Source organism: Lactuca virosa, chromosome 3 (genome assembly GCF_052849685.1).
Source record: "Lactuca virosa cultivar CGN04683 chromosome 3, Lactuca_virosa_CGN04683_v6, whole genome shotgun sequence".
Classification (NCBI taxonomy): Eukaryota; Viridiplantae; Streptophyta; class Magnoliopsida; order Asterales; family Asteraceae; genus Lactuca; species Lactuca virosa.
The window spans coordinates 80,087,748-80,141,191 of record NC_136428.1 but is presented as its reverse complement, the minus strand read 5'-3'; the positions used below and the strand labels follow the sequence as shown (position 1 = coordinate 80,141,191).

The 53,444-nt window shown below is 35.4% G+C and overlaps 2 protein-coding genes and 1 long non-coding RNA gene across 4 annotated transcripts; 1 reads left to right on the top strand and 2 right to left on the bottom strand.

The window, feature by feature from the left end:
- Positions 1 to 4,525: 4,525 nt before the first annotated feature.
- LOC145166079 (uncharacterized) lies at positions 4,526 to 6,830 on the bottom strand. The gene is made up of 4 exons (XM_079085006.1): positions 6,641 to 6,830; positions 5,256 to 6,165; positions 5,060 to 5,176; positions 4,526 to 4,972 (listed from the first exon to the last, which is right to left on the bottom strand). Exons 1-4 carry the CDS (start codon positions 6,752 to 6,754, stop codon positions 4,707 to 4,709), a joined length of 1,407 nt encoding a protein of 468 aa, XP_078941132.1. The 5' UTR covers positions 6,755 to 6,830; the 3' UTR covers positions 4,526 to 4,706.
- Positions 6,831 to 17,895: 11,065 nt separating this feature from the next.
- On the bottom strand, positions 17,896 to 20,921 carry LOC145166077 (uncharacterized). The gene is made up of 3 exons (XR_013740345.1): positions 20,472 to 20,921; positions 18,698 to 20,266; positions 17,896 to 18,570 (listed from the first exon to the last, which is right to left on the bottom strand). It is a non-coding gene; the product is annotated as an uncharacterized LOC145166077 (long non-coding RNA).
- A 3,814-nt stretch (positions 20,922 to 24,735) lies between these two features.
- LOC145166076 (serine/threonine-protein phosphatase 4 regulatory subunit-like protein) lies at positions 24,736 to 27,540 on the top strand. Of its 2 annotated transcripts, none has more exons than XM_079085004.1 (8): positions 24,736 to 24,902; positions 25,592 to 26,067; positions 26,141 to 26,239; positions 26,358 to 26,406; positions 26,509 to 26,605; positions 26,708 to 26,760; positions 26,841 to 26,903; positions 26,978 to 27,540. In XM_079085004.1, exons 2-8 carry the CDS (start codon positions 25,604 to 25,606, stop codon positions 27,284 to 27,286), a joined length of 1,134 nt encoding a protein of 377 aa, XP_078941130.1. In that variant the 5' UTR covers positions 24,736 to 24,902; positions 25,592 to 25,603; the 3' UTR covers positions 27,287 to 27,540. The 2 variants fall into 2 exon arrangements, with proteins under 2 accessions (XP_078941130.1, XP_078941131.1); XM_079085005.1 differs by having other exon boundaries at positions 24,737 to 24,902; positions 26,153 to 26,239.
- The last annotated feature ends 25,904 nt before the right edge of the window (positions 27,541 to 53,444 follow it).

The window sequence follows — 53,444 nt, the reverse complement described above, 5'->3', positions numbered from 1 at the left end:
AATAATTTTTTGTAAATAAGAAAAGAGTGGGTTTTCAAAAGGTGTGATTTTTTGTAACTTTTGGACTTTTAAAGCTAAATCACACTCAAAAGTCAAAAAATACTACTCAAACACTTTTTAAAACCCACTTTTGACTTTTGTTTCCTCAAAAGAACTTTTACAAAAAGAACTTTTACAAAAAGAACTTTTAAGCTTAAAAAGTAATCTCAAACACCCCATTGGTATACGTTTGAAAGTATATAATAATAATATACTTTAGTCAAATTATTTTTAAGAAAAATAATAACAAATAGTATTTATCGTTTATTATGTTATTTGTGCTAAGATAGGCACGCATTAAATCATTTTTTATCTATATTACAAACAAATATAAATATAAGCATAAGGTAAAATAAAAATGCTAAGAAAATATGATATCACTAAGCAAAATTATTTAATTGGACACATGTAACATACAAGACGAATACATCATTCATTTTAATTACCAAGAAGATGAAAACATATTATGATCACTAGATGTAAAACCCGTGTAATATACGTGTTTATTAAAAATAAAAGTTTAATATAAAATTGTAAACATTACGTATTTTTTAAAGTAATATTTTTACATAAATAAAAAGGATATGGTAATGAATAAAATAACTAATTCAATATATACTAATAAAAATTATTGACATATTTTAAAAAATGATGTCGAAAATTAAAATGTAAACATTAAACATTTTTTTAAAATAAACTTTCGAAATAAAGCAAACAAAATGATAATAAGTAGGTAGTTGAATGTATACTAAAAACTATTGACATATTGACATGGTGGCAATGTTTTAAAAACTTGTTTGAATCGGTCGATCGAATCGGTTGGACCGAGAAGCGGGGAAGGGAGCGGTTCAATTATCACTGGTTTTACGCTTATTTCTGAACCGGAACGAACCGGCCAGTTTTTACAAAAATCCGGTTGAACCGGTTAAATTAAACAGGTTGAACCAAGTAAAAACACATGAAAAATAACCATTTTGCATAAACTTTGATGGTCCTTTTCAAATTTAGTTGAATTTCTCTAAATAAAAACATATAGTAATATAAAGTTTTTTTATGCGTTTGTATTCATCTATAACTATATTTTGCTTTGGTATTATACTTTATTTTCTTTTTGATGTATGTGAATTGATGTAAATTTTATGTGGATTGATGTAAATTTTATGGTTATTTATTATATTAATGTATTTTGATTGATCTACAACTTGTTTTTATGTGTTATTTTAATGTTTGAACTTATAGACGTCAAATTCTTGATTTATGTATGTATGTAAATGTAGGAAAATAGGACAAATATGAAATTTATAGAAATCGGTTGAACTGGTTAAACTGACTGACCAAAACCGATCACTATACCGGTTCAACTAAAAACCGAGTTTTATAACATTGGATTTTATCTAAATATAATTTTATATGTTTGCGTTTGTCTTTAGGGTCGTTTGAATCCATATTATGTTTGTATCCTTAAAACAATAATACTTCCTAAAATAAATTATGATGAAAAAATGTTATCAAATTTTAAAAGTTCAATTATTAAAATGGAGACATTATAAATTTAAATGTGTGGCTTTATAAAAATATTGTTAATCACAACACATTTTACATGACTTAAGTTTAGTAAAATGTAAATTCACATTTTATTTATATATATATATATATATATATAGAGAGAGAGAGAGAGAGAGAAAAAGAGAGAGAGCTAGTTTCATTTGTTTAAACTAATTATTTTGTTATTGCATGCATAAATGTGGGTCAATCAAAATTAAATAAAAAGTTAAATAAATAAATAAATGAATAAGGGTAATTTAGTAATTTGTTTAGTAACTTCTAATAATAATCTCTATAATCATGGTATTTACTTTTAACCTAAATAAATAAGCTAGTCGTCGTTACTTCCGAATTCATCTCACTCAATAAATTGGGAAGCCCTAGATTCTATGGTCATCGAATTCGCCAAATCGGAGAACTTAATCGAAGATTCATCTCCTCCTGCTTCTCCATCTTCATGTTCCTCTTCTTCTTATCAGTATCGTGTACTGATTCTCCCAAATCAGACGTTTATTGCAATTCAGTGATATCGATTCCGCCATTGATCTCTTGCATCTCCATGCTCCTTCCGTTCTCGATGATCACCGCCTTCTTTTCCGTCTACAGAAGCAGGTAAAGGATGTGCTTTTTCGATTTGAATGTTGTTCAAAAAGATTGAATAATAATTTGGGGGTGAAATGCTAAGAATTTGGTTGTATTTTGATTGTGAAGAAATTTATTGAGCTTTTGAGGAAAGGAACTGAAGAGGATCGTAATTCTGCAATCAATTGCTTGGGGTCTGCACTCGCTCCTAGCGCTCTCGACGCCTATCCTGTATGTCCTGATATTCTTGTTGTTTTCTGTAAACATCAATTGATCCTGAATATTTTTTCCATTCATTTTGCATTGTCTGATTGTTTAAAGTCAAACCTTCGTTTGGAAAGTTAGTTTGTGCTATTCTGGTTGAGCGACTTGAGGTAGTTAGAACTAGTACATGATCTATTACTTATAAGCCACAAACTGTATAAACCACAAATCCAAAAACGAACACTGGATTCCAATTCTATTTCTGGTTAAAGAAAGTCAAATATTCTTCAACTTTATGAGTGTAAAGATTGAGGTCTTTGTGTTTCTTATTTCCTGTTAAATTGTGATTGTCTTCTGCATTAGCATTTGTCTTTTTGCTATCATTGTAACTAATAACTCTCCTGATTTTAATATCCGAACTAATCCCTTAACCGTGTCTTTTTCTTTATCTGTATATATTCTCCTTGTTTTAGTTGTGACATGACTCTGTTCTTGATTCTAAGGAAGCATATGAAGAATTCAAGCATGTTCTGCTTGCATTTATATACAATAAAGATGATCAAACTTCCCCTGTGGTGAATGAGGTAGGAGTTCTCTACTTCTCTACAAACAACACTGTATTCCATCATATTCATATTTATGTTTTTTTTTCTTATTTAACACTTCATTTATGTGGACAGTGCAGGATATTGACAAGGTTGAATTCTGAAAATGTATCAAGTATGTTTATGTACATGATTCAATGGATGATATTGGTGAGATTCCAATTCTATTGAAATGGAATCACGAATTTCAATTCTGTTGGAATCACAGAAGTTGATGCTTGAAGAACGGACCACAAAATTGAAACGGACCACATTATTCTTTTAGAATGCATTAGTCGTTGTTAGATTTTGATGTTTTCTTTCCCGTTTTGAAAGTTTTTTTAGTTTTATTCTTTAACAATAAATGTAATTATTAACAATTGTTACCCATATTCTATAAGAAATAATGTATTTTTTGTTTTTATTCTTCAATTGATTGTTCAAGAATTTGTTATTCTACAAGAAGTTTTTAAATTCATGATCAAGAAATAGGTTCAAAAATATTTTTATTATTTATGGTTCAAGAATATTTTTATTTTTGAATATACCCATAAACATATTCTGTTAGAATGTCCGAATTTAAAGAATTATAATTCGTAAAATCGGATTTTTAAAATTAAATCTATATTAATTGACTAAATTACCCTTGTAATTAATTAAGATGATATTTTTCAATTATATTTAATTCAATAATATATATTAATCACTTTCTTAAAATAAGTAATTTGATTGACCCACATTTATGCATACAATAACACAATAATTACTTTGAATAGAATAACCTAAGCCTATATATATATATATATATATATATATATATATATATATATATTACTTAATTGTCATATAACATATAAAAAAGATATTATATATATATATATATATAACATATAAAAAAAGATATTATAGATAGGTAAATATAAATTTATATTGAAATAAAAAAACATTACCTAAATACATGACTTAAAAATTGCTTAATGCTAATCCCTTGAACTGTATAGTTAGTACCTACCATATATAAACATTTACTAAGGAAAAAAATGGATAGAGCATTTATTCTAAAGATGACATGTAGCAAAATAATTTTCATTTATTAGGGTGGATTTGTTTAATACAACATTACCATAAAGTTAGGGTTTTTGTTTGCAAGTATATCATACATATTAGGGTAGATTTGTTTAATACCATTACCATATAATGGTATTAAATTTATAATAAAATACATTTTCGTAAACATGCAATTGATTTTAATTTTTTACAAAAATTTTGATGTATCTTTGCGGTAACAAAACTAGATATGATAGTTAAACATGTCAATACTTTACATTTAACATTTTTTTACATAAATTGAACAAATTATAAAACTTGAGTGGTAAATTTTCTATAAAAAAAAATGTTTAAGATCTCTAGATAGAGCAAGCCTAAAATTTGGTTGCTGTTTGATAAAATTGACCGTAATTTGAGCCATTCAAAAAACGTTTTGGACAATATAAAACTTTTATGTGTTAAAAGCTGGCTGAACTCGCCTATTTTGTAATCAATCCAAGCTAGGAATTTTGACTTCAATCCGATTATGTATAAGCCCAAAAAAAAATGAGCTCAAATATGATATTATTCCATTCTATTACTTTTCAAGCCACGTATTTTGCATAACATGTCATAATTTCAATATAAAAACAAAAATGTTGTAGTAGAAACATGATGATAACGATGATGATGATGATGGGGTCAAAATTTTGCATACATTCTTCTTCAATTCTCCATTTCTGTGGTTGCCACACAACTTGCATCCTTGCTTTTTATCGTTAAAGCTTTTAGTTGCTTCTTCAGCTGCCTCAAACTTGTATCATTTAAATTCTTCTTAACATTCTCATCTCCATCACCTTCTTTTTCATTTATGTTTTCTTCATTCTCCTTGTTGTCTGAAGACTGCTCTTTTTCTTTGATGAAAGACTCATGTGTTACTTCATCAACATCAACTTCCTCCATTAAAGACTCTTGTGTTTCTCCCAAATCAACTGTAATCAGAACATAATATTATTACAATCAATCTTTTTTCCTTAACAAATTATCATTTTTAGATTGACAAGAATTTGAAAACTTACCCTTATTTTTGGAGATATTCTCATCTATACCCTCTGCAGTCATTACCTCATCGATAATATGATTATCTAACTTCAAGGGCTCCTTTGGAATTTCAGAGTTGAAGTGAATCAAATTGCCTGAAGAAACAAAAAGATTATATGACTCGATTCATGTAAGCATATGTGGAGTTATATCATTAAGAGATATGGAACTTACCATTGTACTCTGATTCTTCATTCTTCATTTCTGAAACAACACAGGGGATGCTTTCAGGTTTCAATATTGAAGGATCACTTGGGTTTTTGGTGTTAAAGGAAAGGGCATTATCGTCAATATCATCAGCTTTGACTGTGTGTTCCTCTGGAACCATAAAAGCATCCTGTTCCTTAACTGAAACATTCAGTGCTTCACTGAGATCAATTTTCTCATCTATGATCACCAATTTCTCTTCTGAATCATCATCTTCACATGGTTCTGAATCTGGTTTTGGATCTTCTAAATCCACATTCTCATGTTGCTCAATGATTTCATCTGATTTCACCTTTAAATCATCTACCTCACCACAACAATCTACTTTCTTCTCTCCACTTTCAAGTGTAGTAATGTCTACATGCACAACCTCCTTCTCATTCTTTGAATTTTCATCACTTTGATTACCCAAATCCTTCACTTCATCCAAAAACGAATCAAGCTTTATGGGTTCACTTCTTTCCCTCTCTATCACTTCTAGCCCTTCAGATTTCTTTGCAGTCAACCTTGTTGATCTTCTTGTGCTGTAAGCTTTCTGTACAGTATTGGTAGTAGTAGTAGTAGTAGTCTCCTTTTTCAAAGTTTCTTGATGAGTTGATGTTGTAGTCCCCTTCTTTCTGGTGCTGGAAACCATTGGAGTTTTCAGGAATTCGTTGACCTCTCCATCCAATTGCCTCCTTACTCCACGAGAAGTTGCCCTGCTCACAGTCGCATGCAGAGACTCGGTTTCAGAATTATTAGCCTTTTGCCTAGTGGAAGTCCTACAGGTCGTGCGAGGAACCCTGACTGATGTAGCTTGAATTCTTTCAGGCGATTCAATTGACAATCCAATAGTTTCAGACCTTGAAGGATTCAAAAACTCTTCAATCCCTTCCACCTGATTGAATATAGGAAGTAACAACAGTTTCTAAATCAATATACCGAATTTTTATATGTATATGGTTGCAGAAAGAAATCATGGTAAAAGCATTCTGAATTACACAGATAACGATCTTCTTCACAGTTGGGTGATAGAAACAAGGCGCAATCAAACAGATTTTAAATCGAATGCATCTTTCTCAATGCGAACACAATTAGAAGATGCATAAACAAATTGGATTAAATTGAACTCTTTCTCACAAAAGATAAGATCGCTCATAAAAATGCAGAAAAACATCAATCAACCATAAGAGCAATATGGCGAGATCAGTGACAGTTGACAAATCACAAAGCTTTATAGTTTTAATTTAACATATGTACACTAAAAACAACGCTTCGTCAATAGCGGGAATCTGAGATTGGGTTTTTCAATACAAAATACTAATACAATAAGAAGATACATAATCAAATTGGATTGGAATGAATTAACTTACAGTCTCAAGAGATTTGAGAGCGTCGACCATGGCAATGTTGGTGACATTAGCAGGGATTTTGTTGAGCTTGCAGAGAGCTTGAAGTTCTCTTCTGTTAAGGGTTTGGAAATCCATGAGTATTGAATTAGTGATCTGAATTAGAAAATTAGGGTTTGAATTGGAAGGAGCTGGATCGAGTATGAGTGAGGAACTCAAAATGCGATGAGGAGGCGGTAAGCATAGAGGGATATTTATACGAGCAACCCTTGTCCGTAGGGCGTCCTGTCGTATGATACCGTTACAGCGGGGAGATTTGAAAATTAAATCATTACTTAATCAGTAAATTACATGAATGGTCCTTGCGTTTTTTGTTCGTAGCTTTTTTAAACTCAGACTCTTGTTATTTTGTTTTGTTACTATTTTGGTCCCTAATCAATTTAAAATGACAATTTTGTTTTTGTTTTTGTTTTTTTGTTTTATTTTTTTTATATTTGTTTATTTATTCAAAAATAATTAATAAGACGTGGCCATTTAGTAAAAAATAGTTAAAAAGGATAATAATAATAATAATAAAATAAACACATTTTACATGGGTTGGGATCTACTCTTTAAAATTTTGAAACGCAAAAACCATCTTCATCAAGAAAAACTTATGGACGATTTGGGCAAATTTAGATGTAATTTGTTTGTTTTTTATGTTCATAACTATCTATTCTCTTCGTACCACACTACTATACATGTTTCTCACATCAATTTATATATATAAATACTACTACGTTGATAGCTAGAAAACTTTATGTTTGAATGCCTAGTAGAAATTTTATGAGATTTTTATGTTGTATAAAAAACTGAATTTATCTTTTAAATGATGGAAATGTTATTTGCAAAGAGGGTGTGACATCCCTATTTTCACAACCAATTTATATTTTTTTCTTTATGCTTATTTTATTCAGAGTATTCTTTTATTACAGACTTTGTCTCCAAAACATTATTTCAAGTTAAGTTAATAAAGTATTTCCGATGAAATGGTTTTCATTAATATATAAAATCTTGGGATGTCGTCATCGGTACATACAACATAAACATAAACTATCCATTACAGGCCTTATAACATTTAGTCATACTAATACCCTACAGACTCCTTAAATCTCTCATCATCTGTGTGTTTTCGTATCGCTACCTATTATACAAAAAAACTGAGTGGATTAAGCTTAGGAGCCCGGTGAGCACATAAGGTTTTCAACCCACAATAATTAAGATCTTTAATTATATATTTCATATCAAAATAATTCATCCAATTACCCATTCCCGTTAATCTCACTTTCTGATCCTAAAATATTGATCTCAAGGGACCTATCCTAAGGATCAATGTAAGCAACGAGTAAACAATACTACTTGTGGGATTCCTTTAGCAATATATGTCAATAAGTCAACCATGGGGGGATAGAGTACATCGAATGAATGTATAGTTCATTAACACCTACAGGTTGCGGGTTTGCAAGCCTTCCATTAGACTGTCTATAATAGCTCATGGTCGTCATCTATACTCTGTTAGATGACTAATTCATCAGTACAATAATACTATAAAATCACAACCTCTCATCATCATTTTCATCTTTTTATAACCCTTTACTACCCAGTATATTATAAGTAAGAAAATACATATACGATAAAATCGATTAAAATCATTTAATTCATCTAACACAGATATCATGAATTCAGATAATAAGCACATAAAACATTTAATCATCTAGATACTTTATATTTATATGTAAGATGAAAGTAACTATGCACTCACTTGCTAAAAGTGAATGACTCAAACTTTGGGCAAAGCTTCGCCTATCACTTTAGTTTTTCATTTGATGTGGCCTAGGTATACATCACTAAGTCTTAGTCTTATATTCCTGATGACTAATAATAGTCTAGATTCCTCAATAATCCTAATCTCTATATCAAGATCCATCAAATAAAGAATAACTAGGTAAGATCATATTGGAGGTAGGGTCCATTTTGTATACATGGTATACTTTTTGGAAATCTTACTTTAAAGTTAAACAACTCACTAAATCTAGCCTAGACATTACCACGTTAAGTAGATCATTCAGTATTATGACTTAGAATCACTAATAAATTTTATTTATATATTCATAATAACGACTATGAATATAAATATAATTTACACTTGAATTAAAATAAATACAGCTTAACTTATAGAGTTTCTTAACAAAAAGTCCAAAAATTTTACTAGCAGAACTTCAACCAGATAGCTTCTATTTGTCGGGCTCTACGATACCCCAGGGCTTCACTAAAACTTCCTAATAACTAAAGAAATTGAGATTTATTGAAGAAATCCATAGAAATTTCGGATTTGGAGTGAGAAATGAATGAAAGGAAGTGAAGGCCATTTATATGGCAAATTTTCATTTTGTGCGTCGTGCCATGGCGTGGTCGGCACCCCTTCCTCCCAGAACGTGAAGCGTGTCGGCTGTCTAATGGTGATGCGTCGCAAAGAGGGTAGGTACGCTTCAAAAATTGCAACTCACTCATATGAGCTCCGTTTCGAGGTTCTTTATATCCATGTGTAAGTATTTCCAATACTACAACTTTCATTTAGACTCGACGACTAGTTCTCACTCCATTTTGAGTTTAACAGTCTACGAAGTTTACACTGCAAAGAACCATGTAAAATTCATAACTTCTTCCTCCTTTCTCGACAGTCTTTATATCAGCAAACTCCTAATCATGAGATCTTCAACTCTCATTTAGATTGTTTTGCCTAACAATCAATCGATTTTAAATTTCGATTTCTATGTTAATACAGTTGCGTTGAAACTTCAAAAAATAATAACTTCCTCATATGAAGTCAGATTTGGACGTTCTCTATATTGATGCTCTTGCTTTTACGATTACTACGACTTTCGTTTCGACTACTTAGACTAATAATCAATTCATCTCCGATTCACTATATTACGACACACTTTGTTGTATAGGAGTGAACGCAAAACTTCAAATGATCATAATTTCTTCATACTAAGTCAGATTTAAGCGTTCCTTATATCTCCAAGATCACCATCACGACTACTTCAACTTTCATCAAGACTATTTATCTTAAATAATTTTTTATTTTTAATGTTTATCTTAGCCTGATTTATTAAATTTTCACCTAATATTATATATACATAAGATATACACAAATTCACATATATTCATATAAGTTTCTTTCATTGATTCATAAAAAGTTTACAATTGTTGACCAACGTCGGTTGCATATTCTACTAATGTTTACAGAGAAACGCGAACGTTTATACAAACTTTTTGTGACATCCCCAATTTCACGGCCAGAAAAGACCGATTTTGTTTATGCTTTTTAAAATAAAATCAGAGAAATCTTTTTAAAAGATGTTGCGGAATTGGTTCCCAAAACAAAACATGATAAAAGTTTATCAAAACCTTTCTTTAAGAAATATATATTTTTATTTCATAACAAAACCTCGGGATGTCATGTTCCGATACAGATCAAAAACATAAACAAGACATTATAAGCCTTACACAGTTATTTACAACTACTGGCCTATAATCCAAAAATCACTCATTGTCATCATCCGACTATGCTCGGGGTCCACTACCTGTAATATAAAAAGCTAAGTTGGTCAGGCTTGGAAGCTTGGTGAGCATATAGGGTTTTCAACCCACAATAAATAATAAACTCTTTAAGTTTATCAATCAACAAATAATTTATTAATTTCATCAACCAAAAACAACCCTAATTACCCATTCCCGTTATCCTCACCTTACGTCCCTAAAACAACTATCACAAGGGACCTAGCCTAAGGATTTTCATTAGGGGTGACAGCATTGTTTTCCTCAACAATTTATGTCAAACAAGACATCCTAACATAAAACAACCAACAAGGTGACAACATTGCTTTCCTCAGCAATTTATGTCAAATAAGACAACCAATAGGGTGACAACATTGCTTTCCTCAACAATTTATGTCTAACAAGAAAACCTAACATAAAACAACCAATAAGGTGACAACATTGCTTTCCTCAGCAATTTATGTCAAATAAGACAACCAATAGGGTGACAACATTGCTTTCTTCAGCAATTTATGTCAAATAAGACAAACATCGGGGTGACAACATTGCTTTCCCTCAGCAATTTATGTCAAATAAAACAAACATCGGGGTGACAACATTGCTTTCCCTCAGCAATTTATGTCAAATAGGCACGAAGTCACATCGTCGCCAAGGTTTATACAACAGGCACTACGTCACATAGTCGCCAGGGTTTATACAATAGGCACTACGTCTCATAGTCGCCAGGGTTTATACAATAGGCACTACGTCTCATAGTCGCCAGGGTTTATCTAATAGGCACGAAGTCACATCGTCACCAGGGTTTATCTAATATGCACTACGTCTCATAGTCACCAGGGTTTATCTAATAGGCACGAAGTCACATCGTCACCAGGGTTTATCTAATAGGCAGAAAGTCACATCGTCACCAGGGTTTATCTAATAGGCACGAAGTCACATCGTCGCCAGGGTTTATCTAATAGGCACTACGTCTCATAGTCGCCAGGGTTTATACAACAGGCACTAAGTCCATAGCTGCCAACGTACTAAATACATAGCTACCAACGTACATCTATATTGTACTAAATTCATAGCTACCAACGTACATCTATACTGTACTTTTATCCCTCATACTTTATGTACCCATGTTTTACCCAACATATTTGAAGATAAAATATATATAAATTTTAAATCATTTTAAACATGTATAAAACATTCATTCAACATCCATCTCAAAAAAAAACAAACAACTTATATACACATATCACGTATTTATAAAATACTTCATATTTATGTGTAAGATGAAAGTGACTACACACTCACCTGATTTAATGAAAATCGGGCAGCAATTCGTTTCCTAAAACGATCGTTTCTAATAAAACGGGGAGTTTTATTGAGAAACCGGGCTCTGCGAAGGGTCGGGCTTCGAAACCGAAAAGATAAATTTTTCGGGCTTCTCGGGAATCTCGGGGCCGTGTTTCGGGCTTTGGAATAAGTACCGGGGCTTCGGGGGATGTCGAGATAGTAAAAATATGGAAAAAGGGGTCAAAAATGGCAAAATCCCATTTTTACCGGGGAGGGTTCACAAGTCTCCTATTTATAGGAGGGGAAATCCGAAGGTCGGCCGAGAAGGGACACGCGGCAGCGAGGGGTTCGGACACGGGGCAGAAGCAGCAAAGGCCAGCGAGGCTCGGATGCAGCAGCTGGCGCGCTTCCATGCGAGGAGTCATCGGCTTCGGACGCGAGGAGTCATCGGCTTCGGACGCGTCATCGGCTGGGTCTCCGGCTCGGACAGATGCAAGCTCCTAAGTGGACCGAGCTTCGGTCCAATGGGGAAAGCGGGTGACGACTTCGGACCAATCAGCGGGTGCCATGCGAGGCTGCGGTCCAATCAGAAGATGCCACGTGGAGGCTGCATGCGAAGGGTGACGTGGCCGAAGCCACCTATGCGGAATTTCTCGGTTTTCACGCCAAAACTTCTAAAATCCATAACTTTTGCATACGAGCTCCGTTTTTGACGTTCTTTATATGCACGCGTAGGTAAAATTATGCTCTACAACTTTCGTTTAGACTTCGTCGGCTAATTTTGACTTTAATTTTTATATTATTATTTTTAACAGACCGAGACAAGAAATCCGTTAAAAATTCATAACTTCTTCATCCGACGTCCGTTTTCGTCAGACTGTTTACCGTTGTACTACAAATGACGAGACCTTCGATTCTCGTTTAGGTCGTGTTGGCTAAAATTCACTCGATCTAAAATTCGAGTTTTTAGTTGTCTACTGCTAAGCTGAAACTTCGAAAAATCATAACTTCCTCATACGAAGTCAGATTTGGGCGTTCTTTTTATACCTACTCTCGGTTTAACGAACACTACAAGTTTCGTTTAGATCACTAAGGCTAAAAAGTAGTTTATCGAAAACTCACTTTTTACGACATTCGACACCGTGTCGGTTTGTCGAGAAACTACGACAAGTCATAACTTCTTCGTTATAACTCGGATTTCGGCATTCTTTATATATCTGGAAACCTTGAGACATATACTACAACTTGGTCAAGATTAATCCTTCTAAATAATCTTCCATAAAAAAGTCATTTTTGATTCTTATCGTCTCTAAATTGACTAGCCCGGATCTACGGGCGTTACATTTATCTCCCCCTTAGGAAGATTACGTCCCAGAATCATCAACGAAAATATGACTTGTATAATGATTCCATATGTTATCTTTCCATCCTAAGTAATAATCATAATGCTCAATCTTACACCTGCTCTTCGTACTAGGTTGGACTTTCAATCGTAACCTACAAGTTACAAAATAAATCCTTACTGAGGACTCCTTCTTCTTCTTAGGATAAGTACTTCCCCTTATCTATTGTAACAGATCGACGAGTCATGTTCTAATGACCTTCATCGAATGATGCAACGTCTAGACTCAAGTCTCTTTGAGTCAAATTCCAGAATGGAATATACCTTCGTTCGTATCTTAATGTGATATAATCACATTTTAGCATATAACATTTTCAGCTACAAGCTTCATTAACAACGAGCGCGATGTTATCGATCGCATTAATTTCAACCTTCTGACTTTAGTCAGATGCTACATCGAACTTGGTTCTCCGAACCATGTAACAAACTCATCGTAGTCGGACTCAATTTGATATGACCACTAGGGTCGGAATAACAACCAACTTAGTAGTCATTACCGAAACAAGGGTAATGACATATCCGAATAAAACGGAATCAATCACTAGTTTCTTGGTAACCTTGTGACTTTCCCTGATCCAAGCATGAGTCATGTGCTTCCAGTAGTATAGATATCTACTACTATTCACACCTACTCATACTCGTCCCAAGTACTGTCTCGCAGTCCCCAAGTCCTAAAATCACAAAACAATTTAACACATACGAATGTGTCCAATTAATCATAAAATTTTCCTAGACTCTACTAGGACTTCTTCCACGAGTATCTTCAATCATCAATTCTACTTCAACTTGGTTGGTGATGGAAATTCCAGACAATGGGACAATTTCAAGAATTACACCAACCATTCATCATCCTGCCAATCGGAGGTGTACTTCAGACGTACCGTACCCCTCTAAACGTTCCGTTATTTTATTAGACATATTCTAAAGGCAAGATACCACTCTTATGATACCTTCTGATAGGTATCATTCACTATCATAAGCTTTTCATTTCCTCCATCTACTCAATTCTCTACGAGTCTTCACCATAATGTTTTGTACACCCAAGCAGACGTTCGGTGTACTGGGCGAGAACTTAAGATAAGAAAGCTTTATTTACGATAGACGTATAAATCTCCTTATCACTCTGAAATGTTTACATGTTAGTTCTAATCTCGTAATCATACGCTTATAATCCTACACACATAAGGTTTCCAGATCCGGTCGGCAACAGACCATAGATCCGAACAAATAATAGCATCATTATAGCTATAACACAAAACATTTAGCACATAAAAAGCATTTTAGGCATCCTTCCTAAAATAAACTAGTGCTCGTGTCTAAAATATGGTAGACACTCATCTCACAATCATCACTTAGCATTCTAAGTTTAAGTCTAGAAATCCTATAATTTCTTAGTTCGCTTAAACTAATGCTCTGATACCAACTGTGACATCCCCAATTTCACGGCCAGAAAAGACCGATTTCGTTTATGCTTTTTAAAATAAAATCAGAGAAATCTTTTTAAAAGATGTTGCGGAATTGGTCCCCAAAACAAAACATGATAAAAGTTTATCAAAACCTTTCTTTAAGAAATATATATTTCATAACAAAACATCGGGATGTCATGTTCTGATACATATCAAAAGCATAAACAAGACATTATAAGCCTTACACAGTTATTTACAACTACTGGCCTATAATCCAAAAATCACTCATTGTCATCATCCGACTATGCTCGGGGTCCACTACCTGTAATATAAAAAGCTAAGTTGGTCAGGCTTGGAAGCCTGGTGAGCATATAGGGTTTTCAACCCACAATAAATAATAAACTCTTTAAGTTTATCAATCAACAAATAATTTATTAATTTCATCAACCAAAAACAACCCTAATTACCCATTCCTGTTATCCTCACCTTACGTCCCTAAAACAACTATCACAAGGGACCTAGCCTAAGGATTTTCATTAGGGGTGACAGCATTGCTTTCCTCAACAATTTATGTCAAACAAGACATCCTAACATAAAACAACCAACAAGGTGACAACATTGCTTTCCTCAACAATTTATGTCAAATAAGACAACCAATAGGGTGACAACATTGCTTTCCTCAACAATTTATGTCTAACAAGACAACCTAACATAAAACAACCAATAAGGTGACAACATTGCTTTCCTCAGCAATTTATGTCAAATAAGACAACCAATAGGGTGACAACATTGCTTTCTTCAGCAATTTATGTCAAATAAGACAAACATCGGGGTGACAACATTGCTTTCCCTCAGCAATTTATGTCAAATAAAACAAACATCGGGGTGACAACATTGCTTTCCCTCAGCAATTTATGTCAAATAGGCACGAAGTCACATCGTCGCCAAGGTTTATACAACAGGCACTACGTCACATAGTCGCCAGGGTTTATACAATAGGCACTACGTCTCATAGTCGCCAGGGTTTATACAATAGGCACTACGTCTCATAGTCGCCAGGGTTTATCTAATAGGCACGAAGTCACATCGTCACCAGGGTTTATCTAATAGGCACTACGTCTCATAGTCACCAGGGTTTATCTAATAGGCACGAAGTCACATCGTCACCAGGGTTTATCTAATAGGCAGAAAGTCACATCGTCACCAGGGTTTATCTAATAGGCACGAAGTCACATCGTCGCCAGGGTTTATCTAATAGGCACTACGTCTCATAGTCGCCAGGGTTTATACAACAGGCACTAAGTCCATAGCTGCCAACGTACTAAATACATAGCTACCAACGTACATCTATATTGTACTAAATTCATAGCTACCAACGTACATCTATACTGTACTTTTATCCCTCATACTTTATGTACCCATGTTTTACCCAACATATTTGAAGATAAAATATATATAAATTTTAAATCATTTTAAACATGTATAAAACATTCATTCAACATCCATCTCAAAAAAAAACAAACAACATATATACACATATCACGTATTTTATATAAAATACTTCATATTTATGTGTAAGATGAAAGTGACTACACACTCACCTGATTTAATGAAAATCGGGCAGCAATTCGTTTCCTAAAACGATCGTTTCTAATAAAACGGGGAGTTTTATTGAGAAACCGGGCTCTGCGAAGGGTCGGGCTTCGAAACCGAAAAGATAAATTTTTCGGGCTTCTCGGGAATCTCGGGGCCGTGTTTCGGGCTTTGGAATAAGTACCGGGGCTTCGGGGGATGTCGAGATAGTAAAAATATGGAAAAAGGGGTCAAAAATGGCAAAATCCCATTTTTACCGGGGAGGGTTCGCAAGTCTCCTATTTATAGGAGGGGAAATCCGAAGGTCGGCCAAGAAGGGACACGCGGCAGCGAGGGGTTCGGACACGGGGCAGAAGCAGCAAAGGCCAGCGAGGCTCGGATGCAGCAGCTGGCGCGCTTCCATGCGAGGAGTCATCGGCTTCGGACGCAAGGAGTCATCGGCTTCGGACTCGTCATCGGCTGGGTCTCCGGCTCGGACAGATGCAAGCTCATAAGTGGACCGAGCTTCGGTCCAATGGGGAAAGCGGGTGACGACTTCGGACCAATCAGCGGGTGCCATGCGAGGCTGCGGTCCAATCAGAAGATGCCACGTGGAGGCTGCATGCGAAGGGTGACGTGGCCGAAGCCACCTATGTGAAATTTCTCGGTTTTCGCGCCAAAACTTCTAAAATCCATAACTTTTGCATACGAGCTCCGTTTTTGACGTTCTTTATATGCACGCGTAGGTAAAATTATGCTCTACAACTTTCGTTTAGACTTCGTCGGGTAATTTTGACTTTAATTTTTATATTATTATTTTTAACAGACCGGGACAGGAAATCCGTTAAAAATTCATAACTTCTTCATCCGACGTCCGTTTTCGTCAGACTTTTTACCGTTGTACTACAAATGACGAGACCTTCGATTCTCGTTTAGGTTGTGTTGGCTAAAATTCACTCGATCTAAAATTCGAGTTTTTAGTTGTCTACTGCTAAGCTGAAACTTCGAAAAATCATAACTTCCTCATACGAAGTCAGATTTGGGCGTTCTTTTTATACCTACTCTCGGTTTAACGAACACTACAAGTTTCGTTTAGATCACTAAGGCTAAAAAGTAGTTTATCGAAAACTCACTTTTTACGACATTCGACACCGTGTCGGTTTGTCGCGAAACTTCGACAAGTCATAACTTCTTCGTTATAACTCGGATTTCGGCATTCTTTATATATTTTGAAACCTTGAGACATATACTACAACTTGGTTAAGATTAATCCTTCTAAATAATCTTCCATCAAAAAGTCATTTTTGATGCTTATCGTCTCTAAATTGACTAGCCCGGATCTACGGGCGTTACACTTTTGATTGTATCATATGATACTAATGAAATGTGAACCATACTTACGGTATCATACGATACTAATGGAAGGTGAAGACACACGAAAACATTTTCAAGAGTAACCTTAGAAAGAGATGTAACTTTACAAAGATTGTGGATTATTTCGAAGTATGGAACTATAGTTTTTGTAACATCTATATATAATCTACTTATACAATAACAATATCAATATGATGGTAAGTGTAAGTGTTTCCGTTGCGCTCATGCATGTTAAACATCGTCAAGTTTTTGGGAAATTGTTATGACTTAGATAAGTCAGATTATATGTATTTATTATTTTTTTTTTTTGAAAATTTAAATCTACATATCTATTGGTCAAAATGAAAACCACGAAAGTTATTTTCCATTGTTAATCAAGTTAACTTTCTATAAGGTTGTGTGGAGTGGTCACACCCAATCTACCGAAAATGTGATGCCACTTCTACGCCATGTCAGCTTCACCGCCAACCCACTAGATATTGGAAATAGTTACAACTACATAAATGCATTTTTGTATTTTTTATTATTTTTTAACATTATATTAAATAAAAAAACAAAATACAAACCATAATTTAAATAAAAAACATAATTTAAATAAAAAACACACATTACATTAAAACTAAAAACACATTACATTGACACAAATTAAAACCCTAAAATTCTTAAAAAAACATAAAAAAAAATTAAAATCCTAAATTATTTAAAGTTAAAACCATAAATATTAGAACCTAAATTCCATATTTGTCCCGGACTTGTCGTTTGAATTTTAAGAAACGTCGCAAGATTTTTCGGGACGATATCCGGTTGGGGCTTTGTGTTTATGATTTGAAGATCAATAAGAGCTATTTTTTGGCGACGAGCTACCTCCGTTGTTTCGTATTTTTTTTCTAGAAAAACTAGAGCTTTATCTATGGATGCCGCAAGCCCATCTCGCTAGTTGCGGGTGCTTTTCCGCTTGAAGACGCTCCCTTTCTCGCTTTGTCCCTTCCCGGTGGTCGACGAAGTTGGACGTCCGGTGGACCCTCCCCCTCGGTGGCGTCGAAGTCATCGTTGAGGTCGAGTCTAAAACCCACGTCCGACTCGGACGTTCTTGCCCTTTTGTTGGAACCGCCAGTAGATCCTGAATACCTTTAACATCCTAAAAAGACTTGCATGAACTTTAGGTGTTCTGAATCATTGGCCATCTGAACCAAGAGAGGGGTGTGTCCATTAGCCTTGTCTTTCAAGTATAGATGTCTCCTTGTTCTTCTAACCACCACTGAACTGTGGTACCCTATTTTCTCAAGGCTTTTAACTCCAAAGAACATTGGGACCTGAAACCACTAACAATTACTATAACTTATCAAATCCAAAAGGGGGGTGATTTATGATTATACAGTAATATTATTTATGTCCAATCCAATCTAATCTGAAAACAACACTTTACAATGTTTAGATTACCTGTCCATGTCCTCTTGAACCAAGGTATGGAGTCGCAACTGTAATAAAATTAATAGCCTCAAATAATGCAATTTTTCCATTACATGTCACAGATATGTAGTTTCCAGTTTCTTGGTATGATTGATTCTGTGTGTAGAGCTTGACAATAGCATATCTTGATGGTAACGAAGATCATCTCCACGCAACCTCAAACGACCAAAACCAAGTGAGGGAAGAATGCTCTGGAAAATTAACAATTTCCCTCTAGCATGGCAATAGCATATCTTGATAATAAAATTAGTTTTTATTGTTTGCTTATGGATTTATTTGACAAGTAATTTCTTTTGATTTAAAATTTTATGTTTTTTTTCATCTGTTCCACATAAATTTTATTTTTTTAATTATTATGTGTTCCCCGCGTTTAACGCGGGTTATAATCTAGTTTCAAAATTATAGTATAAACTAATAAATGGACTCATCCTTCACTTCGTATGGGTCGGAAGGCCTTTTCTTCCGGATCTAAAATAAGTTGATAATAAATCAACCAGGTTGATGTCTTTTTACCTACTAATCAAGTTTACATAAATACTAAACTTTAAAGTTATGTTTTTCATATACATTTATTATAGAACAAACGTACAAAAAATGAAAAAAAACATCACTACTTTCAACTTTTTTATGAGAAAGTCCGTTGCTATTTGTTTCAATTTAACCCTAAACAGAATACGTTGTACCTCGGAAGAACCCTAAAAAAAAGACAATTTGGATGCCATTTCAATGCACAAAGTGGGTATCTGGAAATTTATTAAAAAAACATATCACAAAAGCACACGTTATAATCACTTCACAAAAGGGTAAATTAGTCAACAACACCACCAAGCAGCAAAAATGGTAACATAAATTAGTTAAATGGAATTTATGTTTTTAGGAACATGTAAAACTAAGCTGGTGTAATTGTGAAAAAAAGTAATGATTTCTAAAAGTCTTGCAAGATAATTGTTGTTGGTGAAGCTTTATTTAACACCAAATCCAAGCAAGATAGTTGAGATTCCAGTTCCTTATTTTTAGAACTTTGTTGTTAAACACACAATTACGCATTAATAAACAAAACAACAAACACATAGAGTTAAACAAACACACAGACACATACATATAGAGTTAAAGGTCTTTGATGGCTGGATTTTCCAACTCACTATCAAAGAAAAACAATAATTGATTATTATATCTTTTACCTCTTGAAAACAGAATGGTCAACAGTAAGTATCAAACTTTATCCATAATTTTGTTCCCTTGTGCATCAGATTCATCAGTATAAATGAGTAATTATTTATATACCAACGTTTTCCACAACTATTCTGCATAACTTATCCTAAAATCAGACAAATGACCAATAATCAAGTAAAAAACAATAAAAGATACTTATATGTATCTGAGCTAATAAGCATAGAAGTAGCCTCAAATCCAGTAACCTTCATAGGTCTGGTGATGTAATTAGCATAACCAACTTTAACTCTTCATATTTGCACCTTTCATCTGTCAACTATGGAAACTGGACCAGAGAACGGTTTCAAATTAGTTCTTGATCAACATCTGGTGAAATAAAATAGAGAAGCATAATAATGTGAGAAATCGATCAATAAAGAGAAACAAAATCAACATACCCACCATTTTTTTTTCAGTTCCAACACCAACCCAGATGCAAAAAACCCTAAGATATCGATATGACCAAACTATAACTCAAGTTTTTAATCGAAGAAAGAAAAGAGGTAGAAACAGCAGCAGATGATTTGATTACCTGAAAGTCCGTCAGCAGCATCACCGTCTTTTGGTATGCGACAGATGGCATAGAGATAGACGTCGGCGGCGCCATGGTGGAAGGGGAAAACGGTCGTAGTGCGGTGGTGCATACCTAAGTAGATCGTTCGTTTGTACGATGATTGGTCGATGCCGGCCCTTTCGGCCTGAGATTTTCGATTCCATCCGGATAGTTTGATGTAGCAGAAAGAGTTCAGATGATCGAAGACAATGTAAGGCGGTCTAGCGGTTAGGATTTAGCGTTCGATGGCGATGGAGATGACGGACGGCGAGAAGTACCTCCGATTTTGATTGCCTGCCCTTCTGATTCCGACGAACGAACAAAGGAGAGTGGATGAGGAAATATCCACTCGTTTGTTTCAATGGAGGTAAAGACAAAGAGGTAGAGGCAGAGGCGGTAGCGGTGGCGGTTTTCTCAAAGAACCTAGGAATGAAATGTAAGAAGGACGTTACAATGCGATAAGCGTGCCTATTTTGGTGTAAGATGACGTCAGCAAAACGATCCCAAGGTGGACAGCTAAGGAGTAAAATGCAATTAAGGGCTTTTTTTTTTTTTTCAATTTAGAATTTAAGGTTCTCTTTTAAAGATGTTTAAAACACAACTTTTAGCACTTTGTCAAGATTTTGAATATTCCATATACTCTTTAATTAGTAACCCAAAACTGAAAATATTTTTAAGGATTAACCATATTGAATATCTTGAAACCCATTCGTAAGTAGAAAACACCCTATTTGCACCTACAATTTCTAACAAATTCAGTATATTTAGTCACATAACTATAACAACATATAAAAAGACTTACATGCCGTTTCTGGATATAGAACCCAATTTGGACCGTTACGACAAACTTCTCATGCTTTTTGGTGGCCGAACGGTTTACCATTGGTGGTAATTTTGTATTCGTAGCCCGCGGTTGCTAAAATGTTGAAATCGTTGCTACCACTTCTATGCATATTATTAAGTTTGTCAAATATGCCATTGAATTTGGTGCAGGCCGCTCGTAAATCACGTCATTTTGCGTTGATCGAGTCGTACGTCCGCTCTGTTTTCTTTCCTAATAACGCATGGAAGTGGTCTACATTACGACACCAAAAACTTTGACCCGTTTGCGAGTTGCCGACATCCTCGTCTTGCGATATGAAAATCCAACCTTTCACTAAAGCTTCCCCCTCGTCTTCGTTCCACGCGATAGTTTTTTTTTGCCTTCGACGAGTTGTTTGTTGTGTTTATTGGACCCGTTCGTCGTCGTCGTCATTGTCGAGGTTTATAGGTTGAGATTGAGATAATGGGAATTTAGATGGTTGAAATTGTTGAGGTATAAAAGATTGTTGTTGAAATTGTTGAAAAGGTTGTTGAAATTGTTGAGAAGGTTGTTGTTGAAAGGCTTGGAATTGGGGTTGATTGAATTGTTGTGGTTGTTGTTGGTAGAAGTTTGGGGGGGTATGAAATGGTGAATAGAGGTTGTTGTTGGATTGAGGATGTTAATAATTGCATGTATCTAACATTTGCATTTGGAGTGTTTGGAGTGTTTGATGAGTGTTTTGTAGAAGGTAATAAAATGTAGAGAGTGTTTTTTGAAGTGTAAAATGTGAATAGAATAATGGGTAATTTATAGGTGAAGTTGATTGTGTTTAAATTTTAAAAAATATAGTATTTTTTTCGTAAACGGTCAAAAAGAGAGCCGTTTGTCCCAAAAAATCCAGCCGTTACAAACGAAACGCCCCCATTGATTGTCTCGTCCTGTCTTCGGAGCCACGTCACACGCACCCCATCGGAGTTGAGGGCGGTGTTCACGCGTGGGGAGCCCAACCACGTCAGCCCAAGACGTGTGGATACTCACCCACACCGGATAGCCTAATTAATGTCCCAATACAAAAATCACAATATAATTTTTTTATTTCTAAAGCATGACAATTCTATATTTCTTTGGATTGATTTCGGATACCTAAATTCAAATAGATAATAATTTTTCTTTAAATCGTATTTCATGACTATTCATACCGATAAATAAATAACCCCAAAGAACACACAAATGACCTTTTGCAACACTTTTATAGTCTTGTGAATATATATAGAACTCGATTGATAATATGAAATCACGACGACTTACCTATATATTTCCATGAACGATACCTTTCCATATTTCAAAATTTTCATATGTTTGTTTTCACACTTTTCAGTCTCATCTAATCCCGTTTGAATTTATTTATAACATCTACAATACATTCAACCAATGAAGAGTTGAATGAAATGTCAAATATGACAGATAATATATATTTTTAAGAAAAAACATCATAAATGGTCCCTGTGGTTACCCAAAATCTGAAGTTTAGTCCCCGTGGTTTAAAAACTTCATAGATGGTCCCTGTGTTTTCAAAACTTTTGATGTTTGGTCCTTTTTGCTAACTCCGTTAAGTTTGTCCTTTAACTGAAGGGTATTTTCGTCATTTCACCACCATAGGGACCATTTATGATGTTTTCTCGTATTTTTTAAAAAAAGAAATAATTAAACATAATTAAATATATAAAAGGTCTCTCTCTCTCACTCTCACTCACTTACACACACACACTCACACACACACACACACACACTCTCTCTCTCTCTCTCTCTCTCCAAGAATGTGGAAGCTGGAAAGCATTGAATCAACCATCATAGCCTACATTTTGTGATTGGCTTCTTACACACCACCTCCGACGAACGCCATATCTACCACCACCGACAACCACCTTCATACCCACTACCACCGGTGACCATTCTTACACACAAATCTCGAATCAAGGTCCATTGTCTACATCTACAACACCAAATCTGACCCTAGAATGATAGATCTGCAACATCAAATTCGAGAGAAGAGGGAAGGATTGTGATCAATTAGATAAGGAGGACCAATCCTTGTGTGATTTGGGAAATATAGAAATATATGAGAGATCGATCGATTTAGGCGAAAAGAGATTGAAGGGAGCTGTGATTTTTGCTGCCTGATTCGTTTAAGAACAAGTCGTAGAAAAGGGCAGCTGTTTCTTCTTCTTGTCAGGACACGCATGAGACGCACGCATCTAAGAAGCATAGCTGATTGTGACCTCGTTTATGGATTGTGTTTTCTCCGGTGGCGGTAGAGGGGAAGTCTGAATCGGAGCCTTAAATTTGAATCAAACTGAAATCGGTTGTGTTTGTGTGAATGAAGAGAGGATAGAAGGGAAATAAAGTTTGATTCAGGTAAAGAGACGAAAAGGGGTAGGTCTTTCATGTTCTTTGTGGTTCTTGGTTTCATGTTCTTATCTGTTTCTTCTCTGTGTGTAACTTTGTAAACTTTGTAAACTTTGAAAACAAGGAAGAAAGGGAGAAAACATAAATTAAGGGAATAAAGAAGTAGAAAATACAATTTGTTTGAGGTCAAAGGTTGCTCGTTTGAGTTGATCGGAAAATAGGTTGTAAGGAAAAGATAGAGTCTTTGTTACGGGATTTGTGGTGGTTTTAGGTGGAGGTGGGTCTTCTTCTTTGATGAACTCTGACATTTCATTTGGATAGAAACTATCTGCCATTTTATGATTGTTTATCTTATTGTCTGTTCTAGAGAGAGAGAGAGAGAGGGAGAGAGAGAGAGAGCCATTGGATATTAAATTTAATTATTTTTTTCTTTAAAAAAAATAAAATAAAAGAAAACCTCATAAAAGGTCCCTGGATAGTTAAATGACGGAAATACCATTCATTTAACGGTAGAAAGCTAACGGAGTTAGCAAAAAGGACCAAACATCAAAATTTTTGAAAACACAGGGACCATTTATGAGGTTTTTAAACTACGGGGACTAAACTTCAGATTTTGGGTAACCACAGGGACCATTTATGATGTTTTTTCTATTTTTAATTTAGTTTTTTAAAAACTTATAGTTTTCTTTTAAAATTTCTATTAAACCCGATTAAATTCCAATATCTGTATTTCTTTTATATTATATTCAATTTTATTTTATTGAATTTTCATTCAATTCCCATTATAGATGCCTGATATTTCATAATTATTAAATATCTCAAAGGTAGTAAGTATATTACAAAAAATATGATGTTTAAGTTGAATTCAAATCTTACCAAAAAAAAAAAAAAAACTAATTAATAGCCGATTTTTATACTTTCCTAAATTCTAGATATGATGAGAAATATTTTGAACAATTAATAATCATATTTAACGTTAATTATTTTGAATAAAGGTCAAATAAAAATGGAAAACAAAAATAAATAAAATAACGCCCAATCGACCCGAATCTATGGTCATCCAGCCTTGCCCTTAGCACTCCTCACGCCGCCTTCTAATTAACCATCTTTCTCCCGTCGCCACTACCATCCTCCGCCCCAAACGCCTTCCTCCCTAATATCTAGCAAGCGATCTGCTCTGAATCGGCGGTTTAGTGATACAGGTATACTCTTCATGCTTAAAATATACGTTTTGTGTGTGTAATAGTAGTATAAAGATAAACTGTAAACATTTTATATGCTTCGAGCTCGATATTCGTAGATCTAAATACCTAATTTCGAGGATTGCTGTACTTGAATCGTGCCAGTTTTCATACGTTACTGTTGGTGTTACTGTATTTGCCTTGGTAGAAGAAGTAAGTTTTGGATTTTTTTTTTTCTTTTCTAATTAAATTAAACCAGTTACCTTCCGATTCTAAACTGCCGTCGATTCTAGACATTCTATAAGTGACAATAATATGAAACTTTACAGCAACTAACTATAGATTCAATAGGAGAAAAGCTAACGCATCGTGCGAGTAATTTTGTTTCCTTACAGATTGGTTAATCCTTTAATTAGGGGACTACATTACGTTAGCAGATTCGTAAATTGAGATATCACTAGTTCTTGGAGCTGATTGTGTAAAACATTTATGTAATCTGCGTACATAAATTTTGTTTTCAGAAAGCGTTAGGTTAGAAATGAATACACTGGATGGAGTTTTTTTGTTTGAACGGCATCCTAGGAGATGTTTATAAATCTCTATTTCTTTTAAACTGAATCTTTGTGATATTTGTTCATCTTTTGGACAAGAACGTTCCCATATATGTTGTTAAGATGTTCCCCAATGATGATTGTGACCATTTTTTCTAGGTGTATGCAATAATGGAGATACAGACAACTGAAACTTCAGAGAATCCAACCTCACTTCCAGTTGTAAACACAGAGACAACTGAGACTTTGGAACAATTAACACCACCTGTGATTGCTCACCCACAGACAACTGAAACATCCGAGCCGCCACTGCCACCACCTCCGGTGACAAACATGCCGGAAAGTGAAGCTTCTTTGCCTGAGGTTACAAACACACAGACAACTGAAAGCCTAGAGGAGACACAAACACCATTGATTGAGGTTACAAACACACATGCAACTGAACCCTCAGATGATACTGATTCCACCCCGCCACCTGTCACAAACACAGAGTCAACTGAAACCTTGGAGCAATCAATCCTTCCCCCTTTGACAGAAACAAAGACAACTGAAACTATAGAGCAATCAGTCATACCTCCTGTAGCCACTGATAATAGTCATCATGATAACTTGGTTGCTTCTCCTGAAAACCACCAGTGAGTGTTTTATTACCTTATTTTTTTCACCATAACATTATAACTGTGGTAAACAACTTATAAGCCTTTGAAGTTTAAACCCCAGGGTTATAGAAATGAGGCAAGAGACTGCTGAAGAAGGAGAGGAAATAAGGAGCATATTAAAAGTCATTGCAGCCACTGGAAAGTTCTGGTATGCTACAAATTTTGTTATCAACCTAATCCTTATATCTCAATTCTCAAATTCAACAACACCTGTATCTTAATGAATTATGATTAGTATTATTAATTTTACATATGTGACACTGCAGTCATGATTGGGAGAAACTGAGAAGCATGTTGTCTCTTCATTTAAAGCAGGTATGGGGAGGTATGCCAATTTACAAACTTAAACAAGTTTTGGATGCATCATTGACTTGAATGTGACAAGTTTTATTATGTTTATATGAATTGTTGCTACAGGTTATTTCTGAGTATCCACAAACAAAAGTGACAATAGAGGAACAAAAAGTGTCATTAGGGGAGACGCATGCTGAGTTGGTGAAAAGGTTGGATGATGGTATTTCCGCAATCATGTACCTTGTCATTTTTATTAATTAAGAATTTTACATTTTTCTTTTTCGCTAATGATGAATTTCCATTTCTTGATTATGTTTTTCAGCCCTTCATAGTTTTGTTGATGGTCCACCATTTACCCTACAAAGGTTATCCGAGGTGATTATGCTATAATTTGTAATAAACATTCCATATAATGAGGATTATGAGAAGGGCATTTACGTCTTTTATATGAACAGATCATATTGGATGCAAGAAGTTTGTATCCAAATCTATCAAAGCTTGCTCTTGCCTTAGAAAAGGTAAGAGTCTTTAATTACATTTATGAGTTATGAGATTGCAAATTTTGTTAATTTATTGTTAACCTTGTTTGTAGAATTTGTCTGTGACATCAACATTGACCATGTCAACCGATCCTGATCCACAATCTCTCATAACAACACCAAATGGACTTGACAAAGTAACCGAGGATCCAAATCCAAATCCAAATTCAATTCCAAATCCAAATCCACAAGTGGAATCTGATGCGGTGATGGAAAATGGAGTCCTACCTGTGACTGCAGTAGATAGGGATGAAGTAATGACAGAAGTGGAGGCTGATGTGAGTGATGTTATGACAATGGACATGGAAACCTATGAGAAGTCATCTGAAGAATCAAGTCCTATGACAACATGTGATTCTTAAGTTTTTTTTTTTTTTTTTGGGTTATTTTTTGAAACTATTAAAATGTGATTGTAAGAGGTAAAACCCAACATTTGATGTGATAAGTGTAGAGCATGTGAGACATGATGAAACCATTGGGGTGATATATCTGTTAAGGGAGGTGTTGAGAGTAAGATTCTTCTTCTTTTTTCTTTTTCTCATTAACTCATGTATCCGTATAGTATTTGGTAAAGTAGTTGAATGAGTAATGATGCATGTATGGATTAAGTATTGTATATGTAGAGTCCGTTTCTTTTCTAGACATATGAATGAGATTAAGTGACCAATTTTACCATTATATTTAAAAAAGACAAATTTCATTGTATTCATCATTTATGAATTATGAGAAAAAAGAAGTGGAAATATGTAAAAAAGAAACAGCGAGCCCTAAAGACGTTTTAATTTTTATTCAATGTTTCCAGATATAGTTGGCAGCAGCGGTGTGCTGGTCCAACCCCAACCCATGGGTTCATCCAAACTGTAAGAAGCTATTTAGTGGGACCCACATTAATTTAGACAGCTGGAATTATATAGGAAAATAGTATTATGTTTGGTCATATATGATATATAGTATGGGAATATGACATAACGAGAAATCGAGTTCACATCTGAGTTGCAATTTAGGATGTCGTTTTGGTAATTTTGGTTAAGACTTTTCTCATGCTTTGCCATTTTCCACCGAGTTATTTTAAAAGCTTTTCGCTTATTAGCTTGCTTTTATAAGTATTTTACTATATCATTCGTTGCTGTTTCATCTCTTTGGTCGACTTTCATGTATTTTGTTCACCAATCAAGTTCTCAACCGCTTTAGCTTATGATTATATTGTGTTTTGATTTTTTGGTTTTGATCAAGAAAAAACATACATGTCCTCCCATGCTTCCCTAGTGATTAAGGTGTAATAACTTAATAACTAAAAACCAGAAAGAAAAAGTTGAAAGTTTAATTGATAAATTGGTTACAAATACATTGGATTTGGTGTGTTCCACATGCAAATAAAAGTTCCAGACTAAAATAAAAAGCTTTAAATCCGAAAGCTACTTGTTGCGTTTAATAAAAAAAACTCTTATAATGTTGTAAATTAACTTAGTTACCCTTTTTTAAAATCAATGACGTTTTAAGATAAGTTCTTTTATGAAGCTCTGAAAGTTTAAAATCTTCCATCTAATTTTACCGAACATGCGTACACAAATAAAAGTTCCCAATTTTAATTAGTTTTACCGACGATACCTGTTTGTTACCTTTTTGTAATTCACTCCGAGATATGGGTTTGATGGTTTTAATATAATTACACGTGGCTCAGTGGGTCGTGTTTACTATATACTATTGCAACATTCCACTTGACATAAATCTTAAAGTCTATTGACTATTTATATAATATTTACTAGTATTTGCCATTTTCTTAGTCTACCGACCAATAATCTATACTATTCTTGCAAACTATGATGGCCCTTTTGAAGTATACTGATACGAATAAAAACCAATTAAAATCCAAATGGTTTTAATCGTCAATTTTGACAAAATAACCAATCTGTTCAAACATGTCTTCATCTTGATAACTGACATTTCCCATCTTTAAAAAACAAACACGTCCATTTGATATAACAAAATAAGAAATAACCACAAATAATTTAAACTCTGTTCCCTGTGGTTTTGTACTGATCTAAAGCAGACGTACTTGTAAGAAACATGTGGGGTTAAAATACAGCATTGTGTGCCAACACACACACAAGACACAACCATCCCCACCACTACCCCCAACACATTCACTCTTATTATTGACTACAAGCGATCAAAAAATAGTGTACCTCCCCTGACCATTGTCACTACTCACGACCCCTACCATGTTTTATCTCAAAAGTTGAATACGCCACGTTTCGATCACAAATTCATAATCAAATCTTTTAGTTTTTTGGCTCGGAATCAGTATCTATAAGCTTCTTACACGTCACCTAATCATCTTGTATGCTCTCTTGCGCTTATGAACCATGTCTTTTTCCGCTATAATCGAGATATATGATTAGGTTTATGAGGTTCGAATTCGATAATTATAAAGTTTTATGTCGTAAAAGATCAATGTAACCTAAAACATGTATTGATAGCATTCAAACAACTATCTACTAACTTATTCTCCCCGTCGTTATATAACGTTTAAAGTTACCAAACTGTCATGAACATTAACTTCCATATAGTAACGGTTGCCGGAATCCATCATTCCCAACCCTCATGTCAAAAAGTCGCCATATAAAATTTTCTTTCTCACATCACTTTTAACCCTCCAAACCCTAAACACTTTGAAATGAAACCTTTTACCCCACACACTTTGGTACAAATCTTAATGGATATAGTACAAGTTAAAAATAGAATAAAGAGAGAGGGAGCACGAGGTTCTCCATGTTGTTGCAGTTTTAATTTTGGTGATAACAGCGGTACCGAGCCCAAGCCAAAACTCTTCCCGAATAGTTCAGTCCACCCTAATAATATAACATTCAAGTGACATTTTATATAGAAAATGTGCGTCTACCCTAGCCGTAAACACATTTAGGTGCTGTTTGTTTTTTGGAAAAAACCTCTTCAGACCTCTTACTGCTGCGCGGCGCAGAACACGCGCAACACTTTTCATCTCGCAGCTGTTTGTTTTTCAAAAGTATTCGGATTAGAAAACATCTGCGCGTGTTCTTCTTGGCGTAACACTTGTTTTGTCTCTTCCTACATCTTCCAACCTCTTCTTCTTTTTTTTCTTGCTAAAATATTGATTATATATTGCTGAAATCTTATTTCACATTTTTTTTCGTTTTTTTTGTTTATTCTTGTTGATTTTTTTTCTTTTTTTTTATATTCAATAATAATAATTTGTTAATGAAATATCATTATTTTAGGCTAAAATATCTTTATTTTTTTTTATTAAAATATCATTATTTTTTGCTGAAATATCATAAATTCTTGCCGAAATGTCATACATTATTAAATTTTCGGTATTAAAAAATTATTTTCGGATTATAAAATCAATTTATTTTATTTTTTTAATATCTGCAGCAGCATGCAGATGTTAAAAAAACAAACACGCTTCTTATTACAGTCTGCAACCGTTTGGTCCACCTCTTCTACTGCAGAGGGTTGCAGAGGTGGTCTGCAGACTTTATGGATTTTTGTTTCAAAAAAACAAACACCTTATTCCCACAGAGTAGATCCAAGTTTGATCCCCGTTCCCTCTTTCGTTTTTTTATAGATTACATAATTTTAGTATTAAGTTGACCCGATACTTGCCTTATTTTAAAATTTTATATAAATTTGAACAAAATTTGTTTTACAAATTTTCCTTAACTTTATTTGGATATATATATATATATATATATATATATATATATATATATATATATATATATATATATATATATATATATATATATATATATATATATATATATATATATATATATGTTCAGGTTCATTCGAGACCATGCTAATTTTGTGAGACCGTGAGATGCAATCTAAAAATAATTTTAAAATGCAAAATAAAAGGAAAAATCCAAAAATTCTTTTTTTAATTATTATTTTCGTCATTTTATTTACCTAAAAAAATAAAAAATAAATAAATAAAAATTACAGTTTTTTTCGAAAAATATGTGAAATATTCTCACTGTAAATATTCTAATGTGATTTTTAGAATGTTAGAATATTCTAGTATTCTACTAGATTTGTCAGATATGTAAAAAATTCTAATATTCTACTAGAATATGTAAAATAACGGTATTTATTTATTATTGTTTTTGGAAAATATAAATGATGAAAATAATATTTAAAAAAAATTTCAAAAAATTTCAATTATTTTGCATTATAAAAATGTTTTTTTATTTACAAAATGAGTGGCTAGGATTGCGTCTCACGGTCTCACAAAATTAGGCCATCTCACATTAACCTAACACTATATATATATATATATATATATATATATATATATATATATATATATATATATATATATATATATATATATATAGGCAAAAGTTCAACAAAGAACCATTTTAAACCATAGAACCAATGAACCATTATTTTTTAAGTTTTAGCTCTTATTATTTATCAAAAAAAATTTCTAAAAATATAGAAATTCATAACTTTTTATTTTCTTTCCATTGATATCAAATTTGATAATTTTTATTTTTATTTTTTTTATCTGTTCAGATTCACATAATGTGAATCTGCACTATAAATCATTAATTTGGTATAAATTCATTGTATGAATCTGCACAAATTGACAGTGTGAATCTGCACAGATTCACAGTGTGAATCTGCACAGATTCACAGTGTGAATCTGCACAGATTTCACAGGGTGAATCTAAACAGATCATTTTTTTTTATCAAATTTGGTATCAATGGATGGAAGATAAAAAGTTATAAATATCTATATTTTTAGTTTTTTTTGATGAAAAATTTGTTCTAAAAGTTGAGAAAATATTGGTTCCTTAGTTCTAAGGTTTAAAATGGTTCCTTGTTGAACCCAAGCCTATATATATATATATATATATATATATATATATATATATATATATATATATATATACATAGAGAAAGAGAGAGAGAGAGAGAGAGAGAGAGAGAGAGAGAGAAAGGTTCAACTGAAAATAACAAAATGTTGAGAACACGTTTCTTCATATGCCGTTTAATCGTTCCAGCATACCGACGAGATGAGAAATGTAATATTCAAAAGTGAATATAAAATTAAGTATATTCATATATGAATAATATGTGGTATATTCACATATGATTTATTCATATATTATCTATTCACAAATGATTATTCATTTATGATTATTGTGGTTGGTGACTGTGGTGGCGGTAGAGGTGACGGTGGTGGTGATAAAGGTGACGGTGGTGTTCGGGCGGCAACTGTGGCGGTGGGGGAGGAAAAAGAAGTTGGTGATGCTGCATATTTATATATGAATATTACTTTCTCCGCCGCGCAAGTATGTAAAAATAGTTAAGTCGCAATGAAAAAAATGTGTGGCCTAACTTAATTGTCGCGTTCTCAACATTTTTTTTTCAAAACTTGAAAGAAAAAGTTACATTAACTCATGTCAATTAAGTCACTTTCGTTAATTTTTAACAGATCCCCAGTTACAAAACCTACGTGGAAGTGTGACACACCGAAGAAGCTTATGTAGCAGTGTGACATCCCCTATTTTTCAGAACCATTTTTCTTTACGCTTTAAAATCATAATATCTTTGTTTGCGGAAAATCCCAGTATAATAAAACATTTTGTGGAAATTGTCTCATTTTATTAAAATATATTTGAGTAAGATGTTGTTCCGAAATACAAAAACTCTAAGGATGTCATAATTAATACATAACATTGTTATAACGTAAAGACCTAATGGTCGTGAACACTATTGCAGGCTGTCTCTTAATCACTCAACATCCTAATAAAGTTCTAACAGCTTTAACCCTGTTAAATGTGATGCATATAATTTGAATGGGTTAGGTTGTGAAACTGGTGAGACACATATTCCCATAATATTATTATGATAATAATTTATAATTATCAAATATGCAAAGCCAACTGTTACCAAACAATATAGATATATCTCATAACTTAGATATCTATAAAACATTACACCTATACATACCCATCCCAACCGATTTTCACAAATCATAGTCCATGATTATAGATATATCTCATAACTTAGATATCTATAAAACATTACACCTATACATACCCATCCCAACCGATTTTCACAAATCATAGTCCATGATTATCAGGAAGAATCAATTCGCCCGATGAATCGTTTAGAGCAATGGTTTGACCACACAACTAGGACTTCCTTGGCCGATGTAAGTCATAAAGGCAATTTAAGCCATCAGAGTATTTGATGAATATGGTATCCTATTTCATCTATGTCTGTGAGTTATAAGTCCACACTAGCAACGTAATTCACAAGACCATATAAAATGATTAGGTGTTGTCATCTTACTATAGTAGATGACTAGACATACCATTTCAGTTTCCTGATCGAATACACCATATCTGACTGTCCAAAGGAATACTATCACGTACTCCGGTACGTAATCCGTACATCGACACCTGATAGTGTCGCAAAACATAGTTTTACTCTTCGTACCTATCACACACACTCCTAATATGATGCTTCATAATATCTAAACTTAATTGAACTAAGCATCCCCTTTAAGTCCTAGTGGATAACTAGACAAGATTACAATGTCTGTAATTAACGCAATTTCCTGCGTAGGTAATATTTTTACACTACATGGTATAACTAAACACTCTTTCGATTTAACTTGAACCAATCATCCTTTATAAATCTTATTTTATTACTAGGTAAGACTTTAATGCTTATAATCGATTTCTGAACCATTTTCTTGTTTATACCATACTATCGCAACACAATATGTGACGATTCTTTTATCCAACTTAATTGGATCTAAATATTATTTATACGTCTTAGTTTTAAACTTAGACAAGATTACAATCTTCAATTCAACTTTTAATACCAACTCTGTTTAGACAACGCTATCGTAAATTAATGTATATATTTAATACATAGTATCAGGTATTTTAAAATACAATAATCTTTTAAGTAATAATATTTATTTTTAAGATTATCATTGTAACGGTCGGGATTCAGGTATTTACCTTTTCTACCCTCAGAATATTTTTCTTTTGCAAAGAAGGGTCCCTACGTACGCTGGGCGTGCATGTATATGCTTAGCGTACCAGGGAGGGCTGATCGCGGACATGCACCACGTACGCGGGGCGTACGTGGCTTAAGACTATAATCCTAATTTTAGGCAAAGCTCATATTTAAACACTCTTATGTTGCTTGGACCTTACCCTAGACAACCTCCATTGCCTTTTATCGTCCCAAAACCCTAGATTTGCATGAGAGTGTGATCCTTGAGCTTAAAAGTGTTTTTGGTGGCCATTTTAGTGGGTTTGCAAAAAGGAGAAGGTGGTGATGAAGTCTTGGATGCTATTGAGCTTCTAGATCCTGCATCTAGTTCATCTTGAGGAACTTCTGGAGGTAAAAAGTCTAGACTTTGCTATTTCTTTTGCTAGTTTGAGTTAGGGTTTGTTATGGAGTCCATTTTTGGTCCATGGACCCTCTCTTATGAGTTTAAGCAACTCCAGAGGTTAGAAATGTTGGATCTAAGCTCCTTGGGCATGCTAGGTACATAAAAATGCTATCTTGAAGGTTTTATTGGGACCATGAATAAGTTTAAGGTCTTTAAAGGGGTCTTAATGGGGAAAAAATGAGGTATTGGAATCCCATGTGGCATGCAAGGGCATAAAGTTGCCAACTTTATGCCCTAGGACATCTTAATAGACTCAGATCTGGAATTGGACGTTGAGATTTTGAGTATTAAGCACTTAATGGACTTTGTGCATGAGTTGTTTGTACAGTGGGCGTAATGATATGTACGATGTGTGTACAACCAACAGTTTCAGTACGCTAAGCGTACTGATATGGTATGCTGGGTGTACGCTCCTAGTGGAGTTTGTGCTTCGTTGGGCTTTTGAGCTAATTGGGCCCTTTTCAACATTGGACATGGACCCAATCAGAGTTATTGTGATTTTGTTCTAGTTAGACCATAAGTGGCATGGTTGGGCCTTTTGGGCCTTGTGGCCCATTATTGTTTGGGCCTTGGATGTTAGGCCCATTCAGGAAGGAAGGCTTTTTGTAACATCCCAAAATTTAAGGCTAAAAATCTCATTTTTATTATAAGAAAACCTTTAATAACTTTGTTCGTGACATTGAAAACATTTCAATTAAAACAAATATCAGAGTCTAATCCCAAAGATCACATAATGCGGAATAACATGGGTGATGCGCTGCGATCGTCCCGAGATCCTTTTCTTGAAAATTGAAGATACCTGAAACCAAAACTGTAAACCGTAAGCACGAAGCTTAGTGAGTTCCCCAAATACCACATACCATACATATCCACTGAGCCATACATATCAAACATATCCATAATCAAATAAGTTGCTATGTGCCGCACATAGTCTTGCCGTTATGCCACGGGCCGCCACATGGTCTTTCCTGCTAAGCCGGGGGCCACCCCTGGGTCTTACAGACAAGTGCCAAGAGCCGCCTCCCGGTCTTCCATGCAAGTATCACAAAGACAACTAGCATACATATTAATCTACTTAGCTAATGAGCATACAGTGTGCCAGGAGCCACCTCCTAGTCTTTCATACATATTGCCTAGGGCTAACCCCCGAGTCTCCCTACCATACATAAACTAAATGGGCCGACGTTGTGGCTGTAGACCCATACAAACAGTGAAGAGACTCACCTCGAACGCTGAAGCTCGCTGCCTGAACTCCCTAGCTGCTGCCCTGACGGCTTCCCAAACTAACAATTACCAACACACAAAATCCAATTAGCAACTAAGTTCTAAACCATGAACCATAATCAAATCTTGGGGTAAAATGACCATTTTACCCCTGGCCCAACAAGACCATAACTAAGGCCCAAAACTATATAATCCATAAAAACCCATCAATGGCCCAATTTTCCAAATTGGGCCCAAACCCTTATATGGGCCTTTCCCTAAAGCCCATTTACTTCTCTGAACCAATGATTTTTTCGATGGCCCAAAGGTCAATCCCATTGGGCCCAATCAAGGCCTAACTACATTGGGCCCACTAAGGCCCAATTCATCATCCAAGGCCCATTTGGGCAAACCCAGCAAGGCAAGCCCAACCAGAAGTCCATTACTCTAAAATCCTTAGTCCATTATCAACCCAAACCAAAGGATAGGTCCAATACCAAGCTAGCCCACAATCAAAGAGTCCAAAACTTGCTCAGGGGTTGCTCACGTCGTGAGCCCTTCATGCTCACGTCGTGAGGTCCTGGTTTCAGTCCAGGAACTTCCTCGAATACATACTCACGTCGTGAGGCTTCATTCCTCACGTCGTGAGTCCAGATTTGACCAAAAATGAGCATTAAGCTCTTAATCCATTAAGCCTTAACATGTGATAGTTTATAGGGTCTTCCTTGACCCCAAGAACCATAAAAATCGAAGCTTTCCAGTCACATATGTCCAATACATGACTTAAACACCAACCAAGATCAAAATGAAGGAAAAAGGACCAAGACTCAAACTTGGAGTCCAAAACCATGACCAAAGTCCAGATCTAGAACATATAAGGCTTAAAGTACCACCATGATCCATAAAGTTGCCAACTTTATGGATTCCATGCATGCTAAGCAACATTATAAGCCATAAAATGCATGGAAACTTAGATCTAACAAGCAAGGAAAGGAAAGGCATGAACTTGAAGACTTAAAAAGGTCCAAAAGCTCCATAACTAGCTGATGATGAAGCCAAGAAGCTAACCAATGCACCACCAATGATATTCTTCTCCTTAATGAGCTTCAAAAATCTCTTGAATAACACCATAATGACCAAGAATTTCAATGGGGGCTGAGATTAGGGTTTCCAGAGGTGGTGGGAGTGAAAGAGGCTGAGGAGAAGCAACCCTAATCATCTTATACCTTTAAATACCTGAAAATTAGGGTTTTGGAGCATCAAGAGCTCCTCACGTCGTGAGCCCTTAATTCTCACGTCATGAGCCTTAAATAAACTTGGTCAACAAGTCAAGGATCACTCACCCGAACTACTCCAACTTCAAACGGCCATAACTTCTTCGTTTCAACTCCGTTTTTGACGTTCTTTATATCCACGGAAAGGTGGCGAGAATCTCTACATAACTATCAACTTATCCTCACCTCAAAACCTTCCGAACGAAAAATCCAAAATTCATAAAGAGCGCGAACTGCCACTTTACCGATATACCCCTTGGCTCCAATGCACAACACAAACTCCCGGATTACCTCAAATACATTATTAGTACCCAAATGGGTCTAGATCTCTATTTTCTAAAGGCCCTAAGCCTTATGATCACCTATATTAAGGCCACAATCCCGAATTAGGAAAGCGATTCGGAACACGTCGTTACACTTTTGGGCCATATTAGAGGAAAGTGGACTTAGGATTCTGGGCCTTTGGCTAAATTGTGTCATAATCCTAATTAAGGTAATTTGTATATATATTCAGTGTGAGGTTTTTAGATCGATAGCCGAGTAGTTATTGTTTCAGCAGTCTGAGGTGAGTCTTCTCATTATACCAATGGGTCTAAGGCACCAATGTCGGCCCATTACTTGATATGTGGTGTTAATAGTTGAAACGCAATGGTTTTGTTAGTTGGCATGTAATGAATTATGTGAAGACCATGGGGGAGCCGATGACACTTGGTTATCAGACCATTGGGGGAGCCCATGACATTCCAGGTAAAGACCATGGGGGAGCCCATGGCACTTAGTTATCAGACTATGGGGGGGAGCCCATGACATTCCAGGTGAAGACCAAGGAGGGAGTCCATGGCAATTATATATATGTGTTGCATGGTATTATGTGGTTGTATGTTTTGTGTATTTTGGGAACTCACTAAGCGTTCGCTTACAGTTTGTTGGGTGTTTCAAGCATTTCTGGGTCTAAGGGGAAGGGCCCGACTTGATGGCGCATCATTCACTCTCCAATATTTCCGCATTCATTGTTTTGGATACTCTGATCTTTTGGATATGATTTGATGTAATGGAATTTTGGAAAACAAAACATGATTGTAATTTCTAAATATTGAATGAAAAATTTTATTTAAATTTTTGGGTTGTTACAGTCATGTAATAATATCATATAAGAACTTTAACACAATAATAACCATATATGGTTCATAAAATATGCGTTATCAAATATACATTTACTAAATATTCAAGATAATAAACATTTAACTCATATATAAACTTTCAAACAAATATTTAATATTTTTTTAATAATTACTTGTATTAAATCGTATTGATGAAAGTAACTATACACTCACCTGATTTAGGTGGAAGACTTGCGGGAGAGTCATCTCTTTGACTCACACTTCAAATTCCCTTTTAAACCAACCTAAACATGAATATTACTAAGTCTTGGTATTCGTTTGTATTTATAAAGTTTAATCATTATAATGTTTTTATCAGATATATCAATAATCCGAAAAGAACACTGATATATAGTTTATAAAGAGCAACCAAGTAAGATCGTATCGGGGGTAGGATCCCTTTGGTATATATAGAGATATACTGTTTGGAAAATCCACTTAAACACCTCATAGATCTAGCCTAGACATCACTCCCGTAAGTAGACCAGTCAGTATAATGAGACTGGTATTATTGATAAATCTTATTTATAAGTTCATAATAACGTTTACGAACATAAATATAAGTTATACTTATAGTACGGTAAGCAGAACTCAACTTACAGGTTGTTTAATGAAAAATCGAACATTGCACGGACAGAACTTCGAAACCGAAATATCTATTTCTTCGGGCTCTCTGACGCTCTAGAGCTTTGCTATCAACACCTAATAACTACTAAATTCGGGCCTCAGAAGAATCCGAGAGAGAAAAGATTAAGCACCAAATAAGCCAAAAATCAGACAATTTATAACAATTTTTTCAGGAGCCGTGCCACACCCTGCAACGTGTCAGCATCTGGTCGCAAGCTGTGGTGAGGAAGGGTGTCTTCTGATTGCGACACATGTCGCCCTCTGGTGGTGCCACATGTCAGCTCCTCATTGGTCCATATTTAATATATATATTTTTTCTAAAAATCACAACTTTCGCATACAGACTCTGTTTTCAATGGTTTTTATATCCACACGTTTCTGTCGACAAGTGCTACACTTTCATTTAAACTTCATTGGCTAATTCACATTTTATTTTTCGTTTTACGGTCCAAGAAGGCTTAGACTGTAAATAACACTGAGAAATTCATAACTTCTTCATATAAGCTCTATTTTTGACGTTCTTTATATAAACAATTTCATATTGAAGAGTACTAAAACTTTCATTTAGATTGTTTCGGCTAACAATCAACTTGAAAACCTAACCCCTCTAGAGAAGATTTGACCCTCTTTGTGTGTGTTTTAGTGTGTGTTGGTGAGTTTTGAGGAAGAAGAGCCTTGAAGGAGGAGCCTTGATCAAGGGAGAGCTTGTAGATCCAAATTCCACTCATCATTTTCAGCTTCATTGAGGTATAAAGCTTGGAACTGCTCATTGTATGGTTAGATCTAGTCTTTATGGAGTTTTGGTCACTTTTTAGTCATATGAATGAGATCTAGTGGGTTTCTTCTGTAACGCCCATAGATTTGGGCTAGACAATTTAAAGACAATAAGCGTTAAAATGACTTTTTTATAGATGATTATTTAGGATCAATAATCTTAATCAAAGTTATAGTATATGTCACAAGGATTCCGTACATATAAAAAAAGCTAAAATCCGACTTACAACGAAGAAGTTATGACCCGTCGAAGTTTTGCGACAAAACCGACACGACGCCGCGTATCGTAGAAAGTGAAAATTTGATAAACTACTTTTTAGCCTTAGGAATCTAAATAAAAGTCGTAGTATATGTTAAAACGAGAGCGTGCATATAGAGAACGTCCAAATCTGACTTCGTTTGAGGGAGTTATGATTTTTCTAAAATTTAGCGTAATAGTACACAACCCGGAAATCGAATTTCCGATCGATCGATTTTTAGCCGACACAACCTAAATAAGAATTGAATATATCATTAATAGGAGCTCAAAGATATAACGACAATCGAAAACGGACGTCGGATGCAAAGTTATGAATTTTTAACGGACTTTAATTGTCTAAGCCTGTTAAAATATAACTTTAAAAATAAAGTCAAAATTAGCCGAAGGAGTCTAAACGAAAGTTGTAGAACTCATAAATACCAACACATGGATATAAAGAACGTTGAGAATAGAGCTCGTATGTTAAAGATATGGACGAAACTTAGTCCCTACTCTTCGAGCGCGATAAATTCGATACAGTTTTGTAAATCTGAGATAGAATGAGAATTAGCCGACGGGGTCTAAATGAAAGTTGTAGTACTCGTAAATACCAACACATGGATATAAAGAACATAGAAAACGGAGCTTATACGCGGAAGATACAGACGAAACTTAGGGCCTACTCTATGATCAAACCCCTATAAACAGAGGATGAATTCTTCATATTTCCTTACTCCATTCCTCTAAACTCTCTCTAGAATCCTTCTTTCTCTCTTGTTCGAGTTATCATAGTTTTAGGGCGCGATAGAGAACTCCGAGTCTTCAAAAAGCCGATGAAAGAAGTTTTTAGATTCGGAGTTCTGCTCGCGTAATTTCCCGGTTTTCGTTAAAAGTCCGGTAAGTTAAGCTACACTATTCTGTTTTTAGTGTAACTTATATTTATAGTCATAAGTCGTTATTATGAACCTATAAATAAGATTTATCAATGATTCAAATTCGTTATACTGATTGATCTACTTACGGGGATGATGTCTAGGCTGTGATTTAGTGAGGTGTTTAAAGCGGACCTTCCAAATAGTATACTTTGTATACCAAATGGAACCTGCCTTCGATATGATCCTACTTGGTTGTTCCTTACTTGATAGATCATGAAAGTAGACTTTGAGTTAATGATGAATCTGGACTAATAATTAGCCGCAATAAATATTATACTAAAACTTAGCGATAATAATGCTAGGTTACGTCAAAGGAAAAGACTGTTGCAAGAAGCGAAGCGCTGCCCAAATTTCAAGTCGTCACTTTAACAAGTGAGTGCATAGTCCCTTTCATGAACATGATTTTAATACAAGTATTAATAAAGGTATTAAATATATGTTGAAACTTTATATGTGAATTATATGCTTATTATCTGGAAATATGTGTTATATGTATCTTTGATGATATATGCTATGCGAACCAGACATGGTTCTATATGTGCTAAGATGTATTTACATGATAATAATAATAGAAGTATTATAAATGAGAAGATAAATGTATGTTAATACTTAATACTCTGCATAAAATATTACACTAAATTAGGATAATATTTCCGAAACAGAGTTAGTATTGAAAGTTAATTATAAGCATTGTAGGCTTGCTTAGTGATGAAATGAAACTTAAAAGAGATGCTTAGTTCAACTAAGTTTGGATATTGGGTAGTATCTTATTAAGGGTACGTGTGTGATCGGAATAGAGAGTAGAAACCCTGTTCGAGGAGATTGATGATCGACGGAGTATGTCCTACGTACAAAAGTACTTTCTATGTACCAAGTCTTTTTCAAAGCTCTGTGTCTTAGGTGTTGCTTGTGTCGGGGTATTATTATGTTCTGGGGTACGAGTCCTATTCATACCATGGTACTATAATGTGCCAGAAGTACTATCATGTACAAAGTCTTTTTTGACACTATTGTGTGTCGGGTACGGGAACGTACGGAAGTAATCTATTAGTATTTCCCCATACTTTTTTATTTTGAAGAGATTTGAAGTCATCGTTTCTTTTATGAAGTGATCGGACGAGCTTCATGTGTGAGCGTTTCCTTTCACAAAGTAATTGAGGGAACTTCGTAGACTGCCTAATAGAGTGTGTCAGTAATAGAACACTACCAGGTATGTCTAATGTTGTATTGCCATATAGGGTGAGTCTGGGGGTAAAATACCTCACGGTGTCAGACCAATGCTAGGCACAATTATCTAGATAACCACCCCTGACTTAATTGTCTTGTGGCATTTTTTTTACGAACGGAGGTTCGTGGTGAAACTTATTCTATTCCCATCATTTGATGTATTTATTGATCCTTGTTTGCAGCCAAGGAATTTCCTAAGCAGCGTCGTCAGTTTGTCGTTCATATTGATCCTTTAGGATAGATCTTGTAAGATTGTTGTATAGGATCTGTATGTGGGAATCAACGGGATGGGATAAATTGTTTTAGAGATATGATATATTTGTCTTAATGATAATAGTTGGATTTGTAGGTTTGAGATATACATTATTATCACATTGTGGGATTGAAATCCCTATGTACTCACCAGGTTTCCCAACCTGACCCACTTAGTTTATTGTATCATAGGTAGCTATACAAAAGATACATTATGCTGAGAGATTCAAGGAGTATTAAACCACTAGTTTAATTACTGTAAGGATTGTAATATTTCGTTATGCTTATGTTTATGTATTGATGATGACATCCCAATGTTTGAACATAAATAAAATACATTTCTTCGGAAATGCTTTGATAATATCATTATCATGTTTTCTGGGAACAAATTCCGAAATATTATTCTTCAAAAAGGATACTCTGGTTTTAAAATAAGCATAAATAAAAATTTTAAAATGACCGTGAATTTGGGGATGTCACATCTTCCACTCCAGAAGTTAGAAGTTGCTTCTCTTGATGTTTTTGAGGTCCCTAGTCCATAAAGCTAGCATTTTGATAGTTGTGGATCAACCATACATGTGTTTATGTCCATTTGGTGGAAGTAGAATGCTAAATTTATGTAACACCCCAAAATTTAAGACTAAAAATTTCATTTTTAATTTAATAATTATAAAACCATTTGTCTGAAAACATCTATAGTGTCAACTCATATCAAAACCAATGTATCAATAGTCAAGACATATCATGATAAAACATCATCAGAGTACAACTCCCAAAGATCTCGTGTGCGGAAATCATGGTGTGATGCGCTGCAATCATGCCGACTCCTTTCCTTTTGAAAAAGAAGTATATGAAACCAAAACTGAAAACCGTAAGCACAAAGCTTAGCGAGTTCCCCCATTATACCACATACCATATAATAACATACTGCCAAGCATATCTGGGTGCTGGCCTACCCTTTCGGTCTCTTTCAACCGGTAACCGCCTAGCATATCTGGGTGCTGGCCTACCCCTTCGATCTTTTTCAACCGGTAACTGCCTAACATATCTGGGTGCTGGCCTATCCCTTCGGTCTCTTTCCACCGGATACGAGGACTAATTCACCCTTACCACTAACACATATCATCCTAGCCTATAAACGCATAAGCACATATGGTGGTTGTCGAGGCCAACAAAATTAATAACCCTATATCTTTTACACTAAAATAGTGTATAGTGGTAAAGGGATCGAATCCAGGGAGATTGGTTCAATTTTATAACTCTATGAAAAATCTCTTTGTAAAAATACTTGTAAAATGACAATAAATTAAAGGGGGGGGGGGTGGTCTTTTGAAATACTTGAAATAAACTAGAATTAAACTAAGATTTAAATAGACAATTTCAACAAAAATAAGAGTTTGATGTAAAATCAATAAGGGAAGGATGGTTGACTTAAAGTTTCCTAACTTTGACTTTTGATGAACATATCATTAGAATCCAATGGTGCAATACTTGATTTAAATACTTAATTTGGCTTTAGTAATCCAAGAAGCTTGAGATTACCTAGACTTTTCTTAGTTGTTGAAATGGTTTGAGAAGCTCATAACAATTTCCTTAGTCAAAGTCACCAATTCCATTAAGCATGTAATTAGTGAAAGTCAACTAGCATTAAGAATTAAAAAGTCAACAAATCCAAGAGGAGTCAAAAGCTTCCACTACCATGTTGGAGAAAATGTTTTTAAGATTGTGTGAAGTAAAACTACCACAAAAATCACTTGTTGTTTGCTAATTTGAAGATCCTTTACTTAATCAAGAAATTAGCCAACTAATCACCACAAACACATTTAAACTCATGAATAAAAACATATAAGTAATGATAAGATGTTAAAACACAAAACATTTTCATAAAGATTCAAACACAAGTTCATAGAGTCTTCAACATTCAACAATTAGTCAAAGGATTCCACTAAAGTCAACCACAATTAGTCTAGCCAAGCATGACTAAACTTAAGAAAACAAAGTTAATAAAGATTGTACCCAAGATTTAACAAGAATCAAGAGGAGAAATGATGAAGTTCTTGAGGGTTCTTGGCCTTCAAAATTCTCCCAAACTCTGGAGGGAATGTGTCAAAATCGGATGTTTAAGATAAGGCTAAAGAGGCACACCAACCTTCCCAATATAGAGCTCAAAACAAAATCCCGAAATTGCCCCTTCAGGAATCCATGCGGGCCGCGTTAGGTGTGACGGATTTTGGGCTTCTTCAAGTCTTGGGCCCCCACAACTATTCTATTGGCCCAGTTAGAGTCTAATCAACCTCTAGCCCATTTTTCTTCAAGATTTCTTCAATTTGAGCCCAATTTGCCTTCTCCAAATCACTCATAGCTTCCGCAAACTCCCGATCATCGATCTCCGCACACTCGAATATTCTCCCGCGCCTTGCAAATTTAAAGTTCAAATCTTCCAAGCCTTCAAGCAATTGACAAGCCCACTCAATGAATCACCTCCATAGCCATCAAGCCCAAAATCCTCATTGCCCTTCAAGTCCAATCGCTTCCCAAGACTCCCGCTCCGCTAGTCTCCAAAAATCTGCAATAATGCTCAGGAAACTAGAAAGTACCCGAAATGGTCATAAAATAACAAAAAGGAAAATATGCATGAAAATTAACTAAAATGCGAATGAAATGAGCTAAAATAAACTATGAAAAGAAGTAAATAAAATGAAACTATCAAATCACCCCAAGCTTAAACCTTACTTGTCCCCAAGTAAGACAAGACTAAAATGAACTCGGGATGAACTATCCTAAGAAAAATAACAAGAATGGAAAGAACCGCAAAACCTGATCACCGTTAGTCAACATGGTCGGAATTGATCTTGCTATTATCTCATTAATTTTTCATCTGATGACAATGGGACCATAAACCACAACTATGACAACTCCTCTAGGTGAGTAAGGAGGGATGGTCAGTCGCAGCCCCAATTGAACATGTATACAATGAAGAACATCTGTAGTAGGGAGAAAGCAGCTGGATGGGCTCGCGTTGAGCTCTTCTTTAAGTGTACACTCTTATCACAAAAGTTGCGTGATCTTACGTCTGTAGGCTATGCTCAAGTGTGATTGGGTTTTATCGCCCAGGCACCGTTGTAGGAATCAATTCACTTAGTGTTGGCCCAAACCTCCCGTAGTATCCGACTCAACAGTTTCTCTAACACCACTAATTTGCGAAAAGAAACAACTCGATCTATATACAATAAGACAAATCTATATAAATGAATATCAAACGCTGGGTGACCAAAATGTAGGAAAATTTGTTCAATAATTGAACCGGTCACCTATCTAAGATTATTGCAGCTTTTTTTGTTTTTTTTTGTTAAAGTACATATACTAGTAAACTTTAAGGTAATGCACTAACATATTGATTTTTTTTTTGCTTTTTGTCAAGAAAACTTTTTTTTGACTCAAAATTTGGTTCCCAATAGTATGTAAGTGGAACCGAGGGAGTAATAATAATAATCTGAATGGTCTAAGTGTGAAAATGACCATGTGTGGAGCGTAAATATGCAGGCTCCTTTTCAAACTTGTGATTTTTCAAAAATAATGAAAATGCCCAAATGTGGGGTAAAAGACTCTCTAAAATCCTAAGTAAATCGCAAAAAGAATATGGTGATGTAAAGAGACCGGATATGGATTCTACTCGGGGATAAGCACCAGTGCTTCATCCTAACGGTTCAAACATGATCAAGTGTGATCCTCTCGGCGGCATGGACCGCAAGGCTAAGAACATCCATTGCTATAGTATATCCTATAGTTGTTAGTATTACATGCATAATTCTTCGTGAAACTACGTGGCCATGATCACTTACCCCTTTAAGCTTCCATCATCTGATCCCAACTATGAAGTCCCAAACTGCAGCTAGTGGTCCCGGTTCTATGGGTGAGATAGCAACAAGATCTTGGACCAATAATGATACAATAACTATGAACCTGTTCCACGACATCCAAGGGGGTGAGAATAAACAAATAACAAAAATGCATGAATGCTAATGCCCTAAGCTAAATGTTATGCAAAAATAAAAAGTAGAAAATAAGAAAATAAAATCTTTATGGAATTTTATAAAAAAATAAATAAATGCAAATTAGCTTAAAACTAAAATGCTATGCAACTTAACTAAAAAATGCATGAAAAAGTAAAAGTAAAAGGAAATGCCCCACCCCAAGCTTAAGAACAAGCATTGTCCTCAATGCTTAAGGAAAGGGTGGAAATGACCTAAATCGGATGGTCGGACGGCGGAAGGTGGCCGTGGCGGTAGTGGTAATCCCACATATCCTGGACCTGGCGAGAAGTGGGTGGGAAGGACTGCTCCAACTGATCAACACGGGCCACCACATCCTGGATAGCTCGGGTGTTCTCCTGCGTCTGAGTATCGATGCGTTGAATGGTGGAGAACATTGTGGCGATCTGATCGAAGAAGTTAGGGGGAAATATGGTGGGATCTCGTGTCCCCCCTGCTGCTGTGGCTGATATTGAGGCTGGGCAAAAGGTTGTGGAGGCTGAAACTGGTCATCTTCATAATCCACAGGAGGAGGGTAGTCGGATGGAATGACCCATTGTTCGGGGTCGGTTGGATCGAAAGACCCTATATACTCGTGAGGAAGAATGAGGTACGGCTGACCATCAAGGTTCCATATGTGACCACGGACTGATTCTGTGACAACCTGAAATTTTTTGCCTTATAAGTCAAGCCAATCAACCTCAAGTCAGACTCGCTCCTGCTATCTTTTAGCACTGTTTAGAGTCTGTTTGAGTGTTCTAAGCCTAAGTACACTTAAGGATTAAGTGTATGAATGGGTCAACTAAAGTTCCAAACCATCAAGAAAGCCATAAACCCTCAAATGAGGTGTTTACGGCCAGGACCCATGAGTTTACGGCCATAAACTCATGGTGGCCGTAAACTCCAGCCTATAAGTATGAAGCTTGGGCCATTTTCTTCACTTTTTCCATTTCCAAGGCTTAGAACTCGAAAACTCTCTCAAGTATCATCAAGTTCTTCATCCTAGATCTTCAAAACGTAAGTGTTTCTTCCATCTATTTGTTGATACATCTCCTTAACATGTATCATTCTTTGATTCCATCCATGGATTTCATCTTTTGAGTCTAGATCTTCAAGATCCTCAAGAACATCAAGAACACTTAGGTGTTTTAGGCCGAAAACACCCTCCTTTGCCTTCATATCGTAAGTATTACTCCCCTATACTTGATATCTAGTAGGAACTCATGCTTAGCACCTTGAAAACAAGCTTTCCCAAGAACATGAGGTGTTTACGGCCAAGAGCATCTCCCTTGGCCGTAAACCCTAGTATGAAGTGCAATTGGACCTTAAACTCTTCCTAAGGCTTGGACATGAACCTAGAACCCTTCCTCAATGCTTTAAGACCCAAAATAAGACCATTTGGTGAGTTTATGGCCATACACTTTTGGTGTGGCCGTAAACACCTCAACACCCTCCAATAAGTTGATCTTGCTCATCCTTGTGTAGAGCATTGGTCCCTCAAGCTTCCCAAGCCTTCAAACACCCTCTTATGCACCTTTGTACCATGAGTTTATAGCCGTAAACTCCATGGCCGTAAACACCATATGATGACCTTAAACACCCCTTAGATGAATCACATGTGATTCCAACACTTGGTCAAAGTGTTTCCTATTCCCTTAAGGTGTTTCGTTTCATATAGTTGCTTATAAACACTATATTCATGCCTTTATATGCCATATATGTCATTTAGGACTTGTTGTGTCTCGGGACTTCATTCGTGGAACTTCTCATCCTTACGCGCTTATTCGTTGAATCACCCACATAAGGTGAGTTCATACCCCGTAATCAATCTTTTAAACTGTTTTAAATGCTTTTAAGGGGGGGGGGGGAATACAAGTTGAACACAATGATAATTGTGTAATTGTTTGTTATAAACATCTTTCAAAAGGTTGCTTATGTCTTTTATAAGTGATCAAAACATTTCAAAAACTCTTTTAAAGTTATGTTACTTTATAGTTTAACCAAACTCCGTTTTTAAAGTACAAGCATAACTTAGTAGTAAAATGAGTCTTTTCAATAACAGTTCAAGTAAAATACTAGTAAACTATAAGGGGTATAGTTTAGAGGTTCAGTTCATACTAGATGCTAGGACATACTATAAAGAGAAACATGAAGGAAGATACAATACATGATAACATAAAGAGAAACAAGGAGGTAGATACAATACTTCAAAGAGAACATACTAAGATACTATAACAGAACGAACATACTAAGATGCTATAGCATTGAACAACTACAAGATCTAATTATACCAATGAATCACTAACTCATTGTTCTTAACAAAAGGTGATAGTTAAATTGGGTATACATGATCATATAACTTTAATGTGAATTACACGGCTAGCAATTGTTTGCTACAGTCGCGTTTGGTCCCCAGAATCTCTTGACAGGGAGAGCGTATAGTATGGGTACTAGCCTTCACATTATGACCTTGCTAAACCAAACATGTTTTAAGGTAATTAGTACTACAGAATGTCAATTCAAAAGACAACTGCATACTTATAAATTCCCATTACTTTCAGTAAGTGACAGTTCCACTTGAAAGCTAATACAAACTATTTTCGAGTCAAGATAGTTATAAACTAGGGAAAAACTTACATTTTACAAACGACACACAGAACAGTCGAGTCTAGTACATTCATTAGAAATGGATCTATAATGCTAACTTTATGATTCCTTCGTGTATGCATTCAGGGATATATATTAATCGGGTCCGACAGGTAGTAGGATGTGTGCTTTCCGCTTCATTTCCTGTTCCTTGTTTGGTTGTGGGCTTAGAGCAGATACACCCAGCCTACTATCTATCTGATCTTAGCTATATATATGTTCCGTATACACCAAGTAATCATAAGGGGTACCATGTATGGGTCAGGTCATAGGACACTAATTCAATGCACCGTTTTCTAGTACAAAACATACTTTTCAAATAAAGAACATTTGGTATTTAAAACTAGAAACTTAACCAATAAAGGGTTTAATCCATTTTATTAAACCAGTAAAACTTAAAGGACCTTAGGTGGTAAATTCTATAATACCTTAGTTTATACACTAGGGTTATATATAATTAATATCCGATAGGTAGTTGGATGTGTACCTTCCGCCTCATTCCCTGTTCCTTGTTTGGTTGTGGGTTTAGGGTAGATTCACACAATTAACTATCTGTTGGATATTAGATTATATATAACTAGTATAAACTAAGTGATTATAGAAGGAACTACTGTGATTATCATTTTATTATAAGAAATAAGGGTTTTCTTAAAGGATATTTTCATCAAATATAAAGGAACTATTACAGTTAACTCCGTGAGTACCGAGTGAATACGCAGGGGTTATATACAACGATGATCTAACAAACAATGGGATGTGTGTCTTCCGCCTCATTCCCTGTTCCTTGTTTGGTTGTGGGATTAGGGCAGATACACACAACCGATTGTTTGTTTACTCTGAGTTTTATATAACTTGTATCCATTTAATACTCATAGAAAGGACTGTAGAGTCATTTTTACTTATCTTTCATCAAAAGCAGGAAATCTAGGATTTTCTGGAGGAACAGGCAAACTTTTCTAAACAACAACTTACTACAACTTACTACAACTTTCTACAAACTTTCTTACTACTTACTACATCACTAAAATCTTATGAACTCACCAGCTTAAATGCTGATCTACGCTTTCAAAATAACTTGTATTCTCAGGAGACCAATAGACAGGTTCGCGCACTTGGATTCAGAAGATGGAGCAGTATAGCTTCATGTCTTTTTTGTTATTTGCTATGTATTCTATATTATGTGAATCACATACTTTGTAAACACTTTCTTTCTAATGAAATGGTTGTTTATTACTTGCTTACTATGATGCATGTCTTGTGATACTAAACATGACGTCCTCCGCCCCAGAACGTTTCCGCCGTTCCGGTTTTGGGGTGTGACAGATTGGTATCAGAGCATTGTTTATAATGAACTAAGTATATCAACTGATAAAAGATATACAACTATAAATACAATGGGGCCGAAGTGCTCTGGATAATAATATATTTTAAATATATAATGATACCTTATAAAAGTATACATACTTGCTTATACATATATACCTACTAGAACAAGTATCACAAGAAGAACAGAACAGAAGAAGTTAAAGGTTGAACACTATGGTCAAACCTGGACAGTTATGTAATCATAGCTAGGATCAATATAGCCTGATCAACTATATTCATTCGAGATGTGAACGACATGTGTTTGGGAGTGATGTGGTGTTGCAATGGTCTTAAAACTTACCTAATACTAGTCAAGAGAATACTAGATCAAGTACATTAGAGTTAGAATACTATAGGAGTATTCTATGATACTATAACGCGATAACAAGTTTAAAACATACCAAGTTCATTACATTAAAATACTATAGGAGTATTTTAGGCACTAAATAAATAACTTATGTGATAACTTAAAAGACCCTTACGGATAGGTCTATAATCTTGCAATGTATACTCCCAAGGTTATATATAATTAAGATTTTATAGACTTAGAATTTTGTGATCTACGCTTCACTACATGTTCCTTGTTTGGTTGTGGTTTTGGAGTAGGATCACTTATTCGAAGGTCTATTTAATCTTGAATTATATACAACTTTTATACATTGTGCAATTATAGGAGGACTCTGTAAGGATCACCCCATAATGTTTCACTTAATCTCATAGATTCTTTAGTCACTTTCATTCTCGCACGACAAGCCCAGGTAGATGTAACCACTTCCTCATAGTAGACAACAGAAGAGTCAGGAGGAAACGAGAGCAAGTTCATGAGGAGCTTTCAAGGAAGGATTAACCGAAGTAACCCAAAACGCCTTATGCGTCACACTAATAAATAATAATCTTGTTTAACTAAATGAGCGAGTGGAGACACTGCTCACATTATATGTTAGGATTATTTTCTTACATGCAGCTGGTAACAGTTATTCAGGTAACAGATATTCATTCGAGGATAGCCATTTCAAATTCATAGAGTTTATTAGGTATAGACTCTTTTATGAATTGTTTCCAGAACCCTGTGGAAGTCAGGACCCGATACACCCAGAACTAGGATAACCTTGTCTTTTCAGCTTTCGGCTGGTGTCCATTGCTTTAGACTTATTCCATCTCATCTTTGTATTCTTTTAGCAAAGATGCCTCCTCGCAGATCAAATAGACGCGCTACTCCGATAACTCCAACTCCACCGTCGCAATTCGATCCTGCTGCTCTTCAAGCAGCGATATCCTCCGTAGTGGCAACTGCTCTAGCTCACTTCGGTGAAAGTGGTACCCTCAGATCTGGTAGCGGTACCCACTTAACCAACCACGGAGTTACTCACGAACACCCAAGGGAGTGTTTGTATAAGGACTTCATGAACTGTAAACCCAATTCCTTCGATGGAAAGGGTGGAGTCATCGCTCTGATGCGATGGTTCGAGAAAACAGATTCGGTCTTCGAAATCTGTTCGTGCCCTAAAGGGAGCAAAGTGAAGTTTGCTGCCTGCACCTTCTCTGACAGATCCCTGACATGGTGGAACAGCCATGTAAAGTCACTGACCCTATCAGTGGCTAACTCAATAGGTTGGGAGAACCTAAAAGAGTTGATGCTGGAAGAATACTGCCTGTTGGGCGAAGTTCAAAAGCTGGAACAAGAACTGTGGGAGCTCACGATGGTCGGCTCAGACATAGCGGCCTAAACTGACCGTTTCAGCGACCTAGCAGCTCTATGCCCCGTGATGGTTACCCCGGAGAGCAAGAAGATAGAAATATACATCTGGGGTCTAACTGCCCCGATCCAAGGAGATGTGCTGTCTTCTAACCCAGCCACGTTCGACAGTGCTAAACGCCTGACTCAGCGACTCATCGACCATGGAGTCTGCCATGGTGTGGAAGTCCCCGTTCCCGAGCCATCGAGGGAAGAGGGCAATAGCCAGAAGTCGGGGAACAAGAGGAAGAAGAAGCGAACAACACAGGAAACCCCGCATGAGGAACAAACAAGTACTATGTACGCCGCCACAACACCTGCTACTCCAGCACTTGCCAGTCGATATGCTGGAACCCTCCCGAAGTGTGGTAAGTGCAACTATCACCACACTGGAGAATGCCGAGAAATTCAGTGTCTGAACTGCCACAGAAAGGGACACACAGTCCGTTTCTGCAGGGCACCGGCTCAACCGATCTCCCAAGTCCCCGGAGTTGAGGAAAACCAAGCCTGCTACAGCTGTGGTGAGACTGGACACTACCAGGAGGACTGCCCGATAACAAGGAACTCAGGAGCGGATGGAAGAATTCTGATGATCACCGCAGGAGAATCGACCTCGGAGTCGTCATCGGACAACGGTACGTTTTCGAAATAGTAATTACTTTGAAAATTAATTTATATTCATATAAGATTAAAACTTGGGGGATAACACTTAAAAGTAATTATATTAACTCACATAATGAAGTAGGTCACAATATTCAAAAGAACTAAGAGATCCATTCTGAGAAGCTATGATGGCTTAGTATGTACATTAAGGGTTGTGCATAGCTAAGATTTTGCAGACTTAGAGTGAGTGATTCCGCCTTAATTCATGTTCCTTGTTTGGTTGTGGATTTGAGGCAGAGTTACTCAGTTGACCGTCCAATTCATCTTAAGTATTCATAACTTGTATATTTCAGGCGATTGTAGTGGTACCAAGGAGGGTCGTAGTTTAAGTATCAATACTAGATAACAAAGCACTTTCGCGGTATGTACGCGCACATCGCGGTACGATACGTAGAAGTGTTAACATCAAAAGGAAAACAGAAAGCACTAGAACATTTACAAAGAGTACATTTTCGAGCACACTAGGGAGTACATCATCGTATAACATACATTTCTTTCAAATCGGCTAAAACTTTGTTCAGTAAAGAGTCCGTTTCTATCTTTTGTCATGAGTTGGCATGGTCCTCACCATACTAAGTTCATATGTTTTTATCGTCTCGACAGTCTAGTTCACGAAACCTTCGTCATTTGTAACGACAGTCCAACCTAAAACTCAGTTTTGTCTTCCGTATTCTAAACCCCGGAGTATTCGTGCGAAAAGTACTTTGTCTTCCGAAGCCTTGTCGTCATATGTCCGCAGACCTTTTCGAAATACCACTTGTCCAGCAGACCAAGTTCAAGCGCAAAGGCTAAGGACGAATACAGCCCACCTATCACTATTAAGTGTATACGCGAAAGTAGTAGATGATTATGATTACGCAGATCTAGTATGTGTGTTTCCGCCCTATTTCTTGTTCCTTGTTTGATTGTGGACCTGGGGCAG

Coding starts and splice junctions, on each gene's coding strand:
- LOC145166079 (XM_079085006.1), bottom strand. CDS start 6,754: ATGGATTTCCAAACCCTTAACAGAAGAGAACTTCAAGCTCTCTGCAAG. Junction 6,166..6,640: donor CTCTCAAATCTCTTGAGACT/GTAAGTTAATTC, acceptor ATATTCAATCAG/GTGGAAGGGATTGAAGAGTT. Junction 4,973..5,059: donor GAATATCTCCAAAAATAAGG/GTAAGTTTTCAA, acceptor TTCTGATTACAG/TTGATTTGGGAGAAACACAA.
- LOC145166076 (XM_079085004.1), top strand. CDS start 25,604: ATGGAGATACAGACAACTGAAACTTCAGAGAATCCAACCTCACTTCCA. Junction 26,606..26,707: donor GGTGAAAAGGTTGGATGATG/GTATTTCCGCAA, acceptor TATGTTTTTCAG/CCCTTCATAGTTTTGTTGAT. Junction 26,904..26,977: donor TTGCTCTTGCCTTAGAAAAG/GTAAGAGTCTTT, acceptor CCTTGTTTGTAG/AATTTGTCTGTGACATCAAC.